General features: G+C 39.7%; 2 protein-coding genes across 2 annotated transcripts; both read left to right on the forward strand.

Annotated features, from left to right (window-relative positions):
• Positions 1–4,510: 4,510 nt before the first annotated feature.
• On the forward strand, positions 4,511–43,424 carry LOC306861448 (NACHT, LRR and PYD domains-containing protein 3-like; the record flags this gene model as incomplete). Its single annotated transcript, XM_079403693.1, has 9 exons — positions 4,511–4,744; positions 6,139–6,420; positions 6,549–6,590; positions 8,015–9,809; positions 9,975–10,148; positions 28,598–28,771; positions 32,942–33,049; positions 34,880–35,130; positions 42,847–43,424. The coding sequence occupies exons 2-9, from the start codon at positions 6,159–6,161 to the stop codon at positions 43,422–43,424; spliced, it is 3,384 nt and encodes a 1,127-aa protein (XP_079259819.1). The 5' UTR covers positions 4,511–4,744; positions 6,139–6,158.
• Positions 43,425–62,864: 19,440 nt separating this feature from the next.
• Positions 62,865–66,985, forward strand: LOC306861623 (uncharacterized protein). Its single transcript, XM_079404003.1, has 3 exons — positions 62,865–63,508; positions 63,849–65,378; positions 65,461–66,985. Exons 1-3 carry the CDS (start codon positions 63,442–63,444, stop codon positions 65,499–65,501), a joined length of 1,638 nt encoding a protein of 545 aa, XP_079260129.1. The 5' UTR covers positions 62,865–63,441; the 3' UTR covers positions 65,502–66,985.
• Positions 66,986–72,089: the final 5,104 nt, after the last annotated feature.

Raw genomic sequence — 72,089 nt, forward strand, 5'->3', positions numbered from 1 at the left:
TTCAGAATTGGAGGTGATGTAAAACAAGCCTTTCTTACTGTGTTTGTAGACTTATGTATTTGAATATGTTTCTGAACTTATGACTTGTACAATAACATAATTTTTTGAAGACAATAAATGTCAGTGAAGACCTGTGGACGATCCAAACTGAAAAACACAATCTTCAGCAGGACGGCTCTAGTTGTGGAGTCTTAATTTTGATGGTATGGATATTATTGATATATGTAATTGGGGTGAATGTGTGTTAATTTACACTTTACACTGACTCTTTGTAGTTTGCAGAGCTCAATCTCCAAGGTAGAAGTATCTGCGTTGCTCAAACAGATACAGAGGTCTCAGCCGCAAGAGTCAAAATTGCAGCTACTCTTCTGGAATACAAAGGTATCCATTAATTATCCGTATTACATGGCTTGGCTGAATTCCAATGTAGAATGCGGTCTGTTATTTCTCGATAACAGACCACTGCGAATTATAACAGACCGTTGCTATGAAAAACAGCGTGTTGCTATGGACGCAGCAGGATTCTAACCGTAGAGACGGAACGGACTATTTTCTTTAGCGGAAGCTATACAATCGTTTTTAAAACAATAAACTCCTTTTTAAATCGATATTTTGTGTCAAATTATTGATTTATTTGGTAGGTAGCCATGTAATAAGTGGGATAATGTATAGCGAGGTGGTTGTTATAGCAAATACAACACATTCAGGCTGATTCAAGATCCCTTCGCTTCGCGTCGGGCTCCCAATCAGCCTGTCGGGGTTGTATTTCGCTATAACAACTGCCTCGCTATACATTATCCCTTGCATGTCTGACTTGTCCTTTGACAAGAGACTATATTCAGGATAAATTGTGCTGAAGTCTTGCAGCAAATTTCTTTAAATTAACATTGCTTGTATTGCACTATTTTTGTTTTTCATTTAAGATGGTGTGGAAGATCTCTGTGTTTCCTGCAACATGTTGCAGTTTGATGCTTAAGAGGATTTCACAGAGATGGTTATAAGACAATAGGTTATATACTGACAAACTGGCAACTTTCACTATCCATCCACTCAGCTTTTTGTCTTTATCTGATGTAAATCAATTCTGATACACCCGACAATTGCAGAGTTGTCTGAGTATTTCTGCAGATGACAGGTCTCTGACTTAAACTGGAAGTCTGAGGTGTACGGAGTGAAAAGGAATGGTGAAAGTACGGTCCCCTGTGGTGCTCCTGTGTTGCTGACCACCTGGTTTGACACACAATCCTTCAGTCTCACAAACTGTGGTATGTTTGTCACCCCTTTATAAATTGTATTTTTATTAAAACAGGGGCTATCAAAACAGCATGCCCTTCACAAACACTGGTATGCTGTTTTGACAAAGTAGGCTAAATTGATATAAAACTCAACTTCCGGTATGCTATTCTGACAAAGTATGCTACATCGACAGAACACCGGTACCAATAATACCTATTTTCCTCCACTGGTCCTGTTTCAAGCGAGAAAGCACAGCAGCGTTATTGGGTTGCCCGGTTGCACTCGATGGCTTATGATGCTTTCATACCCCTTTCCTCACGACAGTACTCCACGCTGGGGGCTATAACAGAGGACTTGGGGCCTCTCCACACGACTGGCGAACACCCGCCACCGAATCCCACGGCTCTTCCTCCCGAGACACCAAAGCAGCATCAACCACCTGCGCCCTGCCAGAGGATCCACGGAGCTTCTCAATAGCCATCACCCGACGATTCATGACTGCTGGAGCCGCCCCCAAGTTCCCGACAAAAGTCGCTTGGATTCCTCAGTCCACTCAACAAAACAATTTCATCATGAGACAGTGTTCTCATTTTAACGACAATAAAGTTCAAAAACTCCATCCTCCACTATCACTTTCCCATCAGCTGTTTTATAGATGAAAATCTCAAATATTGTTCGAGAATACACAGGACCTCTAGCACGTACTACCGCACGGGCCGCCATGTTATCAAATCCAAAATTCAAGAAATGGGGGCAGAAAATATATATACTTACAGAATTTCTTGTAGTTAACCAATATCATGGAAGAGTGCCATTTTTTCTCTCCAAAAATCAGCATGATTACAAAGGAATTTTACAACCGTTCAATGAGCAAGAAGCAATATATATATACAGGGCCTAAAACTAACTTTCTGCCACACCTGCCAATGGCCGGTGACGTGATAAAATTTACCATGAAACTCTTTGCAAAAAGAGGCAGTTATTACTGCTACAATGAATAAACATATTTACAATGTTTTTAATTTGTTCTGCTACTCGTGTCTCTATTAAATGCATTTTCCCTCAATTTGACCTATTATTTATAGCCATTCAACATTGCAGTATAATTGAAAGCCATTATTTTTAACATTTAATAGGCTCTGAAATGTATTACAATTTTTAATTTAAGGGATTTTAAAACAATCTTCACAAATATGCATAAACTATACAGATTAATCTTTATTCAAGCTACAAAAGTTAATCAGCGACTGGAACAGGCCAATGATTTATCTTTTTCGTTTGTTCTTTGATTTATATCAATGACAGATTTCACCAGGTTTCACTTTAAAATCAGCGCTGTCTCTTTAAAACCTGATGCACATGACGCGGATTCAAATATCCGATTTTTTGCTCAACTCTTTACAGTCATTTAAAACTTTATAACTCATTTAAGGCTACGTTTACGAGGTAACTCTCCAAAACCACGTATTTTTGACATAATTGTGTGTGTTTTCGTCCGTTGAAGTGCTACTGGTGCGCTGTCTGAAGCGGCTTGGTGTATGTGTTCAGCCGAACGAGCAACATTTCAAACTTCACTGCACCCGCCAACTGGCGACTGACACTGTTACATTTACTCGCCAACGCAGATTTTTACTCGCATTTGGCGCTTGGCGAGTGTTCATTTTAGGTCCTTATCGCATTTACTTTTTTCCTATTTTAATTTTTGTTTTGAATGGTAAATACTGGTAAAATGTACCAACAATCACATTTAAAATATACTCTTTTTGATATACCATAAAAATAACAGGTAGCCCATCTGAATTATATAACAATTAGGCTATCCATCTCATAGTAGCCTAACAAAATTTCATTATCAGTAGAAGTGAAATCTTATTCTAGCCTTCAAATCAGATTTATTAACAGCAATTACAGAACATAACAGAATCCATTTGAACTTTTAACAACAGTTTAAATTTACTTACACAAACTAGCCTATTTAAAATAAATATTACATGTACACAAAAGTAAGATTTCGTAATATTTTTTAAATAAGTCTCATGCTCACCAAGGCTGCACTTATTTTAACAAAAATACAGCAAAAACAGCAATATTGTGAAATATAACCATTAAAATAAATATTTTCTATTTTAATGTAGGCCTATTTTAAAAAAAGTAATTTAAAATGCATCTGTGATCAAAGCTGAATTTTCAGCATCATTATTCCAGTCTTCAGTGTCACATAATCCTTCAGAAATAAATCTAATATAATTTGCTGCTCAGGAAACATTTTTGATTATTATTGCTGCTTCATATTTGTGTATAAATCATGATGCATTTTCAGAATTAATTTGATATATAGTAATAATGATATGTAATGCTCTTATGGTGCTCTTGATGAGGGTGGTGATGAGGTGCAGGTGCACGTGGTTAGAATTCAGGTGATGCCGATCGTGATAGTTGACTGGGTGGAGAGCCTGGCCGTGCTGTTACAATTATCATTTGGTGTCTGGACTATTGCTGGAACAGATAGTGCCTGTAATGATTGTAATGTGAAATATTATTTGTCAAAACAACTAAACTGGTCAATTTATGAGAGGATGACACTTTCAGTGAATATAAAATATTTTCTTGCACATCCAGAGAGTTTGTGCAGCTCAGATCTGCAGCTCTCTGGCATTATTTATTGATTCACATTATGTCATATATTATACAGCCATTCATCAACTACAACTGCAGAGCAACATGTCCCTTCTTTTTTTAGCCACAAACTCAGTAAGATCTGTAGTAAGGTCTGTAGTGGAGATAAGATGTGTTATTTTTAAACAATTCACTCAATTCCCAGCCCTTAAGTCTGTTTTGCTGTGTTGATGTTCAAAATATTTTTTTTTTATCAAAAAAATAAAAAAAAGCTTCATGATAAAATGTTAGCGCAGTATATTGTTATGACTGTTAGAGCAACACATTTGTGAACATGAGTGATTTATAAAATGTCAAATAATTATTAATCATTTACTAATAATATGATTGTTTCATGATTTACAAAAACATGTTTGGATGATTAAAACACTTGTGGCATGTTAACATATCACTTCTTAATCATCTACAAATGTACATTAATGTTTAAATGATTAGTTAATCATTAACAAAACACTTTTTAATTACTTATACCTAGTCATTATTATAAAGTGTTACCAGAAATGTGATATAAACTGTGTAGTCACGGTCACAACCAAACTGTAAAAAGTGTGACGATGATGTGGTGTTTTTTCTAGACAGATTTGGCAACCTTGCTAACAAAACGAAAGTGAAAGCAGATTGATGTACATGCAGTGTTCACACTTGACCATACGATTATTTTTTAATTTAAAACAAAAAACTGATCATCAAATTGTTTTCATAACTGGCTGATGTGCGAATATACATGTAAATAATTGGAAACCAAGGACACTTTGAGAACTTGTCTAGTAGCTGAACATTTTGATCAAAGCAAGTCTTCAGCTGTGGAGCACAAAGGCACTTCCTTATTAATGTAAGTAAGCATAAAATGCTAACTTCATCGTGAAATACTCAAGGAACATGATTAAATATGGACAAAGAGGGATTACAAGATCGTAACATGTTTCACTTTAATGTTCTGTAATCATGTTTTCAAACTTTTATATAACTGATATAATGATGATTTTAAAGTAGCCTACTGTTGTTACCCCATTGGTTGTTTTACACTGTAAGTAATATGAAATATAAAATGTATTTCAGTCATAATGTTACTCATGCATTGCCTTTCTTAATTAATATAAGGAGAATATATCACCTTTATGTTCTTTGTGTAACTGTGAATCAGAAACATTTCTACGTTTATTTTCCTCTTGCAACTACTCAAAATGAATATGTGCTTCTAGAAACATTTCAACACAAAGTGCATTTCATAAAATAATTACAATAGATACACCCATGATATTGGTTTGGATTATAACATTTTATTATTTAGTATTTAATTTAGTATTTTCTGTTGTTGATGACACTATAAAATTGTTACTTTTCTAAGAGAAATTTAATCTGCATAAAAAGGCATCAAACACAGTTTTATTTTTTTGGTATGTACTTTTGGCTATGACTCCGTGATCAAGCTGACATGTAACATGAAGTGAGGACTACATCTCTTCTATTTAAAGGACGTTAATATAGCAGTGTTATAATTTATGCTGAACTTGACTTTATATAAGCTACAGGTTTGTACCTAACCAGAAGAAACGCAGGTTTATTATTGTACGAGACATAGGCAATAAGTATAAATAACAATTAGATGCCATTTACACTTAGTGAAAATAGCATATTGAGGTAACACTTTACTTAAAGCCTTCATGTATAATGCGTTATAAAGTATTATTAAAGGGTTTAATCAGAAAGCAACAGACTTCTCAAAAAAGTTTCAATGCCATTTTCTATTCATCTTACCTCCATATAATGCTGTTAAAGTAGTGTTTAATAAGCAGTGAGAATTATTCCCTGAAGTGTTACCTCATCAACAAATAAATTTGCTTAAAATTGGAAACCAGTATCAACCCATTTGTTCTTGAAATGGCGTAATCATCCATGAGAAATCATGATTGGTGCATTTCTGTTTTTCAGTGTTGTTTTGGCTCAATTTTTTCACTCAATGGTTTGTCAGATATGCTGTTTGTGGGTCTGTTGATGGCAGACGGTGATTCTCCACATGGTTTACTCTCATCTCGAGTCTGAAAAATCGGTTTAATTAGTTTTCTTAAATTGTTCTGGTTTAAGTTATGAAGAAAACATGCTTAAAACAACTGATTATTCATACGTCTCTATTCACAGCTTCATAATCCAAATAAGATTTGAGCACTTAGGTCCACATGTTAAGAGTTGAAGTACTTCAGATGTTTTCTTTATCTTGACCTGCAGCCGTGGGTTGGTGAAGGACAATGGCGTCTTTTAAAGAGCTGCTCGTGGACTCACTGAAGGAGCTGGTAGAAGCTGAACTGAAGGAGTTTCAGTGGCACTTAGTGAATTTATATCTTGAGCATTTCTCAAGGTCTGAATTGGAAAAGGCGGATAGATTTGACACAGTAGATATGATGGTAAAATGTTTTGGACCAGAAGAAGCTGTGAAGGTCATGGTGGACATTCTGAGAAAGATGAACCAAAATGATCTGGCTGAACATTTGGAGAATGACTGCAAGCAAGGTAATTTCACTGTGACTGTAACATGATTAAATATTTACAAGTGAAACCTCTTTTCCTTTTTGCTCTGCTTATGTGTTTTTGAGATAAATGTTTCCCAGTGAGTAATTCTCGCTTTCTCTCTCTCACAGTTCAGACTGACGGCAATATGAAGACATCTGTCCCTGTTGGAGGTAATTCACAACATATCTGGAGTAAATATAAATCACTGTCTGTAAATGGAAAAAAAAGAGAAACTTTCACAATTTCAGGGCCAGTCACATCAGCAGCAGATTTTATACCGATATATAGAATAGAACAGTGTGTCCCCAGTGATACCCAGTTTACAATGGTCTAAAAGTCTTAATTAAACATCTCATAATGGGATTAAACTGTTTATTAAAGTTAACCAATAGGTGGCACCGTCACCAAATTGATTCAGTATCATCGACACATGATTACAATCACACATGCTAAGGTTCATTTAACCCCCTGGGGTTGAAGCCCGCACTGCTGCGTTCCGTCTCGTATTTTCATTATGACCGCAAAAATAACTTCTATAAAAATAACATTTTTGATTGTACAGGTAAGAATAAGGTATCGTTTGAAACTGCAAAGTGTCTACTTTTATTTGTGTATAGTCATAATAACAAGAAAACAATGTGCTTTTGTAAAATAAAGAAAATAATCAGGGTGCGTTCTCCGCCGTCTCGGCCTCTGTCATCTCTCTTCACAGAGACGTAAATAAAACAAGATGAATCTCCACGAATACTCGCCTCAAAGACATGAGAAATATATGTATAGAAAGATTGAAATGTCTTTTAAATGAAGTAAATCACATCCAAAACAAATATTCTCAGATAAATTAATCCGTATGAAACCAGTTTTCCTGTCTCAAAGTACACTTTGGCCTTAAGATTACTTGCATCTGTTATTGTGTTATTGTGACATAACTTGTACACATTTTACTAGTTAAGACATTTCCCAAACCATAATTCCTGACTACATGTATGAAATCAAGTGAAACATTTTGAAATATGTAATTTCATTACCTAAATATCTCACAACGCCAGGATGTTTGTTTAATGTTTTATAAATCAGCCGCGCCAGTACCACGGCATGTTTCAGAAGCGGCTCTCCGCACCACTTTGCTAAAGTCTATTTTTGATAGAACTGCCATGTATGTACAAGTATACATTCAGTACAGTAGCAAGTGAGTGTCAATTTAGAATAATAAAAAAATAAAAAATCAAAGCTTAATTTGTCATACATATTTTGTGGCCCCTCAACTGATGTGGAAAACCTGATGTAGCCCTCGGGTCAAAAGTTTGCGCACCCCTGTGCTAGGTCATGTGGAAACAATTAATCAGTTTTTAGTAACACTGGCCAGCATGGCCTAAAGATGATCTCAATCAATACAACAAGTGATCTGGAAAGAACATAAACATATTCAGAAATTGTAAAATTGAAACCCAAGTTATGGATGGACTGGTGTTTTCAGCAGTATGAATTTAATCTGTCTGAATCAGTTACTAATAAGGATAATCATGCTGATATGAAAAAATGTGTCAAATCTGTTAATGCTTTTTTTTTGTCTATTATATGTTTTTAATTATAGAGCTGCAAAACGTCTTGAAAACTCACAAAAACAACATGAAGAGAAAGGCTAAATATATTTTTGAGGGCAACAAAGAAAATGATACAGATCTCAAGGCTGTTTACACAGAGCTGTTCATCACAGAGGGAGATATGGAAGATGTCAATCAGGAACATGAGATTCTGAAGATTGATGATGTTTTCAAGAGCAAAAAAACACATGACAAACCAATCAAATGCAATGATATATTAACTGAACTGAGGAAAAACAACGAGGAGAAGATTGTGCTGACCAAGGGAGTCGCTGGCATTGGAAAAACTGTCTCTGTGCACAAGTTCATCCTGGACTGGTCAGAAGGAAACAGCAATCAGGATATAGACTGTGTGTTCCTGCTTCCATTCAGAGAGATCAATGTGATTAAAGACAAAGAGGTCAATCTCTGTGAGTTTCTGCTGAAATTTTATCCTGAATTTAAGGACCTGGCGAAGTTATATAAGCGATGTAAGCTAGCATTTATATTTGATGGACTTGATGAGAGTCGATTGCCATTGAACTTTAAAAGCAAAACATTGAACACTGTTGAAGAAAGAGCATCTGTAGATGTGCTGTTTACAAGTCTGGTCAAAGGGACTCTGCTTCCATCAGCTCTTGTCTGGGTGACATCACGACCAGCAGCAGCCAATCAGATTCCTCCTCGGTGTGTGGGTTTGTTCACAGAGGTGCGAGGATTCACTGACCAACAGAAGGAGGAGTACTTCAGAAAGAGAATCACAGATGAGAGTCTGGCCTCCAGAATCATCTCACACATTAAGATGTCCCGTAGTCTCTATATCATGTGCCACATTCCTGTGTTCTGCTGGATTACAGCCACGGTACTTCAGGATATTCTCATTGAGAACAATGCAGAGAACATCAGCATAACACTCACTGAAATGTACATTCACTTCCTGCGGATACAGATGAACATGAAGAGTCAGAAGTATGATGAAGAAAGAGAATGTTCAGAGCACTTACAATTAAATAGAGAGATGATTTTGAAGTTAGCCAAGCTAGCATTTAAACAGCTGAAGAAGGAAAACATTGTCTTCTATGAGAAAGATCTCAAAGATTGTGGTATTAATGTGTGTCAAGACACTGAGTTCACAGGAATGATCGCTGAGATCTTTAAGAAGGAAGTTGGACTTTATAAGACAAAGGTCTTCTGCTTTGTGCATCTGAGTGTTCAAGAGTTTCTTGCTGCAGTGCATGTGTTTGTCTGTTACCTGAACAAGAACATGAAAGAGCTTCGGTTTTTCATTGAAGATTCACAAACTACAGTCATACAAAAGCTCACATTCTTTTTTAGAAAAGTCACATTTCATGACTTAACAAAGAAAGCCACTGATAAAGCAATGCAGAGTAAGAGAGGACATCTGGACCTGTTCCTACGATTTCTGATGGGCATTTCACTGGAATCCAGTCAAAATCTGCTCAAAGGCCTGATCACACACACCGAAGACACCACAGAGAGCATCAGGTATATAACTGAATACATTAAACGAGTACAAAACAAGAATATCACAGATGAAGCTTCAGTCAACCTATTCTACTGCTTACTTGAGCTCAAAGATCATTCATTATATGAGGAAATCCAGAGTTACCTCAATTCAGATGAACATCCAGGAAGAAGTCTCTCATCTTCAATGTGCACAGTGCTGACCTGCGTCCTGCTGATGTCAGAGAAGGTGCTGGATGAGTTCAACCCAAAGAGGTTTGCGTCGTCATCGTCAAACTACACAAGACTCATTCCAGCTGTAAGATGCTGCAGAAAAGCCCTGTAAGTAATTTCACTGACTGCTGATCAATCAAACGTTTTGTTCTACTTCTCTAAACAATTAAATGTCAGTGAAATATTTCCCCTGATTATGAAGAGCACAATATGTTTTTGCAGAAAAACTGAACATCAGAAAATAATTTGGCTAAAAACATTCTGTTTTGGCAGATTTGACAGCTGTGATTTTGATGAAAGATGCTGTGAAACTGTGTCTTCTGCTCTACAATCATCAAACTCCCATCTGACAGAGCTGGACCTGAGTAACAATGACCTGAAGGATTCAGGAGTGAAGCTGATTTGTGTTGGACTGAAGAGTCCACACTGTCAACTGAACATACTGAGGTTTGACTTTCACTTTCACTGAATCACTATGTTCAAATATGTGGATAAATAGATGTTTCGTAACTATAGCTAGCAGACATTTTTCCTGTCTATATTGTAGTTTGATTGTATCAGTGGTATTTTCTCCAAGAACATAAGGCATGCAATGCCTACTCAAAAAACCTGACAGGAAAATAGTCAGGGTTCCCAACCATCCTGGATAACCTAGAATAATGACTTCTTTCAACAGTTTGTTTAAAAAAACTTTCATGTTCATTTAAAAACATGTTCCCATCCTTATGCATTTAATTATTACAATACTTTTATAAATCCTCAGTTCTGAGAATCATATTATTCTTGGCTCCTGCCTCATTTCAATAGTGTGAGCGACTGTGACCGGATCATTGAGACTTGAATTGAACTGGATCAGTTTGATTCATGAACAATTTGCTGCAGTGTTGAGCACAAATGCACTGAGGAATTATTGGCTTAACCCTCAGGAGTTGACCCTGAGGCTTTTATCAGGCCTTGGAGATGTTGTGACATTTGTATTTACTTAAGTTACTTGTGACATTTTAATGGATAAAGTGGTAACACTTTATAATAAGTATACAGTAATAAAGTATTTACAAATTATTTGCAAACTATAGTTAGTCAATAGTTTATAAACTGTTGTTAATACATTAATAGACTATATACAAACAGTGAGTTCTTTATTCATTGTGACTAATTAACTGGGGTCTGAGGGTGTTTTGGGGCCCTGGATAAATTTTGACATGCCCTGACATTAGTGCTTTTTTCAGTTGCTTATGAACATATAAATGGCTAAAATCGAATAACACTGTAATCAGCACGAACTGGACTACAATAATATGTGAGGAGCATGTATGTACATGACTGAGTTTTTGAGAAAGCAATGTTTATGCGTGGTTAGTGAAAAACTAAAAAAAATTAAATAACTTGAATAAGGCCATAAAACACACATAGAACATTTGTTCACAATACTTTTGAGAACTGGATCTTGTAGTCTACAGCTTTTGCTTCAAAATGATGTGAAAATGATCTTGTATTTTCTAAGTCCCTTTTTGTATAGAAAGCCTGTATGCAAGGAGGCGTGAATGATCATGAATAATAGTGTGATTCACACCTGGGAAGACAAAGGTCTGCATAAGATGGACAAAGATGGTGACAGTATATATACAGTATATAGGCTACATTACAAGTCAAAAGTTTTTAAACAGCAATATTTGTCATTTTTAAAGAAGTCTCTTCAGCTCACCAAACCTGCATTTATTTGATCCAAACTACATCAAAACAGTAATATTTTGAAATATGTTTACTATTTAAAATAACGGTTTTCTATTTAAATATATTATAAAATAAAAAAATTTTTATTTCAAAGCTGAATTTTTAGCATCATTACTCCAGTCTTCAGTGTCACATGATCCTTCAGAAATCACTCTAATATTGTGATTTGCTGCTCAAAAACAATTATTATTATTACTACTATTGTTATTATTGCTATTATTATTGTTGTTGTTGAAAACAGCTGAGTATAATTTTTTCAGGTTTCTTTGATGAATAGTACGTTCAGAAGAACAGCATTATCCTGAAATGGAAATTGTTTTTAACAAATGTCTTTATCTTCACTTTTGATCCATTTAAAGCTAAATAAAAGTATTAATTTCTATAATTTCTTAACCCCTCCCCACTAAAATAAGAAAATAAATAAGAAACTATATTATTGCATTAGCAATATTGCCCATGTGATTTTATATCATAGATGCGCACATGCTTTGTACAGTACAAAAACGACATTGTATACCTGAGAAACTAAATTATTATTGTTAAAGCACATGTTTGGAACAGATATTTGCAGACAGAGTATTTCACAATAATGACTGGTCTAAACATTCTTAGACATTGCTTTTATATCGTCTAAACAATACTTTTATATAGTATTGTTTATAGAACATAAAACCATCCTCAACCCGTACGACATTTAGATGGAATGAAAGGTTGCCTATCATAGTTCAAAATATTGCACTCTATTTCACACATTTTAGTCTGGAATTATAGTTTGGGAAAAGTCCAACTAATAAATACATTGAAGTTTGTGTCACAACAACACATTATCTAATGCAAATAAGAAACATTACTTACTCCGCATTAAAGATCTCCTGCGCTGGCCTACGTCTTCTGAGGTAAAAGCAAGGCCTTTTCTTCTCAGTGTCTTCTTCCAAAACCTAAAAGTATCTGAGATGAACATGTTGCTGCTTTGTTTACGGTGATGTGGGCGTTTTCATGTTGCGCGTCTCACATGGAGATTTGTAATATCAATAGCGCAAACAGCACGTGGGCATGCTCTTAATTAGTGATAATGAGTTTAGAAAAACTGAACTTGTCGTTGGTTTCATATGGATTTGTCACGAATCAGGCCTCTGTGGCTCTTTCCGATCACCACCAGAGGGCACCCTCACCCGAGTATTAGCTCTCCACGTGCGTCTGACATTTGAGCGTTTACCCTGATTGTTCATTCTGTGTATGATCCTGGACTGCCTTGACACTTGTGATTCTCTGCCGCCTGCCCCTTTGTTGTTTGATCTGTTCCTGACCTGTTCCCTGCCTGCTGCCTGCCCTGACCCTAGCCTGGTAACTCTTATGATTCTGGTTCTCTGTGATATTCCTGGCTTCAGACTAAGCCAGGATTAGGCCATAGTTTAATTAGGACATTTAAGTAATTTTTATAAACATGCTTAGAAAAAAAACATTACTGGAGTGTATCTTGAGACAAAACAAAGGCACTGACATATTTTAAGATCAGTCAGTGCAAGTTTATTTCAGTTGAAACAGCTAAGACTTACATTTTAGTCCTGGACTAGGCTTAAGCCTTTTCTGTGAAACCGGGGAAGAGTGTTTTAAGTTTACACACATTTAGATTGAATATGCCACTCTCATGACCAGTCTGACCAGTCAAATGCCAAATGCACAATAATCTAAATAAATTGAAAAATAAAAACTGAAATGAAATGAAAATGAAGTTTTGATTGCGGCATTATATTTACATCTGCTCATGTTGCGTCATATTTCTTTTTATGCGTTTTTACAGTGTTGTTTAGTGTCTACAGAGTTTATCACATGGCAACCATATCTTGTACTTGCCTAAAAAGATGGGTTTATGACGTACATAGTTAAAAGATTACATTTGCATTAGGCTACTTCTAGGCTTACCCTGCAGTCGGTCTATCCTCCTGGAAATGCTTAGTTGTTAATGTAATGATGACTGAACCTGTGTTTTATCATAAAATTATGTCAAAAATAAATAACTGTTGCAATAGTACAAAACAACTAACTTTTTCACAAAACAATGGCAATGTACAGTGAAAGAATTTCAAGATTTACAAGTTATTAATATTACAAATAATTGCAACCATATTTCAAAATATTTTGATATGAAAATTCAAAGATTTTTCTATTAATATATTAGTCTGCATTTGCCTATTTTGACAAATTATATCTTTCTCCCATCCACCGTTATGGTTCCTCTTCAGGAACTCGAGCTGCGTCTGGAGATGCTTTGGGGAACGCCTTCAGCGTGACCGGCTCTGAATACCAATAAAGTCTGTCCAATGGATAGGAGGGACGTCACGGGCGAGGTGACGTAATGACCAGCTGGTATAAAAGCATGTGCGGTGAAACCGGCGTCAGTTTTCTGTCATTCAGCTAGCGCTCTGTGTTTCTGTCAGTCTTATTTACTGTTGTCTGTCTTTAGCTATGTCTAAAAGAGCCAGTTTAAGGCTAGGAATGTGGGAGAAGTGCAATACGAGCTGTGTGTTCCTCCCTGCAAATGTTTTTTGTGTGTGAGGGATACACACAGCTTGTGTGTGTTTGCTTGGGAGCGGGACACGCGGAGGCAGCTCTCGAGCGGGCTGATTGCCCGTACTGCGGGGGCCTTCCTCTGCGTGTGCTTCGCTCCCGAAAGGCCCTCTTCTCCGAGGAGGGCTCTTTCATTGGCGTTACCTGCAGCGCTGGCCCCGCTTCCGCTGAGGCGGAGAGGGGACGGCGCTCGTGGGGTTCGCATCAGGATCTGATGGAGAGATCGGAGACGAGCGAGTCTCTATCTCCATCCTCACCTGTCAGATCCCGTGACCGCTCCTCAAGATCAGAAGCCCGCCTTGCGGATACTTCCCCTTGGACAGCAGTCTCTGCGTTTTTCGTGTCTTCCTCCGAGGAGGGTGATCTGGGAAGTGTCGAGCATGTTGCACCCACTCTGTCACCCCAATATGAGGAGCTCGTGCTGCAGCCAAGTTGAGTAAAAAATAAAAAGGCTTGACTGGCCGGCCCGAGTGTCCGGTCTAACTGCAGGAAGGCAAGTTAGATAGCGTTTTTTTCGGTTTCAGACTTCACCTCCACATCGGAGCCTGCCTTTTTCCCCCGACCTCCACACTGAGGTGTCGAGGTCGTGGGGAAAACCTTTCTCGGCCCGCCTCTTCGTCCTGTCATCTGATTACTACGGTTATGTGATGGGGACGAGTGAGCGCGGTTACAGAGCGATGCCGCGTGTGGAACAGATGCTTGCGAGCTATCTGTTTCCTGACGCGGCGTCATGGGCAGCGGGTCAGGCTGGCTCATGTCTGCACGCCATGGCGATGCTGCGGGCATGCCAGGCTGACCTGCTCTTAGAGTTAGATGAGGGCGAGGGATTTTCTGCGGAGGACATTTTTTGAACTCCGCAGAACCGCTGTTTTGCACCAAGGAGACCGCCCGTGTCATTGGGCGGTCTATGGCAGCCCTGGTGGCGGCGGAGAGGCATCTTTGGTCGACCCTGTCAGATATTAAAGACCGCGACAGGGTCTTCCTTTTGGACGCCCCGCTGTCGCCTTCCGGCCATTTCGGTGACGCTGTTGACAGGGAGACAGGCGGCGGCGTTCCAGCGGTTTTCTGGCGGCACGTGCTGGCTCTTCACATAGGGAGGCGCAGTAAGAGAGTGTTGACGCCTGTGTGCCTCCGCGCAAGCGGGGTGGTAAGAGGGGTGCGCGGTTGAAGACCTCCCAGCCTAAGCAGGATCTGCGGACCGTGCTTCAGGCGAAGAGGTTTTCGGCCAAGAAGCCCTGATGGTGATGGACCGGGGCTTATGAGGGTGGCCCCTGCTGGGGTAGAGCGACGATCACCGCAGCGTACGGTGATCGTCGCCCCCAGCACCCTCAGGAGATCGATCTGCTAACCCTGCCACATATGGTGTTCCAGGGCACAGCGGTCTCCAGTGAGCACTCAGTTTCTTCCGCCCGGGACCGTAGCGGAGCTGGGATGCTGGGATGCTCTCTGATTACACCAGAGGCCAGTCTCGACAGACTGGTTCCCTTAGTAGACTATTTCTCAGCGTGGAAACTACTACCAAATGTGTCTCGATGGGTCCTGCGCACTGTAGAGAGAGGCTACAGAATCCAGTTCAATTCTCGTCCGCCTCAATTCAACGGGGTGAATTCCACGTTAGTGGGCCCCAAGCAGGCTCTGGTAATGGAACAAGAGGTAGATAGTCTCTTAAGGAGGGAAGCCATCGAGGTGTTCCTCCTCACGAAAGAGAGTCCGGGTTCTACAGCCGGTACTTCATAGTTCCAAGGAGGATGGAGGATTGCGTCCCATTTCAGATCTGCATCTTTTGAACCACTCAGTCAACAGACTGAAGTTCAAGATGCTCAGGTAAGTATCTCAGATCAAGTCTGAGGACTGGTTTGTCACGTAGCTCTAAAAGATGCATACTTCCACGTCGCCATCCTTCCCACTCACAGGAAGTTCCTGAGGTTTGCTTTCGGGGGCAAAGCTTACCAATATCGGGTACTTCCCTTCGGCCTAGCACTCTCACCCCGCACTTTTACAAAGTGTGTGGACGCCGCGTTAGCTCCGCTGCGGCTACGGGGCGTCCGATTACTCAATTACATCGACGATTGGTTGATTCTCGCTCAATCAGAGCGGAGGGCGGCTCAACATCAAGATGTTGTTCTCGCCCATATGAAAGTGCTGGGGTTAAGACTGAACGCCAAGAAAAGTGTTCTTTCTCCATTACAGAGAACCACTTATCTTGGTGTGGTGTGGGATTCGACCACGATGCAGGCACGTATGTCCCCTGCTCGGATCGAGTTAATCCTCACGGAGGTCGGGAGAGTGAAAGAAGGCCAGTCACTCACTGTAAAGCAGTTTCAGAGACTGCTGGGTCTGATGGCAGCTGCGTCCAACGTGTTACCTATTGGCCTGCTGTACATGAGACCCCTACAGTGGTGGCTCAAGACCAAGGGGTTCTCCCCCAGGGGAAACCCGCTTCGCATGATCAAGGTCACGCGGCAGTGCCTACGTGCCTTGGACATGTGGAGACAACCTTGGTTCTTGTCCCAGGGCCCGGTGCTGGGAGCTCCGTGTCACCGTGTAACGCTAGCGACGGACGCATGCCTCACCGGTTGGGGAGCAGTCATGAGTGGCCGCCCTGACCACAGTCTGTGGAGAGGTCATCATCTCGCCTGGCACATAAACAGGCTCGAGATGCTGGCCGTGTTTCAAGGCTCTGAAATACTTTCTTCCAGACCTAAGAGGTTGCCAACAAGGAGAGCTCGGCCTCATAGCCCACACAAGGATCTGGTGTTCCAGCCTGTACAGGGGGCGCGACCGCAGACCTCCTTATTGGTCGAGCTGGCATTGCTCACCTCAACTTTGAGGGTCACCTTTGAGCATGCTGCTCCCTCCCGCCTCTCCTGTTGGTCGAGCTGGCATTGTTCCCCTCAACTTAGAGGGTCACCTTGAGCATGCCGCTCCCTTCTGAGCGTCTGAGTTAGCATCTCAATGTGGGAGCAGACACCCTGTCGAGGCAAGGGCTGTTATCCAGGGAATGGATGCTTCACACCGAAGTGGTGAAGCAGATCTGGAGAGTGTTTGGCCAGGCTCAGGTGGACCTCTTCGCTACTCAGACAGCGCAATGTCCCCTCTGGTACTCTCTACGTCATCCAGCTCCGCTCCAGTACGCCACAGCTTGTCGTGCTGCAGACCTTTAGTCCTCCTCCCTTTCGGGAGTCTGACCAGCAAAAGCTAAATCGTATGTGTTCACTGAGCTGCCATGTGGAGAAGGGCGGACCAGTTGCTTGTCTGCTACGGTCCCCCTAAGAGAGGTCTTCCTGCTTCCAAGCAGACCCTCAGTCGGTGGATTGTGGATGCCATTCAGATGGCCTATGAGTCTTCTGACCTCCCCTCGCCGATGGGAGTCAAGGCTCATTCCACGAGGAGTGTGGCGGCCTCCAAGTCCTTTCCCTATCCAGGACATCTGCAATGCTGCGGGATGGTGTACGCCCCTGACCTTTGTCAGGTTTTAAGGGCTGGACATGCGAGCCACTCCAGGCTCTTCCGTTCTCTCTCCCTAGCTGTGCTCCGTATGGATACACACAGGGCAGGGACTCGGAAGTCTGGTGCCGTGGGTATCTCGTCCCCAAAGCGTCTCCTGACGCAGCTCGAGTTCCTGAACAGGAACGTCTTAGGTTACGTATGTAACCTCAGTTCCTCGAAGGAACGAGACGCTGCGTTGCGAGGCCACACTTCCAGCATCCCTGCCAGCGCTTGCTTCATTCTAGAAGTTGACGCCAGTTTCACCGCACGTGCTTTTATACCAGCTGGTCATTACGTCACCTCGCCCGTGACGTCCCTCCCATCCATTGGACAGATTTCATTGGTATTCAGAGCCGGTCACGCTGAAGGCTTTCCACAAAGCGTCTCCTGACGCAGCGTCTCGTTCCTTCGAGGAACTGGGGTAACCTAAGACGTTATCCACTTTGCATGAAAAACAAAACATTTACTGAAATTCTGAATGGATTATGCAAATAGCATACAAATAGCACTTCCTTTATAAGCTGTCCCTCACTTCAGTTTATCGTGATTTCCATTATAATCAATGAAATCAAAACAAATCTAGAGTTTTGAGTGATGAATGGATTGTAACTTGAAGTTAATGGCCAATCAGATATGTTTAATAAATAAACAGATGTGTGTTGCGATTGGCTCAATTGCTCAACGCTACAAAACATGGGTCACACTATTTTAATCAAAATTTAAACAGAGAGAGTGTGTCTGAACCCCAAACGTTATCAGGAAGGTTACTCCAGAGTTTGGGAGCCAAATGCAAAAAAGCTCTACCTCTTTTAGTGGATTTTGCTATCCTAGGAACTACCAAGAGTCCAGAGTTTTGCAACCTTAGGGAGCGTTAGGTACGCAGGAGCTAGATCGTTAAAAGCCTTAAAAGTAAGTAGTAATATTTTGTAACTGATGCAGAACTTAATAGGTAGCCAGTGCAGAGACTGTAAAATTGTGGTAATATGATCATATTTTCTTGACATGGTCAGGATTCTAGAAGCTGGATTTTGAACTACCTGTGGCTTGTTTGTTGAAGATGCAGGACAACCACCTAGCAGTGCATTATAATAGTCCAGTCTAGAGGTCATAAATGCACGAACTAGCTTTTCTGCATCAGAAACAGGTAACGTTTCGTAGCTTGGCAATGTTTCTAAGATAAAACATTTTTGTAACATGAGAAATATGATTTTCAAAAGACAAGTTGCTGTCTAATATAACACCCAAATATTTCACTGTAGAGGAATTATTAGTACATCCATCTAGATGCAAATTGTTATCCAAGAGTTTCTGTGTACTGTTTTTTTGGTCCAATAAGTAATATCCCTGTCTTATCTGAATTTAATTGGATGACCAATAATTTTCTCCTATCTTTTACATTTTTAACACACTCTGTTAGATTATATAATTTTGAAATTTCATCTGGTCTTGTAGAAATATATAGTTGAGCATCATCAGCATAACAATGGAAACTAATCCTGTATTTACTAATAATATTACCAAGGGGCAACATGTATATTGAAAATAGCAGAGGGCCTAGGACAGATCCTTGCTGTCATGAAACACAAGGTGGAAGCAAGGATGCAAGTAAAATATTCACTTTATTTGGGTCAGAAGGACAACACAGTAACAAAGTCTCTCGGGTGGGCTGGTGACACAGGGACTAGATGGACAGCGTGCTGGTGACGAGTGGTGATGGTGAATCCAGTGCAGGTGAACATCCAGACGAGACGAAAACCACGAAGACTCCAGACAGACACGGACCAGGAACAAGGCAGCAGACAGCACACGATGAACAACACTGAGGACATCAACCAAAGATCTGACAAAGAGAGGAGAGTGCGGTGAGGCTTTATAGGTGAGTGGATTGGCAGCAGCTGGTGCGGGGAATGAGATCAGCTGGCGCGCTGATGACTGCAATGAGCGGTGACGCCCACTAACACACACACACACAGAGAACGACAATACACGAGACATGAAGAAACCAGTGAATTCATAAACCGTGACAGTACCCTCCCTCCTAGGAATGCCTCCTGGCGTTCCCAGACTCCCTTACCTGTCGATTGTAATCATCAATAAGGGAGTGATCCAGAATGTCTCTAGCAGGCACCCAACTTCTCTCCTCCGGACCGTAACCTTCCCAGTCCACCAAGTACTGGAATCCGCGTCCCCTCCGCCTTGAGTCCAGAATACGATCAACCGAATAAGCAGGTTTCCCTTCTACGAGTTGCGGCGGTGGGGGAACCGGGGCTGGCGGATTAATGCGGGCATAAAACACGGGTTTGATTTTGGATACATGGAAAACGGGATGAATTCTCCTGTACACTGGAGGAAGATTAAGGCGGACTGCCACCGGACTAATGATCTTGGTGACAGAGAATGGGCCAATGAATTTAGGAGCAAGCTTATTAGGCACGGAGCGGAGAGGAATGTTCTTGGTAGAAAGCCACACTTTGGAACCGACGACGTATACGGGAGGTCTAGACCGATGGCGATCGACCTTGGCCTTGGTGCGTGCTCCCACTTGGAGTAGAGTCTCGCGGGCTCTAGTCCAAGTGCGATGACACCTCTGGACAAAAGCGTGAGCGGAGGGGACCGCGACTTCGGATTCCAGACTAGGAAAAATTGGTGGCTGGTAACCTATACTACATTCAAACGGAGATAGGCCCGTAGATGACACTGGTAATGAATTGTGGGCGTACTCCACCATTGACAATTGTTGGCTCCATGAGGAAGGATTCTTGGAGACCAGACATCGCAACGTTCTCTCCAAATCCTGGTTGGCTCTCTCAGTTTGACCATTGCTCTGGCGATGAAACCCTAAGGACAGACTAACAGTCGCACCCAGTAATTTACAAAACTCTTGCCAAAATTTGGACACAAATTGGGGTCCTCTGTCGGAAACCACGTCCGTCGGGAGGCCATGTAACCGAAAGACGTGGTTAACGACTGTTAACGCTATCTCCTTGGCTGAGGGTAATTTGGGCAAGGGAATAAAGTGGACCGCCTTCGAGAACCGGTCCACCACGGTCAAAACTACCGTGTTACCCTGAGAGGATGGGAGGGCGGTGACAAAATCTAGTGCGATATGGGACCAGGGTCTCAAAGGGATTGGCAGCGGTTGAAGGAGCCCATCTGGGGGTCTATTGGAAGTCTTACCAGTGGCACAAACTGAGCAAGCCAAAACAAAACTGTGAACATCGCGAGCCATGAGTGGCCACCAAAATCGTTGCTTGACTAAAGATGTAGTGAGACTGACTCCTGGATGACAAGCCACATTGGAACAATGCCCCCACTGGATGACGTCGGACCGTAATCCCTCTGGCACAAATAACCGGTTCGGTGGGCAACCGACCGGAGGCGTTACCCCTTGTAAGGCCGTCTTGACCTTCGATTCGACCTCCCATGTGAGTGTGGAGATAATTAGGGTCTCCGGAAAAATGCACTCGGGAGTAGACGGGCGATCGGAACGGTCAAAAATACGTGATAAGGAATCGGGTTTGATGTTCTTGGAACCCGGCCGGTACGAGAGCGTAAAGTCAAAACGTCCTGAAAAAAAGTGCCCACCGAGCCTGCCTGGAGTTCAATCTTTTAGCAGTTCTAATGTATTCCAAATTTTTATGATCGGTCCATACGATAAAAGGTACCCCCGACCCTTCTAACCAGTGACGCCATTCCTCCAATGCTAATTTGACGGCCAACAACTCTCGGCTACCAATGTCATAATTACTTTCGGCAGGGGACAAACGGTGAGACAAAAACGCGCACGGATGCATTCTGTCGTCTGTAGGAGAACGCTGGGATAGCACTGCACCTACCCCCACCCTTGACGCATCGATCTCCACCACGAACTGACGTGATGGATCAGGGGTAACTAAGATGGGGGCTGAAACAAAGCGGCCTTTCAGTTTGGCAAACGCAGCCTCAGCTGCGTTTGCCAAAGTATATCTCAGACGGGGCTCTGACAGGGAGACGTTCTCAGGTGGTACGCGGGGAGTTGGCGGTGTGGGTGGCACAGTGGGCACTCGCAGATGTTGTAATTGCTGGGTGAGCTCGGACACCTGCGTCACAAGAGCTTGAATAGCCCGACCCGATTCCTTCAAGTTCCTCTCCTGGGTGTCCATCCGAGATATACTAGCTCTGATGAAATCCTCCAGAGAAGGAGAGGAACTGCTTGCTGCTTCCATTGCTTGGTCAGATCGTTCTGTCACGAAACACAAGGTGGAAGCAAGTATGCAAGTAAAATATTCACTTTATTTGGGTCAGAAGGACAACACAGTAACAAAGTCTCTCGGGTGGGCTGGTGACGCAGGGACTAGATGGACAGCGTGCTGGTGACGAGTGGTGATGGTGAATCCAGTGCAGGTGAACATCCAGACGAGACGAAAACCACGAAGACTCCAGACAGACACGGACCAGGAACAAGGCAGCAGACGGCACACAATGAACAACACTGAGGACATCAACCAACGTTCTGACAAAGAGAGGAGAGTGCGGTGAGGCTTTATAGGTGAGTGGATTGGCAGCAGCTGGTGCGGGGAATGAGATCAGCTGGCATGAGCGGTGACGCCCACTAACACACACACACACACACACACACAGAGAACGACAATACACGAGACATGAAGAAACCAGTGAATTCATGAACCGTGACACTTGCGGCACTCTAGCATACTTTACTGCTGATAATTGAGATGATTCGCCCTTTAAATAGACAAAGTGATAACTATCGGACAGGTGGGATCTAAACCATATTAAAGCCTGCCCTTGAATACCCAGTGTTGGGGAAAGTTACTTTTAAAAGTAATGCATTACAATATTGCGTTACTCCCTAAAAAAGTAACTAATTACGTTACTTAGCTACTTTAAATGGAAAGTAATGTGTTACGTTACTTTTGCGTTACTTGTTAAATATGAGCAAGGCTTCATTGTTTTTAATACAAGAATAGCAAATGTAAAAGCCCTTTCACACCAAAAAGTGAATAAACCTCAGGCTGAAGGAAAAGTAAATTCACGTCTATAAAGTAGAATGCAGGAGAAGAAGGTTCAACACTCTTCAGCAGTAAAAAAACAATGAAGCACAATTGTTAGTTTATCTAAAGTCATTTTTGCTTATTAGTATGCCTGAACTGGCCCATCAAAGGTCAGCAGCAAAGACATCGGTTAATAAAATGGGATTAGATACATTTGTGTTGTTTAACATATTTAATTATTGCACGTTATTCTGAATTTGCATTTCACTGTTTTAATTCATTTTGATGAATACTAAATCATTTTTTGCAAGTGGGATGAATTAATGTGAATTAACGTAACTTGCGTTACTTGTAATGCGTTACCCCCAACACTGTTGAATACCCGTATAGTTTTGCATTCGATCGGTGAGTGTGTCATGATTTATAGCAGACAAAAAAAATGGGTCGCCAGGATGATTTAAGGAAAACGTATAGCCTAACCAAGTTCAAGACTCTAAATAACATAATACAAGCAACTAAATAACATAAACAACAAAATGAAAGTAACCGACAGCCACCTAAGAATCAAATGTGTGTTTGTGCCCTGTTTTTGCAGCTTTGTACATTGTAGCAAATCAGAGACATATCTGTTGATTTCTATAACACAATGGCCAATCAGAGTTTTCTTGGGTCATAATCCACTCACCGCTCAGAGCGCAAGTGTTCTTGGTCATTCCAGAGTTCTGGAAGCTTGCGACTCAAATCCTCTGATTGTAATGAACAAATGTAAATAAGAGATTAATTGTGCTGTGTTGACAGATTCATTGATTATAGCGGAATTAGAGATCACGATAAACTGAAATAAGTGACAGCTTTTTAAGGAAGCGCACTTTGCGTGCTTTCTTTGCTGTATATAGCCTATTCTCCATTCAGAATTTCAATAAGTTTCGTTTCTCATGCTGCTAAGAGGACCAATGTGGCGTACTTGCAACAAACTTTCTGAAGTGACATCCGCTTATTCTGTCGAAATCTCAATGACATTGTGATAATCATAAATATGCATTGGACAAAATATGACATGTCAGAATAGATGTGCATGAAGGCAAAGCACCCTCACTAATTTCAGAAGCACGGACAGATTTGATTTTGGAACAGAGCATCCTTCTGGAGCTCTGTGGTGGGACTCGAGATCGGTCTGTAGCGCAGTTTCCTTCCTCCTGGGTCGTGTCAATTTAAAAAGAAAAAAATAGGGTGAATGCGCACAGAGTATAGGGTGATTCGTATGCCGCTCGTGCACAATTAAAAGACCTGCGCTTGTCACGTATCCTGTGGGTGTGCCCTGGTTGGCCACCAGATGTCACTGTCTTGTCTGAGCACATGGGTTTGTGTTGTGATTGTTCCATGTGTTCCCCGGTTGATTGTCTAACCCCGCCCTCTTGTTATCTCGTTATTGGTTTAGTGAATTCACCAGTCCCTGCCCTTTGTACACACCGCCCGTCGCTACTACCGATTGGATGGTTTAGTGAGGTCCTCGCGGGCCCTGGCGGAGCGCCGAGAAGACAATCAACCGGGGAACACATGGAACAATCACAACACAAACCCATGTGCTCAGACAAGACAGTGACATCTGGTGGCCAACCAGGGCACACCCACAGGATACGTGACAGCGCTTCAGTCATGTTGTGCTGATAAGCGCTCCCTTCGATTCGTACGTGAGGTTAGTGCTTATAAAAGCGCCGAAGGCGCAATTCAAACAATTAATAAATAGCCTGATTCTAGGTTTCCATTAACCGTGGTATAAATATTGGGGGGGTTGTACTTGCTAAACTACACCCCTGATTGTATGTCATGTTTTATGTCATATTCTTAACGTTTAATTAAGTGTATTATTAATATAATAAATAAAGCAATAAATGATGGCAGATCAAAATGATAGGCTACTTGTAGATTTAAAAATAAAACCACCAATAGGTGGCGGCAAGTCACTGTCTCAATGAGCCAGGCATCACGTCATTCATTCGTTCGTTCGTTCATTCAGTAACGAAGCTGCTGTAGTTATGAATGGGTTATTAATCACTGACGCTCAGAATCATTCAAAGCCACAGATTCGTTCACTAATGAAACACTGCTGTATGTTGCTCGGAGAAGCACACCAGATGATACGGATTTCGTTGGAACTATTTATTAATTCATTGCAAAATAGAACAAACACGACAATATGCTGTTTAACATGTAGGCTACTTTTAAAATATTCACTTAATATCACCTTTTTTGTTGAATTGTTGGAAAAAATAGTCATATTTGCCATCGTTTGGATATTGAGGGAAATGTGCATTCTTGCTCGTATCTTAAACATGAAAACAATAACTCTCACAGAGTGTGTCTGTATCGAAGAGTTTAAATCGATCTCAAGGTATAGACCGTGTCAATATTTGCTCTTCATGCTATTAAGTGAAGATCTACTTTAAAGATACATTGAACAGCAGCACGGTTTGCTAAAGCAGCATATTCAGCAGGCATCCTATCATACGCTCGCTGCTTGTGTTTGACTGCAAAAGATGAGGGAAGCTGATATCATGTATTTGACCGTTTACGACACTCCCCTTTTCCTGTTTTTACATCAGAAGCGGCCACAGATTCACAGACACAGATTTCCACAGATGATATTTTTGTCCTGTTCATTGCTGTTTATCACTATATCAGTCACTGTAATATCAAGAGTGAATCCTGCAGATGTAATTCCTGAAACTCTGCAGTGTTTATGTGGCCGTTAGTCCTCTTAGCAGCATGAAAAACAAGAGTTTATACAAATTCTGAATGGATTATATCCAGCCTAGAAAGCAGACAAAGAGTGCTCCTTTTATAATAACTAAAAAGCTGTAACTCACTTTAGTTCATCACGATCTCACAAACTTCTGTAATAATCAGTGAAGCTCTACACAATCAATCTCTTATTTACATCACGTGTTGATTATAATGAGAGAACTACTGAGTTTAAACATGAGGAAGTTTTATTAGTCCTTTCCTTCTTTTTAGTTCCAGTGTTTTAGCTAAATTGTGGCCATGTTTTATTTATTTATTTTTTAATTTAAACAGCTATTTTTGTGTTAAATGAGAAAGTATCAAATGGACATTACAAATCGTAGCTTTAGAAATATTTGATTTGATTCAACATAAAATGTATTACACATAATCATTGAGGCTTAAACAGTTCATCAGATTGTTAGCTTCACGTTTCAAAGACAAGATTATCTCAAAACGGGAGAAAAGCACTCATAAACCCTCACCAGACGCGCATCCTCTCCTCTCCACAGCGCCGCTGATCGTTCTTCATTATCTATAACTTTTCTGTCCATAACCAAAGATCGCATTTATCCGTGACGCCGATGCATTAGCCTTTCAGGGTGCTATTCTTTCCTTCAAAACAGTCATAAAAACTACAAATCCCAGGCGCAACACCGCTTCAGTGCTGTCCTGGAACCTCTCTCTACCCATCCGCTCACCCGCCCCTCTGCTGACCCACAGGTGTCAAGCTTCACTCCTCTGAATGGACGCTGGGTTAGACAGACATGTAATCTGACCTGCTGTAGCTCACTGAGCAGCACAGAGTTGTAGAAGATAAGAGAAGCTGGCTGGAGCTCTTATGTTTTGGAGCGTGTGTTTGGCAAAAAGTGTGTGTTTTTTGCTCTAGTGTGCGTCTGCTACAAACAATGATTTCTCAACGATGCAAGCACACAGAAACGTGAAAATGGTCTACATCATGATTCTATTGAAGATCCTTTAATCTGTGATCAGGGGCTAAAAAGTGGCCCTGGACTTTCTGGCTCAGAGCAGCCCACCACACCTGGTCCACAACACCATAAACCCACCAGCTCATTATGCACAGAGCAATTTTTAACACCACTTACTAACATAAAAATATAACGTAATACAGAAATATAAATGCTTTCTATATTTTTAATTGAAATCCTTATCCTTATCATCTTTTAGGGACAGTTTAATATCACCAATGTGAACCTACTAAAATATCAGTCCATATAACAATGCTCTGCTTTGGTCTGAAAGACTTGGAATGTAGTGCAGAATGTGGACTGTTTTTATGGTCTTATGTTTGTCCTTTTGGAGGCTCTTGACATCTCCTGTCATTTTATTGAATAGAGCTCCAATTGTGGAAAAGAATATAAAAATTCTTACAATGATGAAAAATACAGTAAATAGTAATATTGTGAAATATATAATGTTACAGTTTAAAATGGCTCTTTTCTATGTGAATACATGGTCAAATGTAATTTATTTCCTGTGATGCAGCGCTGAATTTTCAGCATCATTACTCCAGTCTTCAGGGTCCTTCAGAAATCTTTCTAATATGCTGATTTGCTCCTCAAAAAATATTTCTGAATATAATCAATGTTAAAAAAAGTTGTGCTGCCCAATATTTTTGTGGAAAATGTGATGCATTACTAAGTCTATGGTAAGATTAAAAATATATTAATTAATACTTTTATTCAACAAGGTTGCATTAAATTGATTTAAGTGACAGTAAGAGATTTATACTTATTACAAATTATTTATATTTCAAATAAATGCTGTTTAACTTTGTATTCATCAAATAATCCTGAAAAAGTTTAAATATGACAGTTTCCAAAAAGAAAAAAAAAATTAAAGTAGCCTACTAGTCGTTCAGTAACAGGTGTTCTCAAGCTCTGACAAACAAGGTTTCTTAACCCTCTGGGCCCTGAGGGTGTTTTGGGGGCATGGAGAACTTTCGACATGCCCTGACATTTGTGCTTTTTTCAGTTGCTTATAAAAATATAAATGGCTAAAGTCTAATAACACTGTAAACAGCACAAACTGGGCTACAATGTTATGTTAGCAGCATTTGTGTACATGATTGTGTTTTTGAGAAAACAACGTTTATGCGTGGTTAGTGAAAAACTAAAATTTTGAAGTCACTGAAATAAGACCATAAAACAGATACAGAACATTTGTTTACAAGACTTTTGAGAACCAGATCTTGTAGCCTAGAATATTTACTTCACAATTATGTGAAAATTATTCAGCTTACTCATTCACAGAAAACAATATATTGATTTAAATGTTTAAAGACATGTTTTGTGATAGAAAGCGTATATGCGAGGGAGTGGTAATGGGCTTGAATATGAAGTGATTTTCAGAGACAAAGGGCCCTCCCCTAAAGCTGCTAATGGCCCATCAGTGTGACTGTGACTGAGGCAGGTAACAGAGAGTGTGAGGAGACTGAAAAAATGGGGTTTTTAAATGATTTGTATTTTATTTACAACACAGTATAATCAAAACATACATAATGAAGGTCAAAGACACATTATTGTGCACTGATCTAACCACAGAGATGTGAACAGACTTTGACTCGTTCCTGCAACAGATTCTGAACTTCTGATGTTGCTGCAGCGAGGAAAACAGTTGGAAGAGACTGAAAGTCAGCAGGATTCATCATCTGTGGTGCAGGTGTCTGATTCAATAAAATACAAACCACCAAACAAAGAGAAAACACATTTGTGAGCATGTTTATATCAGGAGCATCTATATATATATATATATATATATATATATATATATATATATTTATATAGGTTTTGTAGTCATAGACTCATTCATGCTTTGTATTATCGTACAAAAAAAGAGATTTTATTTTTGAGAAACTAATTATTGTTTAGCATGCAAATATACTCTTTTTGAACAGAGTAGGCTATTAATCATAAACATGTTCTAAACATACTAGAGTCTAGGCAACAACTCAAAAGTCTCAAATTAACGAGTAACGAAAAGAATAACGGATCACCTATACAATTTAGCAGGTCTTGAACTAAACCAAATAAACTCAATTGAACAACAGAATGAATGCGGTTGATGAAAATGGACAGCCGCCTGCTGGCTGGAACGCAGGACGACTGACAAACAGCCAAGGAAACCCGGCCCCTTTTATGACCAGTAGGTCCAGTGTAATTGGTCGACCAATGAACTGAGTCAGCTAATAGACGAAACCTAAGAATCAAAAATAAGAAAACAACACAACAGGTAGATGATCTGTCTGTGTGTCTGTAGATGATATGACTGTGTGTGTCTGTAGATGATCTGTCTGTCTGTGTGTGTCTGTAGGTTGTCTGGCTGTATGGTGTCAGAGGAAGGCTGTGGTTATTTGTCTTCAGCTCTGAGTTCAAACCCCTCACACCTGAGAGAGCTGGATCTGAGCTACAATCACCCAGGACAATCAGGAGTCCAGCTGCTCAAACACAAACTGCAGGATCCAAACTATAAACTGCAGATACTCAAGTATGTCAAACACTAATACTGACATACTGAACGTGTGTGTGTGTGTGTGTGTGTGTGTGTGAGTGAATGATGCAGATCTACATTAATGTGAGTTTGTGTGTTTATAGTGTAGATCACGGAGGAGAGATCATGATGACAGCAGGACTGCGAAAGTGTAGGAATATAAACACACACACACACACACTCTCACAGACACACACACACACACACACACACACACACACACACACACACACTCACAGACACACACACACACACACACACAGATTGTTGTTTGACTGTATCACTGATCTCATCTCATAGACATTCATTGTTTTTCTATCAGGTTAATAAGGTCTATAAGGTTTTTTAACGAGTTAGCAGTGCTGGTCAGCACCAGGGGGCTCCTTTACTCTCAAAGATGATTTAAGAAGCAAATCACACATAATGTAAACAGAACAGTAATATGTGGATTCAGCTTTAGATTCACGTGGAAATATCTTTCTATAAATAAGGATTTATATTTATTTAATTACTGTTTTGGACTCAGACATCATGTATTGACGGTAATGACGTGTCTTGACACATGACTTTTAATACAGATCCATTTGAAAAAGTCATTTTCATTTTAAAATGCTCTCTGTCCACACTAGAGTTTACAAGTGTTTTCCAAAAGCTTCTCATCCACACTGAAACATCAGAAACACTAAACTCACCTTACTGCACATGTGTGAAACTATAAACTCTCACTGAGATGATACAGACGAACAGTCAAAACTATCCATCCAGAGAAGAAAAATTATGGAAAAAGCAACAAGAACATGAAGAAAATGAGCAAGAAGAATGTGTATTATTTTCTATCATTTTAAATAGTTTTCTTATTTAGTCAATTAATTAATAAAAAAATAACATTAGTCCACTGATGAAATGTAATTTTTAGTTTGTGTCAGTACACATTAATAATCAAAACGTTCATATGTGTTTCTGTGGTGGCTGGTCAATAGAGGGCGCCTCACACACAAAATAATAAGAATAATAATAATTATAAACTATATAAATTGATATCTGAATATCTGAAGCTCGTTTGATGTTGTGGTTCATAGAGACTCTTGTGATCCTCACAGAAACCTCTCCTGACTCGTTCTGCTCAGAAACTGAGAAACTAAATAAATGCAACACCATAAGTGAAGTGTGAAGTGAAGTGAAGTGACATACTGCCAAGTATGGTGACCCATACTATTCGTGCTCTGCATTTAACCCATCCAACCTGCACACACACAGCAGTGAACACACACCCGGAGCAGTGCATAAATAATGATAGCGGCATTAAAATACATTTTCATGTTATTTCACAACATATACTTTTATATGCTGAGTCTGGTAATCCCAGGAGACCCAGACACGTAATTGATTTAAATGCTGACAAATAAACATTAATGTAACTGTTTAGGCTAACATTAGCTAGCGATGCTGTCTCCTAAACGACATTGTAATGGTATTCTTGATAATTGATAACTTACCTTCATATTCATGAACACATTCTTTAAACACTTATATAATATTATAAAGGCTTTATTATTTCTCAACTCTACCGCTGTGCAATAAAATTCACTTTAAAGATTCACTCATGAAGATAATATATATCTATCTCTCTCTCTCTATATATATATAGGGCTGTCGCGATTCGTCCATTTTATTCGACTATTTGATTTAATTTTGCTCGCGTCGACTAACCGTCAAAATACCGGAAGTGGATTCTCGCCATTTCACAGGCGAGAATCTAGAAAACACATTATTAGACTGTTTTCCAAGGCTGCATGATATATTAAACCCATTTAAAAATCATTATTAATCATAATTGTGAATTCAACGCTAGGATTGAATTCAATAATTGTATGCGATGCAGTGCTTTAATTATTTCCATGCGTGCAGGTTAAGTTCGTGCGTCTCACAGCGGCTCCGTTCACAGTAGCTCCACAGAAACTGCTATCATTTACATGTGGAGCGTCTCAAACTCATCTCTGCATGTTGTTGTGAGTTTGGGTTTATTATAACCTTCATCTGGGAGCATAGCATCAGATTTGTGAGGTAAATCATTTATAAATCTACACAAACACAGGAGAATACATCGTGATTTCAGAATAAAAGCTCAAAGCCTCACTCTGAGTTACACGCTTCGATGTCCACATATTCATTTCACGAGTTCACACTTACATATATTTAGCACGAGTTACGTAATGCGTATTTGGCGAGTATGGTAATACGTAATTGGCGTGCTGTCCTGGGGAAGGGCTCTGAGCTCGGGAATGGCCCGAACCCAGAGTATCCCCCCGTGGTATGGTGAGAACTTAGTGATATTGGTGGAGAAGGGGTGGTGGAGGGATGCTGATAGACCGTCAAATGAGTGGAGGTTTGTCAGCTGTATTTATGTCCGTGAGTTGATTGACTTGATTGCGTACCACTTGTGTTTAATTAGGCTAAGTATCTGACGTGCTCCTCCCGAACTTTGTTAATAAAACATCATTTCACGAGTTCACACTTACATATATTTAGCACGAGTTACGTAATGCGTATTTGGCGAGTATGGTAATACGTAATTGGCGTGCTGTCCTGGGGAAGGGCTCTGAGCTCGGGAATGGCCCGAACCCAGAGTATCCCCCAAAACGCAATGGGTGTAGGACAGCCGCCAGACTGAGATCCCCCCCAAAATACGCACTAGAGATCTGGCGGGAGCTAGTTACGAGGAGTGGCCAGTATTGCAGGGCCGGGGGAGCCTATGAGCTCAGAGGGAGCGTATTGGCATGCATGGTTAGGCCCCACCGGTCGCTGGTGTGAACTGCGTGGTTTAGGGCGACCGGTCGGGGAGGGCTCAACCGAAGCTCAACGGTGTGCTCATCACGTTGGGACGGGTGAGCCCTGCCCGCCGATGGAGGAGCAGCTGGTTAAGGCCCTGACCAGGAGGACCCGAGTTGCCTGCAGTGGGATAGTTCACGGAGTCGGCGTACGGGCTCTACTGGCTGTCAGCCCCTGCTAATCAGAGGACAGAGGGCGGTTGTCTGGCCGAGGGGGCCCATGAAGCCTCCGGCTTGAGCTCAATACTCCAACGTCGGACAAGTGGGTCCCATCGGCTTGGCAGATAAAAAGAGTTTGGGACGCCCGGCAAGGACGCTCTCGCGACATCCGACGGGAGATCAAGACTCACGACATCGAATGGATGAGCCTCGCTTGCGGGCGTCAAGCATAGGAGCCCACCGGGAGACCAGCGTCAACGACTGACACGAGATCAAGACTACGATGTCAGACGGATAGCCTCGCCGACGAGTAGGGAGAAGAGAAAACCCGGAACTGGGAGGGCTCTCGCAGCATCCGAAGGGAGATTGAGACTCACAGAGCATCGAACGGGTAAGCCTCGCCAGGCGGGGGGAAAAGGTGTGAGGCTAGAAGAGACAGTTGGACGGTGTTCGGCAGGCGGACGGGACCCTTGAAAGCTAGGCCTCGTCGCCCGTCGGACGGAAAATTAGGTGGGTGGCCAAGACCGACGCCGACGCTCTACGGGAGGCCAATACTCACTGAGTCTAACGGGTCGGTCTTGCCGACCGTAGAATGAAGCGGTAAGTTGTCTGGCTGTGATACTCTCGCCGACGCCCGACGGGAGCACAATACCCACTGTGTCGGACGGGTAAGCATCTCCAGCTGGAACTTGAAAAGGTGAGGTTGTCTGGCCGGGAGGCTCTCGCCGGCGTCCGACGGGAGATCAAGACTCACTGTGTCGAACAGGTAAAGACGGAAAGGTAAAGTTAGGTCGGGACACTTAGCCGACATCAAACTGGTGGGCTTGCTCACCCGTTTGATGGGCCAGCGGCGCTGGCGTAGGAGGAAAAGGTTAGGTTGTCCGGCCGGGAGGCTTTCGCGACATCCGATGGGAGATCAATACTCACGAGTCGGATGGTTAAGCCTCGCCGGTGGTGGACTGAAAGCTAATTTCTTGGCCGACCGGATGTGTGGCTTCGACGAGGGTTTGATTTTGTGGCTTGAGCGGACGGAAAATGAAAGTCTGTCTTGGCTGGGAGGCTCTCGCCGACGCCCGACGGGGGCACAATACTCACGGTGTCGGACGGGTAAGCCTGCTGAGCGTGGGACTTGAAAAGGTAAGGTTGTCTGGCCGGGATAGCTCTCACCGGCGTCCGTCAGGAGATCTGGCTCGCTGAGTCGGACAAGTGAAGACAGAAAGGTAGAGTTTGTGTGGTCGGGAGACCTCGCCGACATCTGTCTGGAGACTGGCACTCGCAGCATGGATGGGTAAGTCTCGCCGGCCGTAGGATGGAAAAGGTAAGCTTGTCTGGCTAGGGGGCTGTCGCCGACGTCTGGCGGGAGCTCAATGCTCGCTGTGTCAGATGGCTAGGCCTTGCTAGGCGTGAGACTAGAAAAGGTAAGGTTGTCTGGCCGGGAGGCTCTCGCCGGCGTCCGTCGGGAGATCAAGACTCGCTGTGACGGACAGGTAAAGACGGAAAAGATCAGGTTGTGTGGTCGGGAGGCTCTTGCCTAGCATCCGACTGGAGATGAAACTCGCAGTCTGGATGGGTAAGTCTCGCCGGCCGTGATATGGAAAAGGAGAGTTGTCTGGCTGGGGAGGCTCTTGCCGGCGTCCAGTGGGAGCATGATACTCACTGTCTCGGACGGGTAAGCGTCGCTAAGCATGAGACTTGAAAAGGTAAGGTTGTCTGGCCGGGAGGCTCTCGCCGGCGTCCGTCGGGAGATCAAGACTCACTGTGACGGACAGGTAAAGACAGAAAGGTAAAGTTGGGTGGCCGGGAGGCACTTGCCGTCATCTGACTGGAGATGGAAGCTCGCAGCCTGGATGGGTAAGACTCTCCGGCCGCAGGGGGGAAAAGGTAAGTTGTCTGGCTGGGAGGCTCTGGCTGGTGTTTGACAAGATGCGAAGATTCACAGTGTCAGAAGGCTGAGCCTCGCCAAGCGTGAGACTTGAAAAGGTAAGTTAAGAAAGGCTGGAAGGCTCGCACCAATTTTATATATATATATATATATATATATATATATTTTTTTTTTTAAACTCTCTCTCTCTCCTCTACGGTTTCGCTATAGAGAACTCTTAGGTCTGAGATAGTGGGGTTGGTGTCCGGATCGAATTTAGAGGAGATGGTGAGCTCTGAGCACCTCAGAAACCCGACAAAGGCTAAAATGGAAACGGCGTCCGATGGGAGATCGATACTCATGCATCGGACAGATAAGCTTTGCTGGTAGTCGGACAGAAAAAGGCAAGGTTAGCTCAGCCGGGAGGCTCTCGTCGGCATCTGACAGGAGATCAATACTCGTTGTGTCAGACGGGTAAGCTTCGCCGAATGGATGGGTATGGCTTGGAAGCTGAGGTGATGTCGACTTTTGCCAGCCAGGTGCTAAGACCCATGATTTATCATGGATTGCATGATCAATGTCCTACTATTGGGAGAGAATTCGTAGAGGGGAATCGAGGTGTTCGTGCCAAAACGCATAGTTATGCGGAGCTGACAAATCGTTTAGGTGTTTTTTTTTTTTTTTTTACCCCAGAATTTCCTATCAGCCACTCCAATGGGCTAATGCTGAGATCATGAACCCTCGTTTAATTTGCGCCGCTTAGGGGAAAACTGAACAGATTATTCCAGTGAACGGCTGAACATAATGGAGAATTAAAAAAAAAAAAAAAATGGCAACTATTGATTTCCATATCTAATAGTTTGTTCAAGTTCAAGTTTATTTGTCTAGCGCTTTTTACGATACAAATCGTTGCAAAGCAGCTCTACAGGAAATTAAGTTTCCACAACATATTTATATATTGCAGAACCTTAATATATTTAACTTATGGCAAAATTGGGTAATTCTGTATGTTGTCTGTATATTGTCATCCTCTGAGGGGTTGGCATTATCTTTTCTCAGGTGTTCAGTCATCTCAGATTATTTAAGGGTTGGATCCAGACTGAAGCTTCTGTAATTCCTAGTTACCACAGGATGTTAATCCCGTGGTAGAAACAGAGAAACAAATAGAGAAATAATTAGCGTAGCTACTGTTCCATCCAAGCAAAAATTATTTGTTCAACCCAAGCTAAGGAATAATGATAATGTACATTTGATCAGATATAACTGCAGTACAAGACTACAAAATGCATCACGTGAATGCTTGGCCAAAGAGATGCGTCCCCGATCCAGATCCAAACAGAGAGAATGCGCCCGAACGCCACCAGGAAGGCTACTCCTGAGCCCGGGAGCCAAACGTGAAAAATCTCCACCTTCCCCAGTGGACTCTGCCATCCTAGGCACCACCAAGTCCAAGAGCCCTGCGACCCTAGGGAGCGGGCTGGACCCCATCGTGGTAGAAGACGAGCTAGGTAAAATAATTTACGACTGATGCTGCCTTTCTGTCGTAAAGAAATGGACAAATGTTAGAGATTAGGTGGACATTTGTATGGATGTTTTAGCCGAACGAGGATAAGATCGCACGGTGGCATATAGGCCATAGGTTCCCAACTCATCCCGGGGACCCCAAGCCACGGCACGCTCCGCATGCCCCCCCCCCCCCCCACTTGACACACCCGATCCAACTCATCAGCTCATTGATAGAGTCTGCAAGACTTGAAATGGGCGCAGCCCGTGAGAGAGACACACAAAGACGCGCAGTGGCCGGGGGCCCTGAGAACCACCGATATAGACAATTGTCTAGCTATTGGAGCCCTCTGTAGGCTTTGGTGTAATGCGTATGTGCATGATATTGTTTAATACATTATATTAAGTTTAACAAAACCATATGTTACTTACTCTTGATACTTTATACAAATGATTATGGCCTATTGTGAAACTGATAGAAGCGTTAATAAGGGAGAGTATGAGAAAAAGATGTGTGGGTCTGTGTTGCTGTGGCTGTAGGCCACAGGAAGGGAGTCTGGAAAAACTTGTGTAGCCTGCGCTGCTAACGGAGGTAGCCTCACGCTAGTGTCTGCCACTGGAGGCTGCTGAAAAGGACAAAAAAGGGTTATTAGTAGCGGGAGGAAAAAGACTGAGATCTGTGGGCTTGTGTAGCAAGCGGAGACAGCCTCGTGCTTGCTTTTGCTGCTGTAGGTCACAGAAAGTGGCTTGAGATCTTAGCTGGACATGCCGGAATGTCCAGTTAGCCTGCGGCGGTGCCAATTTAGCCATTTATTGCACTACCCTAGTAACTTGTTTTTCAAGCAACTAGCAGCAAATGTGGTGATTTCAAAATTAAAGTGGTAAGGTAAATTATATTTATTGGTCCACTGTGATCAATTGTGAAACTTCCTCTTCCACTGTTTGTTTTACCCACAAAACGAAAATGAATCTTATTCATCTTTTCTATCCATTTATTGAAATGCAATGTGTAAATTAATTATGGGTAAAAATGCTGGTGAAAAATAAGGATAGTTTGAGTAATCCCAGTGTGTATCCCAAGCACTTGCGCCATGGTTACATAGTGGCATTAACATTCAATGATGTCGCGACGTCCTTTAACAACTTTCATCAACAAATTACCTGCATTTAGCGAATATACTTGATTATTTGGCAACACTGGTGGTTGCGCCGCTAGCGGAGGTTGCCTCGCGCTAGCACCTGGAAACAGAAGCTAGAGGCCCGGCAGCATGAGACGCTGCGGCCGGCAGAAACGCGGTGAAGGCTGAGCCGAAGCAGGAAGCGAGTGAGGCTTTGCTGCGGTGAGAACTGGGGCGGGGCCCAGGCTCGTTAGAGGCCTACGGCAGAGACCCAACACTTGCGGAGAGCTGGGTCTTTAGCGGGACAATGGTGGTGTCTGCGAGGCGATTTCGGGCTTTCCTCGATCTAGTGGCGGCTGGAGTGGATTTAGGAGTGAGGTTTGCGGGGTGATGGAAGATCGTGTAAATCTGCTTGTTTACCTTCCGCGAGGACGGTGCGTCGGAATTAATCAGTGTTTACCTCAGGCTTGAATACGATCTACATTCCGATCTGAGGAATAAAGCCAGGTTCGGAAGGTAATTGTTTCTCGTATGGACGTCTGTAAAGATTAATTTACATATCACCTCTCAGTGATAAAACTCATGGATTCGACGGCAATTTATTCACTGTGGAGGAGTGATTTCAGTGATCCTGCGAACCCGCTGCTCACGTGGCCAGTCACATGATTGTGTGCTGTAAATAGAAATAATTTATTTTTATTATTATGTAAAATATATTCTTATTATTCCAAGCATATTTTATAATGTATAATCCTATTTATTATTTGATTATTTAATCTCCTGTTTAGAATAGGGATACGTCCTATGGTTGTATATCCGTTTATGATACACATTCTAAAATTGTATTGCATACTTGCCGCTGCCATAATAAAGACCCACTACGAATGTTTACGTGCTTTTCTTCTCTTTCTGCTTTCACTCGCTGTGGTGGAGCAGTTATGAAGTATTATTCTTTTAAATACTTTCCAGCATTTCAGAAAATATTTATGCAAATTACACCGAAGTACAACAGACGTACGGTGTTCGGGAGTGTTCAAAAAGGGGTTAAACGCTGATTTTGAATCGATTTCTTCTCGTAAACTCAGAGATGTGGATTCGGAAGGCAATTAAATTACCACACAACCTTGGTGTTTGTCAAAAACTGTAGATAATTCGGCCGGGGATTTTTACGGAGGTGGTGAGAGAAAAACACAGGCGTCTTGGATTCGGACGGCAATTAAATCACCAACTACCCCCTGTATATGGTGAAAATCACTTACGTCCCACTGAGAAACAATTACCGTCAGAATCGGGCTTAAGACGCCGGTGGAGGAGAGCGTGTAGCTGGTTGAGCAGAGAGCAGCGGCCGTGTCTGGTGGAGAAAGACCGATCCTGGGGCCGGCAGATTGGCCGGAGGATCCGAAAAGATTCCCAGCATAGGTCTCGTGGTTTGGACGGGAGAAGCGGAGTCTGTGATGTAATAGCAAAAGGTGTGGACCGAATGCTGATAGACCGTCAAATGAGTGGAGGTTTGTCAGCTGTATTTATGTCCGTGAGTTGATTGACTTGATTGCGTACCACTTGTGTTTAATTAGGCTAAGTATCTGACGTGCTCCTCCCGAACTTTGTTAATAAAACATCATTTAATTACAGCGGCTGTAGCATTTCTGTCCTAAAGAAATGGACAAATATTAAAGATTAAGTGGACATTTGAATTAAATGGTGCTTGGTCAATATTAAACAAGGACTAGATCCCGCAGTAATGTGTAAAAACAGGCCTTTGTTGTAATGCGTAATCTACATTAGCTCTATTCTTTATAATACATTATGTATTTTAACAGTTTTCTTCAATAAAACCATATGATTTCTTGCTTTTGATTCTTTATTTGAACTAATTATTATTGCATTATTGCTATTATGTAGGTATTTGAAGTCATTTTAAAGGCTATTGTTCACTTAAATCTATTTTTATTACCACAAAATTATTTTTCTATACTTTTAATGGTTAAATTAAATTGTATTAATCTAAAAGCCTGTCTAATTAATTGAGTTTTATAGTTTTATCTTTACCAAATTCTGTTTTCCATTCTTTTCTGGATTCCATTTTAATGGTTCCATTCATTTTTTTATTTTTTTTTTATCTGTTTATTGAACTTTCATAATAATAACAAGATACAGATACAGGAGAATCATGAAAAAATATTTTTCACCCCCACCCTCCCACCCCTTAGAGGAGAAAAAAAAAAACTAAAATAAAATAATCAAACTAAATAAAACAAAAATAAAATAGAAAAAACACAATACATATTGTAATAATAAAGAATGTCCAGCATAATGTCTCGAATATAGCATGTGTTGGAGCATTAAAGTTTAGACATTTCAACCATTTATCAAATGTATGCTTCTACTTCCACTAGCAGAACCTTACAGCTAGAAAGTATATACATATAAATATGTAAGTATCCACACATATAATCACATACTCCTAGCCAGATTCAAGCCATGATCATAAAAACATCTTAATGCTTAGGTTGACACACTCTAGAGGAAGTACCGACATATTCAGAAAAAAAAGTAATGAAGGGATCTCAGAAAATATACCAGTGTTGCCTTTTAATGTACATCTAATTTTTTCCAAATGAATGAAGCTCAAAACATCTCTCATCCAGTCATCGAATGATGGAGGGAATTTTTGTTTCCACAGTAGAAGAATGCGCCGTCTAGCTAATAGTGTTAAAAAGGCAAACGTCTTTGCAGTATTTCCAGGCAAACCATTGACATTTGAAGAAAGGGCAAGGTTCGATCTGTTTCTTTGTCACTAAAGAAAAACTATTAAAGATTGATAGGCAAAAAGAAGTTATGGATGGACATAACCAAAACATATGTATTAAATCTGCAGGGGCCTGATGGCAACGATCACAGAGAGGATCAATACCAGGCTTGATTTTTGCCAACCTCACTTTTGTCCAGTAAATTCGATGAATAAATTTTAATTGGATAAGACTATGACGTGCACAGATAGCAGGGCCATAGCCAGGATTTTTCAAATACCGAGGTCATTTTTTCTAACTCAACCCCCCCCCCCCCACACACACACACACACACACACACACACCGGTGCGGTGGCTTCACTTTTATGACGTCATGAGCTATCCAGTTCTCTATTATAGATCAGTGGATTCTAATGACAAATGAAACTTAGCGCTTGACAGTGCTGAACAGTCTGCCACTGACACACACAGGCTCACCTTCTTTCCCTGCCCTTCTGTTGTTGGCTTTTTAAAACTTAATTTAGTTTGATGCAAGTTCCTCTTCATGTCTGCATTTCGCTCAAGACCACACTACGATCGATGTACTAGCTTACGTGAAAAAACATACGGCTTTCCCGCCTCTCTGAATCTGTAGCCTAGGTAACGTGACGTCAAGTGCCGCTGCCTGCAAAGACAGATAGAGGCGGAGATTTCACCTGAGAGATTAGACGGAGAATGTGAATTTAATTGGGAGAAAATACAGACGACATATATGGATTCGGACACGGACCGGGTTCTGTGTTTGGCATTGATCATCACTGCTGGATTGACTAATTTGAAATTTCGGGAAAAAATACCGAGGACATGACCTCGGTGTCCTCAATGGTAGATACGGCACTGACAGATAGAGGAGGTGTGAACTCGGGACAGAATCTGGTTCCAAGTCTCGTCATCAAATGTGAGGGAGAGATCCGACTCCCATTGTTGTTTAATAAAAGAGAGAGAGGAAGTGGAGATGGAGGAAATCAGCCTGTATAGCGTAGACAACACACCCCTTTTATCTAAGGCTACTTCAAGAATCTGATCAAGGGGAGATTTTGGAGGTAGATTCGGAAAATCAGGGAATGAGTTTTTAACAAAATTTCGGAGCTGTAAATATCTAAAAAATTGTGCACTAGAGAGGGAGAATTTTTGTTTCAACTGAGAAAAGCAGGGAAAAACATTATCAACGTAAATATCATTGACAACTGAAATCCCGGCTCTCTGCCAACTATTAAATGCCTTGTAATTAAGTGAAGGGGGGAATAAAGGGTTGCGATTTATAGGTGAAACCACTGGTAAGCGTTGAAGGCCAAAATGGGTTCGAAATTGGGACCAAATTCGTAACGATTGCCGGACAATGGAATTACCATAAGGACAGCGCGAGATGGTAGTAAGAGGGCCACACAATAGTGCGGCTGGCGAGGCAGGAGAACAGGAACACTCTTCAATACTGACCCAAGATGGGACCCAATCACTGAGCCCAAAATGACTTTGAAACCAGAATAATGTAGAGTGTATATTTGCTGCCCGGTAGTAAAATAAGAAATTAGGGAGGGCAAGCCCACCCTCAAGCTTTGGTTTCTGAAGTATTTCTCTACGAATTCTGGCTGGTCCTTTGTTCCAAATAAAAGATGAGATGTGTTGATTTAGAGTCTTAAAGAAAGATTTGGGTATAAAAATTGGTACACATTGAAATAAATACAGAAATCTAGGTAAAACGTTCATCTTCACTGAATTCACACGTCCAGCTAATGAAAGGGGAAGAGCCGACCAGCGAGTAAAATCTTTCTGGACTCGTTGGAGGAGTGTAGTAAAATGAGCCTTGAATAGATCTAAACACTTACGTGTAATTGTTACTCCTAAGTATTTAAAACTATGAGAAGCGACTTTAAACATCGAAGTACACATTGGTAAATCAGAAATTTTAAAATTTATTGGAAATAACTCGCTTTTATTTATATTCAATTTATAGCCGGAGAAGAGGCTAAAGGAGTTAATAATTCTCAGAGCTTCGGGCAAAGAAACAGCCGGATCAGAGATATATAGCAACACATCATCGGCATATAATGAGATTTTATGAACATCGGTTCCATTCAATTTTAATAATCAAAAGCATCTCCAATTAATTGATTTTATTTTTTTTTATGTCTTTTTTTTTCTCAGAAATATTGCACATTTACATTTTTCTCCTAAATAAATTCTGGTCCTTTAAAAAGTGTTTTTTGATGATAATGTTATTATTATTAGACTAGAACACGTGGATATGTTGTCATTCTTACACTATAATACTGAACTTTGATTTCAGTGATTTGGACTGAGATGGACACTTGCTTCTTACACTCTATGCTGCACTTTACTTTTGCTCTAAAACAAGGATTTCATAGACATTTCATAGAAATAAGTACAATTGTTGATTTTTTTTGTGTGTGAAATTAATTGTTTAGATTAATCGATAAATTTGTCAATAAATTAATTGAAATAAAAATAGTTGTTAGTGGCAGTCCTAATATCTATATATAATCTCTCAGTTGTTGTTGTTGTTGCACTTTATTCATAAATTATGAAAATTAAGTATTTTTAGTTTACCCTGAAAAAAGCTTGGAGAAACATCCTCAAACTTTATCCTGAACTTGACCAAACAATAACCAATCAATAATATTTATTTAAAATATGTTTCAAGTTTTTTTAAATTCTGTCTTCGGTTAACTTTTTCTTTAACTGTGTAGCATTAAATAATTTCAGATGTTTGCTAAAAGAGTTGGATGTGGTTCAGTCCTGCCTAGAAAATGTCCCAGCAGCCGTCACTGATGTATTTTAATGAGTATATTTCTGTTCAGTCCTGAAGCTGTGTGTGACTCCTGTCAGCTTTAACAACAACCACCATCAGTCTAAAGCAGGAGGATTCAATTACACTACAATAGAAAGACATATAGAGACTGGACCTCTGTATATATTTGTGTTAATATTTCCTTTCCAGTGGAGGTCTGCTAAATGTGTGTATATTTATACTCATTTCCAGCTGGGCAGCAGTAATGCTTTGTAAAAAAAAAAATACAAATAAAAGGCAGCAATAGTCGGGATATTGGGTCCTCAGAGCTAAAGACCAGTGGATTCTGAGAATCTTTCTTTAAATACAAATACTGGGTTGAGCCCAATTAGATATGAATATTAAGAGATGCGATCAGATGTTTTATCAAGCTATTATTATTTCTGATATTTAGATACATATGTAAGGCAGAAGGTCATGTGACTGAAAGATACTGAATGGGGTTCAGAGTTTTCTTCTTGAATCTGCATTTTTATATTTTGCTTAAAACAAACATAATCAAGACACTCTCATCATGAGCAGAAAACAAAGATAACTAGTCATTTCAAACTGTTGTCTTTCCTTGCCATCTACAAATCATTTCCCCAATTTTAACAATTATATATTTATTTTTAAAAGCTCTTAAAATGCTGATTGATAATGCTCAATGTAGATGATAAAAATGTCGTGTCACAAACCTGGTTTACTGCTCTGAAACAATCTGTACTGTAGAAAGCGTTCTAGAAATAAAGCTGCCTTGACTTGTGTGCATGATAAACCCACAACCGCTGCTTTACACAACACTAGTCTGCACTGTTTTAGGCCTGACAGGGTTTTGTTTGGGCTCCAGAAGTCTAGGACCAGCACTGCTAGTGAGATCTGAATCACTAGTCGCTCTTCAACAGCTTTCACTATATTAATGAACACATTTGTGAAGAGTGAGGACAGTTTGGACTTTAGCTGTAAACACACACAGACATCTTCACTGTTGTGTTGTTCTTGATGTTTCTCTCTTCTTGTGTTCAGATGCCTGTGATCTCACACTGGATCCAAACACAGCACACACTCGACTCATTCTGTCTGATGAGAACAAGAAGATCACATGTGCGTATAAGCGTCAGCCGTATCCTGATCATCCAGAGAGATTTGATGAGCTTCCTCTGGTTCTGTGTGTTGAGAGTCTGACTGGACGCTGTTACTGGGAGACTGAATGGAGCGGAGATTATGCTGTTATATCAGTGTCATATAAAGGAATCGGCAGGAAAGGATGGAGTGACTGTATGTTTGGATCCAATGACAAATCCTGGAGTCTGTTCTGCTCTAAAAACAGATTCTATGTCCGTCACAATAATAACAGAACTGATATACCTGCTGACCGGTCATCCTCTAAGAGAGTAGGAGTGTATGTGGACGTGTCGACCGGCTCTCTGTCCTTCTACAGCGTCTCTGACACACACACACTCACACACTTACACACATTCAACACTACATTCACTGAACCCCTCTGTGCTGGATTTGGGGTTTATCATGATTCCTCAGTGTCTCTGTGTGATATTAAACAGCCTCCTGTGAGAATCATCAGTGATCCACACGTCAGCCGGTGAGTGAAATATACTGTGTGTCTTAATGACAGATTTTCCAGACTGTGGCTAATAGTTCAGGGCTCTGTTCTTCATACATCACTGAATACGGCCCAGTTAATGTGAGACCAGATCTTCTAATCATGATAATTACGCATATATTTGATTTGTATATTTGCTTGGATTTACTGTTTTTACTAAAAAAGACACACATATTGATACTAGCTAGCTTTGAAAAGATCCCACCCTTCTTTCAGAGCGCCTCCTTCAAATAGGGCTGTGCCGATAATATCATAATTGTTGTTTTAACGATGTGCAATTTGACATTATTGAGTATTTTGCAAAAACCATTCAAAACACCGCTACAGCGAGCATGCTTATATTATGTGAAGTCTAGACGAGTGCGTGTGCTTTCATGGCATGATTCAGTCTATTAAAATACATTTAGAATGATCACAAATTCAAGACATGGGGGCAGAAAATGTATATATTTATACCACTTCATATAGTTAATCAATTTCACACGAAGAGTGTGTTTTTTTTTTTTTTTTTAAATTGCCATGGTTACAAATGTGATATTGATTTCGTTTTGTCTTTTTTTTTTTACAACAGTTCAATAAACAATAAGTTAATTAAGAGACTTTGGTCTCTTTTAGACACCATATTGCCTGTTTTTGCTCTATTTCACCAACAAAAATAATTCCAAACACAGCTACAGCACAGTTTTGTGTCTCTGAGCAACATGACTCGTTCCTGAATGAATCAACTGTTTAAATGATTCGGTTCAGTCGCAATGACTCACTTATTAACAGAGACTTGCTGCAACCTACTGACTCTTTTTTTAATGTTTTAAATCATTTCAAATATCAGTATTCAACGTTTTATGTTTAATATATCAAAGCATTATTTATGCATTTGTAATTGCAGGTTAAATGCATTCATGCCAGCCCAAATGTCTTATTATTCTAATTCACTGGTAAAATGGAAGAATTTGACTCAAAAGATAATGGACACTTTTAGAAAAAATGGCTTTATAAAGGTAAAAATGCCCATAAAATGTAAAAATCAGTTTAAACTTTAGTTTAAAATTTCTATCAGTATGAACACCACACAGAATATGAATAATATCAGAAACTTTAGGAGTCAGCTGTCCACAGCAATCCTTAAGTTACCAGCACAATAACACACCAAAATATCATCTAATCATCGCTATCCATAAAATCCCAGAAAATATCGAGATATTATTTATTGTCAATATCGCACACCCTTACCTCCAGATCACATGACCACACAGACAGAGTCAGAGCCAGTTCTCACTATTAACAAATCATTAACTGCAGCTTTTGCTCCACTAAACTCATAATTTGCTGCTTATTAATATTTAGTGCAGTAGTTGTTGAGTTTAGGCACTGGGTAGGATCAGGGATGTAGAATATGGTCATGCAGAATATGTGCTTTAAAGTGCATATTGCAGGTAAAAAAAAGAATTCAAATGAATATATAACCTTGTATGAAAATATATGAACCGTTAATGCAGGATTTGAAAATGTTTACAAGACGCGAGGGCACAAATTTAGATAAAAAAGTGAGGCTTTCCTTGACAGTTCTCAAAAAACGCTTTTTTCAACATCGCGTCATATTACGTCACATAAGGGAGTCGTGTGCCGCGCTCTGCTTAGAGCGTGCGTGAGTCAGTGTGTTTTCGGTAGTTATTTTTATTTCAATTTATCATTGTCATGGTAAATTATTGTGTTTGTGGAGGTTGCACAAACTCCAGCCTGTCAGGACATCGAGTCCACAGGTTTCCTAACAAGAAATAGGACGGTATCTTCCGGGCCTCGGTGTGTTAGTGCAGCTGAAGAGACGGGACTTCTCTAATGCATCTGCTTCAAACACTGCGGTGTAATTTAGCGATCACTTTACACCGGAGGATTATCATCCAGGCGATATGAGTTTCACATGAGATGCTTCGGTACACAAAGTAGCTTCATCGGGTCCAGGTCATTGCGATCCATTGTTTTCCTGTGGTTTAAATGGACCGCTCTCCATTTTGATGCGTCACTTCCGGTTTTGGCGCGTTTCAGATGCGGAAGTAAAATTCTCTCACAAAAACGACTCCAGAAGCCTTAATGTAATTTAAAGAAAATCTAGTTCCTACAGTATTTTACTATACATCGACTAACTGGAGTCTCTAACCTAATTAAATCTCTAATTCACATCGGAGAAAAGCCTTTCATGTGCCATCACTGTGGAAAGAGTTTAAAAAACAATGCAAACCTGGAGAATCACATAAGAGTTCACACCGGAGAGAAACCTTTCACCTGCCCTCAGTGTGGAAAGAGCTTCACAGTAAAGAGGAACCTAAAGATTCATGAGAATTCACACAGGAGAGAGTCACATATCTAAGCAAACCGAAACATTATTTGCAAACTCATTCTGTTAAAAAATTGCAGTTTTCCTCAGTGACGAGTTTTTTTAAAAAAAGGAGCGATTTCTTGGATTACCCCCTTCTCATTTCTTTAGAAAGGTACAGGAATGGTATTACATTAAAAGCAATATCCCAATTTTGAAACTTAACAACTCCTATCCAACAATTTGAAGATGTCCTGGGAGAAAAACCTCAGTCTAGATATTTCAGAAGACACTCAGACCGAGACCCTTCAAGGCCGTGTTCCATCAGCTCTAACTTTCAGCTCAATAGGGCACAAGCACCAATGGTGCGAGGAACATCTTGGAATTGCTGTTTATTCTTCTTCTTCTTCAAAGTGAATCACATTTTTGAGAGCCAAAACACGCTCTGAAACTTTGCGAACTGACGGAAATTTACATCTATTATGTGTTTCAGGATCGAGAGAGGTAAAATGGCTCGATAGCGCCACCTATAAAATTTCAACAAAGCACCCCCCCACAACATTACCTAATTGCAACCAAAATACAACGTTGTGAAAAGTTGTAAAAACGTTTTGTGTTTGCTGGGTAATGCGTTAACTTGCCTAGCCCTAGTATTCTTCTATCGTGTTAAATGTGGACACATTTGGACTAATGAAGTCCTAATGATAAAAGCCATAATGGAGTTGTTTTGTGTATTCCTGTCTTCACAAATAAACAGAGCACCTATGACTGATCAAGTATGTGTGTTTTTTTTTTTTATGTGAAAAGGATAAATTTTTATTTTTTTTTGCAAATCTTTGGCATATAAGAATATCGCTGATGAAGTCTTTAAAGGGGTCATATAATGCGATTTCTTGTTTTCCTTTTCTTTAGTGTGTTATGTAGCTGTTTGTTCATGTATAAGATCTGCAGAGTAACAAAGCTCAAAATCTCCCGCAAAGGGATTTATTCTATCTAAAAGAGAAGGCTGATCCAGACCGGGTTAAAACGCCCCCACATGTCCACGTCATGATGTGGAAATATTTGCATAATGCCGCCGAAATGTTCACGCAAAGAAAGAAGGCATGGTTTCAGTAACCGCAGTAGTGTTGATGCAGCTGTGTCAGGGAGACGCTGTGTGCTTCTATGCAAAAGCACTTTATTTGGCCTTCCGAAAGTAGATACAATTAGGAATCATTGGTTAAGATTTGTAACAGAACAGAACAGCACAACCCAAATGTTCAAATTTGTGCAACGCATTTTATGGACGACAGTTTCGTGAACCTAGGAGAGTACAAGGCTGGCTGCACAAAGACTATGACTAAAAAAAAGGGTCAATTCTGACTTTGCTATGAAAATCTGACGCTTCTGAATCAGCGACTGTAAGTATGTTTTGTTATTAGTTCAAGTATTTGCTACTGACTGTTCAAATGCGGAGTTTTGCACGTCGTGTGTGTGTGTGTATGAGAGAAGAACAAGGTCACATCACAGCAGAGTGTACAGCCCGTCAGGAATCGTCTTAAGCGTGGCTTGTTTGCAAATACATACGAGCATCATCACTGTGTCTGTAATGTGACTCTGTTTCCCTCTCGGGCTTGAACTGATGGTAAAACTAACTTGAAAGCTGAAGCTCGCGATTATGGTAAGAGGCGTTATATTTCCAACGCGTGCTTGTGGTGTTCGGCCAATCACAATGCACTGTCAGCTGGCCAATCAGAGCAGACTGCACTTGTTGGAAGGAGGGGCTTTGTAGAAAACGACAGCGAGGCGGGGCATAGAGGAACTACAATAACATTAAAGCATGTCAGCATATTCTGTTACACCAAATACACAAAATAATGATCTTTAAAATAGCATCATATGGCCCCTTTAAGTCTTTATGTAAAAACCTAACATCTGCTTCTAAGTTTTCTTTCAGGGTAAGGCTGGCCTGCACTCACACTTGCACTAAACTTTCCAGGCCGGAGCACGCTTACACCATGTGCAAGATAATGGAGAACCCCACTTGCGCTAATATTCTGCCTAATAAATTTGTAATTTATGCCATTCCTTGATTTTCACTTATAAGTATCAGAGAATTATTATGGAGGCAGCTGAAGTTAATGAAAGAATTTGCAGCTTTAAATCGCAGACTACAATTCCAGTTCATCAATAAGGTGAGAACCAAACCCACAATTGTTCATCGGCGCCACAATAATGGAGGTGATTTCCATCTTTCTTTTCATGGTCGGAATGTTTTGAGTCCAATGAAGATGAAGGCAGAATAAGATTATTAAAGTAAACTCATTTATTAAACAAAAGTAAATTCAGGAAATCCAATAGAAAACAGCCTCAACAATACAGCATGGAGAACACAACACTAGCTCTCAACAGAAACGACAGACGGTCTGGAACTAAACATGACCCATTAATGAGACTAATTAAAGAATAGCCACAGTGACTAATGGAACAAAGGAAAGACAAAACTAAAAGTCCATTAAAACAAAAGCATACACAGGCAGCATGTCACAATTACATTTATAAGAATACAATATCTCTTAATCTTCAGCAGAGAAAAGAATCAAGTTGATGCTCTCCATGTTCCGTGTGACTTTCAGGTGTCTGCGCTCCAGAGTTAATCACATACTCTGGATCACACTGAGATGACAGAACATTGAAATATTTATAGTCCTATTGACTGTTGTGAGCTCTCTGAATCTGATTTAAACCAGGTTGGATTTGCCTGGTTTTGTCATCTCTAAACCCATTCTGAATTTGTTCATCTAGCCCCCTATTTTATCTAAATAAAGTTTTGACAAAAAAGGTGTATTTAGCAGGAGCATTCAAGAAATGAATGAACAAATCTAAAAATAAAAAACCATATAGACTAATTCCTAAAGCAACTGTATTAACGTTTTTCAGTCAAGAATAGAGAGTGATTTTTCTCTTTGCGTTTTGTTGTTTTATTAACGTTAAAGGAATAGTTCCCCAGAAATAAAAATTCTGTCATCTGTCTGTCAATTCTGTCCTAATCATTTACTCAAAAGTTGTTTGAGTGAGTTTCTTTCTTCTGCTGAACATAAATGCTATTTTGAAGAAACAGTTGCTGGTCCCCATTGACTTCCATAGGATTTTTTCCTACTATCAAAGTCAATGTGGACCAGCAACTGTTTCCCTCTGTAAAACCTTTCACTGCTTTCTGCCATATTTTCAAACAAAACGAAACCTACGCTGCATGCTGCGACTGTGTGAGATTGTTACTACCTTTGCTTAATATCGGACAGCATTTAGTGAGTTTTTATAATCCTGATAAACAAATGTGACCCTGGACCACAAAGCAGTCTTAAGTCGCTGGGGTATATTTGTAGCAATAGCCAAAAATACATTGTATGGGTCAAAATTATCCATTTTTTTTATGCCAAAAATCATTAGGATATTAAGTAAAGATCATGTTCCATGAAGATATTTAGTAAATTTCCTACAGTAAATATATCAAAACTTCATTTTTGATTAGTAATATGCATTGCTAAGAACTTCAATTGAACAACTTTAAAGGAGATTTTCTCAATATTTAGATTTTTTTGCATCCTCAGATTCCAGATTTTCAAATAGTTGTATCTCAGACAAATATTGTCATATCCTAACAACCCATACACCAATGGAAAGATTATTTATTAAATCTATTTATAAATCTCAATTTAGAAAAATTGACACTTAAGACTGGTTTTGTGGTCCAGGGTCACAAATGGTTTTAATGATAATACAGAATATTAAACGGTAGCACTAACTGTTGGGAATTTCATCTTGTGGTCAAACTATAGTGAGCTTGGCGACCCCTTGTAAATCTTTAGCGACCCCCAGGTTGGGAACCACTGCTTTACAGCACAGAGTGAGTGGAGCAAAGCAAGCATATTCAGTTTATTCTGATGGAAGCCAAGCTTCACTGAAACAAAAAAACATAAAAAAAAAACCTGTCCTGGAGGACCCCATGCACTGCACATTTTGTATGTGTCCCTTATCCTTATCTGACACTCAATTCAGGTCTTGCAATCACTACTAATTTTATGTCATTTAAAACTCCTTCCACACAAAGGGTCTCACAAGCACATGCCTCTGCAGATGCATCTCTAAATGTGATGGGAGAATAAATTTTACACATGAAACCTCATATGACTGTTAAAGTTTCCTTTAAATCCGAAACTCTTTCCACAATGATGGCAGGTGAATGGCTTCTCTCCAGAGTGAACTCTCATGTGAGCCTGAAGGTTTCCTTTAATGGTGAAGCTCTTTCCACACTGTTCGCAGGTGAAAGGCTTCTCTCCGGTGTGAACTCTAATGTGATTCTTAAGGTATGCTTGCTTGGTGAAACTCTTTCCACAGTGATGGCACATGTTGGGCTTCTCTCCAGTGTGAGTCGTTACATGATTCTTAAGATGATTTCTGTCTGTAAAACTCCTTCCACACTGATGACATATAAAACAGGTTTCCCTCGAGTGAAAATTCATGTGGCAATTAAGTGATTCTTTACATCTGAAACTCTTTCCACACTGATCGCATACAAAGGGCTTCTCTCCATTGTGAACTCTCATGTGAATCTTAAGATTTCCTTTTAATGAGAAACTCTTCCCACACAGCTTGCAGTTGTAAGGTCTCTCTCCAGTGTGAATTCTCATGTGGGTATTAAGGGCTCCTTTACGACTGAAACTCTTTTCACACTGATCACATGTGAACGGCTTCTCTCCAGTGTGAACTTTCAAGTGAGTGTTGAGATTTACTTTTTGTGAGAAGCTCTTTCCACACTGTTTGCAGGTGAAAGGCCTCTCTTCTGTGTGAACTCTCATGTGAGTCTTAAGGTATTTATTGAATTGGAAAGTATTTCCACACTGGTGACACATGAAAGGTTTCTCTACAGAGTGACTTATTACATGCACTTTAAGGCATTTCATGTCTGAGAAACTATTTCCACACTGATCACATGCAAACATCTGCCCTCCAGCGTGAACACTGTTGTGGATTTCAAGGTTTTGTTTTTGTGTTCCATTAGAACTGTTAGGTTTGGTCTCCTGAGCTCTTTTTCGTGAGGAAATCTTCTCAGTCTGTCTAGGCTTTTCCCCAGTCATGAAATCATGGTGCATCTCATATTGATTTTTCTCTTCAACTTCATTTAGTTCTTGACTCTCCTTTTTCAGCACCATCAGGTCTAAGGGGAAAAAGAGACAAATACAAATTAATCCCAGTGTCACAATTTCACCTATTTTCTTATGAATAATGGTGAACAGATTTGGCTGTGTCAGTGTATAAGTATTGGGCAGAGGGGAGAAAGGGGCTTCATTGGTTCTGACAAAATAAGCTGCTGCTGCAATGGAGAAAATAAAGTTGGAGAAAGGTAGCAGGAGGGAATAAAGTTTGAATTACAATAAAGTAAATGGATTAAAACAATGAATTACGCAGTGAATGAGTTTGGTCTATTGAATAAATACACCAAGGCCCTGTCTACACCTGGAATTAAGAAGCATTTCAGTCGACTGAATGACAAGTAGACAAGAGATAGGGCTGCCCTCGACTAAGGATTTTTCTGGTCAACTAGTAGTCGTTCATTTTAAGCATTAGCCGACTAATCACGTTTATTGATAAACCATTTAAATCATTATGATGAGCCTTTAATTGCCTACATAGCCTAATAAGCGCTCAAGCACACATGCATAAAGCCACACCGGCAGAAGCTAATGATTATGAATGTGTCAGTGAAAAACAGTACAGAGACTGCATTAACATTTTAATAATTTGATAAACTAGTGCTTTCTTTGTTTTCGTCTTAAGAGATGAAATCGGCCACACTGACTCATCATCTCCGCAGTAGTGGATGCGCCTGTATGCATGTTTCACGGATTACATAATCGGATCTTTTTTTTCGATTTGAATGGGTTCATTTGAAAGTAGACATTTCACTCTCTAAAGATATATTTTTAATGTGTGAGGCAAAGATACATGGAGTTCCGCGCTCAAGTTCACAGACCGAGATGGCAGAAAGCGATTCGTGTTTGCTTTCATTATTTTACAAAAGCACGTTTTGTTGTTATTGTAAGTGCACACAAATAAATGTAGAGTCTTCACAGATTTTAAATATGTATTACTCTTATTTGTATGACCAAAAATTAGTGAGTATTTAAGAGCAAGAGAGCACTGGTGCCTCCATCTGTCCTGCAGTGAGCGTTACTGTTCAGCTTCCACACTCCGCACAGACACTTGAACAGCGCACATTTCTCTAGGTTAACATTAGATTGAGTGGCCATGTACAATTGCTAATACTTACATATTTCAGATGATAAGCGAGCGTTTTTGATGTCCTACCGGATGTACTATATTACCATAGACTAGCCGTTCATGATCTGTTCGTCAAGGACTGCATGACATCGACTGTGGATTTTGTTCTTTGCGACTAATAAAATTTTGGTCGACTAACGGTTAGTTGACTATTAGGGGGCAGCCCTAATGAGAGAGACATTTCCATCTTCCATTCATCATTTACATTATGAAAAATATCAATGTAAAACAGTAAGATTTGCACGTTTCTTTATTAAAATAGGCCTACTCCGGGTTTTTCCTGGCTCAAAATGAGGCGGAGGTGGTACCATCCTGATCATGTGCACACAATGTACCCACCCTTCAACTGTCTGAAACAAACACTTTTTACACCCAATGTATTTTAGGTGTTACAATAATTCTATGATTGAAAAAAAAAGACAATTATGAAGTTGCATTTTACAAAAAAAACAAACTTGTTAGGACGTTGTTTAAATTTGAATAAAATGAAAACTAAAAGACTTTCAAATCATATGAGCCAATATTTTATTCACAATAGAACAAATATTTAAAGATAAAAGTATTTAAAGGGAGAAATTTACAAATATTTAAAGGGAGAAATTTTACACTTATCCACTAAATGAGCTAATTTCAAATTTGATGCCCGCTACAGGTTTAAAAAAAGTTGGCACGGTGGCAACAAAGGGCTGAAAAAGCAATACATTTTGAAAAGATTCAGCAGGGAGAACACCTAGCAACTATTTAAGTTAATTGACATCAGGTCTGTAACATAAAAGGGATGTTGTAGGGAGGCAGTCTCTCAGAAGTAAAGATGGGCAGAGGCTCTCCAATCTGAGAAAGAGTGCATAAAAGGATTGTGGAATACTTTGCAATTTGACGTTGAAGAACGTTGTTTTTAAAGACTTTGCAAATCTCATCATCTACAGTGCATAACATCAAAAGATTCAGAGAAACTGTAGAAATCTCTGTGCGTAAGGGACAAGGCCGAAGACCTTTGTTGGATGCCTGTGGTCTTCTGGCCCTCAGACGACACTGCATCACTCATCTGCATGATTCTGTTATTGACATTACTAAATGGGCCCAGGAATACTTCCAGAAACCACTGTCTGTAAACAATCCGCTGTGCTATCTGCAGATGCCAACTAAAGCTTTATCATGCAACAGGAAAGCCATATGTGAACATGATCCAGAAGCGCCGTCGTGTCCATTTAAAATGGACTGTTTTCAAAGTGGAAAAGTGTTCTATGGTCAGCCGAGTCAAAATTTGACATTCTTGTAGAAAATCACGGATGCCGTGTCCTCCGGGCTAAAGACACCTTCCAGCGTGTCATCAGGGTTCAGTTCAAAAGCCAGCATTTCAGATGGTATGGGGGTGCATAAGTGCATACGGTCTGGGCAGCTTGCATGTTTTGGAAGGCACTATGGATGCTGAAAGGTATATAAAGGTTTTAGAGCAACATATGCTCCCTTCCAGACGACGTGTATTTCAGGGAAGGCCTTGTGTATTTCAGCAGGACAATGCAAAACCACATACTGCAGCAATTACAACAGCATGGCTTCATAGTAGAAGAATCCGGCTGCTGAATAGGCCTGCCTGCAGTCCAGATCTTTCACCTATAGAGAACATTTGGCGCAAATGGGTCAAAGACGACCACAAACTCTTCAGCAGCTGGAAACCTATATCAGGCAAGAATGGGACCAAATTCCAACACCAAAACTCCAGAAACTCAACCTCTATGCCCAGACGTCTTCAAATTGTTTTGAAAAGAAGAGATGTTACACCATGGTAAACATACCCCCGTCCCAACTATTTTGAGATCTGAAGCAGGCATCAAATTTGAAGAGAGTTCATTTTGTGCATAAAATTGTAAATTGCTGTGTGTCACATGACAAGCATGACCCCGCCCCCACGTGCCCCCTCAAAAATCATGAGAGCATGACACCCCTGATTGCGACAACAGTAAAACAGATTTTACTGTTAAAAAACACCGATTTTTGAGCATTATTGGAATTGAGGATGTTAGAATAAACTCAAAACACACGTGATCGCTGTCATGTGGTGAATCTGGCCATTCGTGAAATCGTTGTCACATGGTGTTGGCGTCGCCTCAAGTCAGACAAAATTTCTAACAGGCCACTTAAATTAAACCATTTATAATACAACAGTCATATGAGTTTCTTCAACAATATCACTCATTTCTGTAGAGCTGGACACAGGGTTCCCACTCTAAGCCAAATGTCAAATTCCCTGACTTTTCCCTGACTAAAAAGCTGAATTTCCATGACCTATAATGAACGGAAAAACAGTCTGATGTTGTGGAGCAATTTTTTTTTGCTTTTTACTGTTAAATGCTCTTTGATATTTTTTATACTTTTTATTTTTAAACTCAGTCTTTGACGAGGTCATTTTGTAGCCAAAGCTCCTAAAAATAAAAATTTTCTGGCATATTTGCCTTAGTTAACCGGTACAGCCTGGTGACTGCATTTGACTTAGTGATTGCCAGTTGACGAGCGGGAAGGGAATAAGATGGCGCTGAATAATAGCCCAGGGCTCAACGCTAAGGAATTTTTCAGTGGTTAAAATTATTACTTGCCCTGTTAATATTTTCACTAGCCTTGCAACAAAAAAATAAAAAAACAATAAAAAATAAAATAGTTGCTTTTATCAATTTTGATTTTTATATTCTAATAAATAAACTTGACACCAATATTTTAGATACCGATAAAATTTTACAATTCTCGATTTCAATGTTAATACCACAGCAAAAAAAAAAAAAAAAACACTAGCCTAACTAATATAAAGTTCAAACATCATTAAAGATAAGTGACAGCCAGTAAATAAGAACAAATTGCAAGTAATAGCAAAATTAAATATATAGCACAAAGATAGAAATGAAATTTTGCTCAAGTTTTTATGTTTGTAGGTGTTCGGGTACAGAAATTGTATAATTACTTATAAAATAACATTTGCATATTCTTATCTCTGCGTTGCACCTTGATATTTCATTGCCATTTGAAATTAGTTGCAAGGTAACCACTGCATTTTAATCATGAATCAATCCAAAACAAAAAACACGTGCAATGCTTGATTGAGATGCAATTTCTCTTATGGAACAGTGATACAGCGTTTCCTTGGTTGCCGCTGTAAACACTGCGCGTGTTAACACTCATTTAAATGCATTATACAGAGGCAAGATGAAAAGAAAACGCCATGTAAACTTTTCTGAAAACAACCATCTAAAATTCAATATTTAGGATTCCTATATTTCATGCATTATGAATCTTGTTCTGCCTGTTATGGTAGTTCCCCCTCTTAGCGTCCGTCCTCAGCAACTCTGGCCTCTGTTAATGGCTGTTTACAGACTAACAAGAATAACGTAATATTTCCACACAAATGGCATTTGGTAAAATGATGCAGTGCAGTTTGTGTGTACGCCGGGCAGAAAATGCTCTAGAAATGCATGTGCTCCATTGTAAAAATTAAATATAGAAGAATCATTGTTAAAGCTACAAAGTTACTTGCCAAGACAGATTTTTTTTTGTATTTTTTTTATGTATTTGCCCCATTCAGGCGCAAGAAAGACGCTGAGAGAAACTCAATTCAGGGCTCGCGCGTGCCAGACGCTGCTGTTTACACTGAACACAGCGCACGAGTACTGAATGGAGTTGACGAACAAAAATCCCTGATATTCCATGATTTGGACAAAAAAATCAATACAAATTTATAATACTTTCAATGTCTGGAATAGACCTTTTAAAATTCCATGATATTCCAGAATTTGCATGACCCTTGGGAACCCTGTGGACATTTTAATAAGGATCAAATGAGTGAGTTCAGCTTTGAGAATGAAACCAACCTGTTTGTTCCTCAGTATCTTCATGTTTGACTCTGAATAGTTCTTCAATCTTCACATCTTTACTCTCCTCTTTAATAAACACCATCTCTGTTTGTTCCTCAGTATCTTCTTGTTTAACTCTGAATGTTTCTTCAATCTTCATGTCTTCGCTCTCCTCTTTAATAAACGCCATCTTTACAATAGTGTGTCACATGGATCTCAGCTGCTTCAGGTGTGTTTGGACACTTTGTCCTGTTTAAGATGAGAATAATTAACAAAGACAATTAAATCCAAACTAAATCTCTGGGTGCGTCTCAATCAGATCCCCAGTTCAGTAGTCAGCGCAATAGTAAAGCGGAGAACACACTATGCAACTGTCAGGCTGATTATGAATGGAGTTAGATATTGGCAGCTGATCGTTCCCAGTCGGACCGGGTCTGTTCCAGGGCTCAGTTGCTGTTTGCAGTCGGCAGAAAAATTGCATAGTGTGTGGTGTCTAAAGATTATGATCTTAGAATTCAAGGACCAGTCGTTGCCAGTAATTTTCACAAAGATTTTTTTAAACAGGTTTAATATTTGCGACTGACACCAGCGATTGTATGCGGCTTTGCAGTGGAGATGCGTTCACTGTCAAACATCATTCAGCATTCATTTTCTAATTTTGCAATATTTTTTCTTGATTACAAGAAAAACCTTGATTGTTTTTGTTGTAATTTATTTCTTGTCTTTCTTTTAATTATAAGTTAACATTGCAAATTAAATGTTTTTTTCTTTCTTTCTGCAGTCGAAGTATAGGCTTAATAATGTCAGTGATTTCTCTCACTTAAAGATTACCAGTAATTCTTTTTTTTTCGATCTGCAGTCTAATATGTTTTTTTCTTAATTCAACTTAATTACAAACTGGCTAGACCAGGGCTGTCCAAACTCGGTCCTGGAGAGTTTAGCTCCAGCTTGCATCAACACACCTGCATGGAAGCTTCTAGTATGCCTAGTACGAGCTTGATCAGCTGCTTCAGGTGTTTTTAACTAGGGTTAGAACTAAACTTTTTTTTTTTACAGCTATTGTCTTTATCTTATGTGTATTTGATTTCATCAGACGACGGTGCGATTATCAGTATTTTTGTGCAGATTAACATCTTGGAAGGGAGCTGGTTATGTAGTCTACTCTTAATGGGTCGCGTTTCAATCACTATTTCATATTCACTCCATTGTCTGACAACAGAAACAGTAAAATATACCAATGAAAGAGTTTTATTGAGAATTTAGCTTCATCAGAATACAGCATGTGGGCAGAGAGAGGGAAACAAATGTAATAATAAATAATATATGTACATATTGCATGTTCAGAAGAAGACCCTGTTGTGGAAGAATGTAAACAGGTTTGTGTAAGTACTCAGTGCAAAGAAATTACTAGTAATTACTCAGTGCAAAGAAAGAGAAGTAATGGGTCACGGTTGAGGTAGGCGGAAGTTTACAAATGTGCTGAAGGAGGACCATATACACATATTCAAATGTCTTTGTGTCAGTTTATGGTTTAAAATGCCCATTTCGTGTGCGTATCCTGGGTGTTTTAATATTAAAAAGCCTACTGACTCGGTACTTCCGCCTACCTCAACCGTGACCTTTTCCACGTCATTGCGTATTACGTGACGTCACGAACGCGCATCACAGAACAGAGCAAGGCGAGCATTTGTGCTTATAAAACTTAAACTTTTTTATTTATTTTTGAAACGACCAATCATTTCGCTAGATAAGACCCTTATTCATCGTCTGGTATCGTTTAAAGCTGCACTGAAACTGTCATTTGGACCTTGAACCGTTTGGGTCCCAATGAAGTCCATTATATGGAGAAATGTTTTCATCAAAAACCTTAATTTCTTTTCGACTGAAGAAAGAAAGACATGGACATCTTGGATGACATGGGGGTGAGTAAATTATCAGCAAAAGTTTTTTTAAAAGTGAACTAATCCTTTAAGTGTGTCGTGTAATGACTCAGTCATTAGGTTTGTGCTCCTCTCTGACTGTCAAACACTAGAGTCTGCTCCAGTCGATGGAAACAGTCTTTAAGTGCGTTGAGGTCAGTCGCTAGTCGTGTAGTGTGTCTCCAGCTTAAGAGAGTCAGTCAGAGCGATAGATAATGGCCTTAAATCACCTGATAAGACAAACACAACCAAAACTAGCTCTCAGAACACAAATGATTCAGTTTCATAGTACGCTTTTATCAGTGTTTTATGATAACCGTGACTCAATATAACATTGCGACTAAAGTCGCTAAAAAAGATTTTACTCTTTAAAAAAAAACATTTGGAATTGAATATGTTCGAATAAAACCCAAACACACACGATCATTGTAGGGTTGTAACGATATACCACAGTTTGAATGTGCACCGTTATCATATCGTAAACATTTGCATATCTAAGGTTTAAAACAAAAAGTGAAAAAAAGAACTCACCCGCGCTTAAGCAACTTATTTCCGCTCGGCTGCTTCACTCTGCATTCACTTGGCTGTTAATCTCCATCTCCACTGAAAAAATACAAAGTTAGACTCTGCTGTATGGGAATAAATGTTTTGGGTTTTAAACGAACACAGGCTTGAACTTGAGGGCGGATCCAATTAGCAAAATATGTGGATGCAAAGTGGCTGCAAAAGCAGGCGATACATCTTATATATTTGCGGACGCCATCCCTCCGTGCAGATAAAGCTGTGTCGCATGTAGAAAAGATTATAAATTAAGGCCGTATGATTTCTGTGATGCAGAGGGAATCCCAGTGCAGTCGTGAACATGTTTATACAGTATAATGAGGATACCACGTGAAACAAGCAGTCTGATGGATGGATAATAGATATGTGTCTGTGAAGAGACGGCTATATGAATAATCTGCTACACACTGAAGTACACATGACACTAATGGTGCTTTCAGCATCTACATGAACATCAGCAGAACTTAAACATTTCCTAGTTTTAATGGAGAAAACCATTGTCAAATCCACTGAAACTCAAAGGTCCGCTACAGCAAAATAAAAGTTTGATTTAACTTGAAATTATGACATGTATTAGCATTATATACATTGTTATAATCATTTATTTAAACATTATTTTTAAGGAATATCAGAACTTTGCCAAAAATAAAACATTAATTAAAATGTTAAAGTGTGATATAGATGCACATAAGGTGTATAGTTTAATTTTTTTATTGTTTTTTCAAATTAAATGTATTTTTTCATTAGAGAGACTTCAATATTTTCATTAAAATGGTTTCAACTTTGTTGCAATGAAGGATTTATTCACTCTTTTAAGAGTCATTGTTACTGATAAGACTTATTGTTTAATATATATCGTGAAACCGTGAAAATCTCATACCGTAACAACCCTAGATCGTTGTCATGTGGTAGTCAGCACACTACTGAGGGAGTAAATAATGCCCTTAAATCACCCGATAAGATAAAAACAACCAAAACTAGCTCTCAGAACACAAATTGAGTTTTGTATAAAGATGTATATCTGGTATTTACTGATTTAATTAGATTCTACTTTCATGAAAACATTTGCAGTTGTTTAGAAAAAGTTTGTTTTTCAGGTTGCATTGACACTGTTTGGAGCAGCAGGTCCTGACCAGTGACTGGACTCATGTTTAGGCAGAGAATATCCTTCATTAATGTCTGATAGATAGATAGATAGATAGATAAAGCACCAAAGTGTTACATTTGGTCATATTTAATGCAATAGTTATATACACAATTCTCTAAACGAGTTGTATTGATTAAACACTTTAATGGTTGAAAGCACTCACTTTTCTTCAGCAGAATCACAGACGGAGCGCGGCGCAGCCTTATGACGTCACATCGACAGAACAAAATAAAAGTCTTTTTTGTGCCAAAACCACCGGATTTACATCAGAAAACAAATATAAATAATAAAGTACATGATGAACTGAAGGGAGCTTTATATCTAGTCTTATATCTAAATGTAAGCAACTGTAAAGTCATGATAAATTAGAGCGTTTGTTAAACTTCTGTATCTTGATTCAAATTACAGGATTGGAAATATTTCAAAATCATAAAGAAGATCAAAATTAAATTGTTGGTGCAGAGAGATTATCTATTCACTTTAATAACTGAAACTGAATATGAATGACAATGTAAGCAGACCAGTATCGATGGTGTTATTATTTCTTTATTTCAGACCATTTGGTCCATATCACAATAAAAAAATACACAAAGAAGAAAATTACATACCAACATACATACACATACAACAATTCCAGTGCTTCCAGAACAAGGAAGAATACCTCGTATCACCTAATGTGGGATCATTTAAGGCTATTATAATTGTATTTCCTGAATCACTTAATCGACACATGAAACTATACATAATTCCTTAAAACAGCATGCAAAGTAGGACCATCCCTAGATACAAACAACTGGCTTGCACTCAGCCATCTTGGGAACTTAAGCAGGATTCTTAATGCATCATTAAATGCCCCCCGAAGCTTTTTCATTTTAGCTTTACCATAAGTGTGACGTATAAAATTAAGTAAAGCACGCTCTAAAAAGTGCTATTTTGACATCAACAGTGCACACGTAAAATTTCCGAGCCAACATATTAATCTGGCCGTATAACTTACAGCACATCATGATCATTTAAATCATCTCTAATAATGTGACCTAGATATTTTATTTTAATTACCACATTTAATACTTGGTCACCTAAATAAAAGGAGGGAAACTTTTGTTTACAATCCTCTTTAGTTTTAACAATCATAACCACACTCTTTTTCGTATTAAATACAATATCACTATAATATGAACATACATGTAGCAGCTGTTGTAGCCCAGAACTATAAGGGGACAGAATAACTAAATCATCAGCAGACATCAAATGATTAATAAGACTATCTATTACACATCCAGTTTTACATTCATTTAACTCAACAGAGAGATCATCCATATACAAATTAAAAAGAAGAGGTGATAATATTCCACCTTGCTGAACCCCATTCGTCACATAAAAGTGTGCCGACACATTCCTACCCATCGGACTTGTACAGGTTGATGTATATACAGTACTGTAAAATCCTAATCAAATATGGGGGAACCCCTCTTGTAACTTCATAAACAGCTTAGTGTGATTAATTCCATCAAATGCCTTGGAAGCATCTTAAAAGCACATAAGTACTGTATAATTGTGTCTATTATACACACTAACCACTTCCTTTAGTGGATAGATGCATCCCTTCCTATATGCATAGATCAGTAGCATGCTTCCTCTTAAAGGAACACTCCAGTTTTTTGGGAAATGGGCTCATTTTACAACTCCCCAAGAGTTAAAAGTTGAGTTTTACTATTTTGGAATCCATTCAGCCGATCTCATTCAGCACTTTTAGCTTAGCTTAGCATAGATCATTGACTCTGATTAGACTATTAGCATTTGGTCATCAAAAATGACCAAAGAGTTTCGATGATTTTCCTATTTAAACATTGACTCTTCTGTAGTTGCATCATGTACTAAGACCGACGGAAAATGAAAAGTTGTGATTTTCTAGGCCGATATGGCTAGGAACTATATTCCTGCGTAAAAATCAAGGAACTTTGTTGCCGTACCATGGGATATTACACAGCACCTGAAAGTAGTCCCCAGCTCAGCAGCCTATGATATAGCTGGGGACTACTTACTTTCAGGCACTGCGTACAAATATACATGTACATACATTTTCCTTAATAAAAGAACTTAAAAAAGCAAGCCTATTGATGTACTCATCTTCATTTTGACAGCATTCATAAGGAATATACACATTCAGAATTACAAATGCATTCTTATTATGTTCTACTTTGATTGCTATACACCAATCCACCTCTATTCCCAAACTTAAATCTGTTGTAGATTCTCCCACACCTTAAATATCATAATTTACTGAATTAAGATCTTGTTTTGATAAGAAAGTTTCTTGTATGCATACAATATCTGCATTCTGCAAGAGCTTATCAATGACAATGCGTTGCGCTTTATCACCAACGCTACATCCCAAGCGCAACCCACGTGAACTGTATGATACTACTCTAAGGTTCATAAGTCATATTCAGAAATTCATTTAAGCAGACGCATGTGCCTCCGCTGCACACACCTCTTATTCCATCAGATGTTTCTATAGTCACTGGGGCTATGTTTATACTGGGTTTGTCCGCCGGCGTACAAACACCCCATCTGGCCAAAGCTGTGGATCACACATATTGATGGCGTATACAAATGAAAAACATTCTGATTTTATATTGTAATTGTACAGTTACAACAGTAACAATGCAGCAGATATTCTTAACCTGTATCACTAATTCACATACTTTGTCAATAAGATAAAAATGGGTTTTGTTCAAAGTAGCTATATTATCCACATAGATCTTTGATATGAATGAATATTTTTTGGTACATCATGAAATATCGCCAGCTGAATAGTAACTACTACTCTGAGTAGTTTTTGAGACTTTGTACTTTTACTTAAGTGCTGTTTTGGCACCAGTATTTTTACTTCAGCAATGTAACATTGCAGTGTACTCTTTCCACCTCTGTCAAATTCTGAGACAAATATTATACATTCACCATTTTATGGTCTTTTTTTTGGCAACGACACCTGAATATAATTCTTATATGCATACTGCTGTTTTTTAGTTTGTGGCTCAAGGTTTAATTTTATCAACAGACCTTGTTTATCTAAAATAATTGTTTTTGATCAAGCTTTTTCAAAAAATCCATCAAACAAAAAAATGGCTTGATTGATAGATGTGGGTGAAATGCTTTCATTGCTAGTTATTTTCAGCACATGATTAAACAAAATGGATTTAAATATGTGTTTCACCAAGAATTCAACTCTGGATGCTGGCTATATGTTTTATTATTTGCATGTGAATTTCAATGCACTTTTGTCATTTTAGTATAAACGGGGCTTTTATTTTGAAGTGGGGATATGATGTCATGTGTCTGCGCCGTGTCTTTTGTGTTTTTGGGCTAAAGAAGCATTCAGAGCGTTGAAGTCAAAGCAAACTGTTCGGGTAATTTCATCTTCTTTTTTTTTTATTTTTAGGAACTGTAAGAAATGCTTTATTATTGAATGTAAAATTGTAATGCATTATCTAACAGCAGTGCACGAGTAAAGCGCATTATTCCCACTTGAGTAACAATAGGTGCGTCTCATTTTGCTCACATTATCTTGAAAGAGTTTGTCAGAGAATTCAGTCACTTAAGTAACTTAATGACCAGAGAAGCAGGGCTTTGGAATACCTCAGGTAAGGGGCATCTTAACTTTGATATCTTATTTTAATGTTAACCACCTCTAAAGAACTATGCATTTAAAACAATTGCAAGAGAATATATGGAATATATATGAAATGTTTAGATTGTGTTCTCTCTGTCACTCTTATTGACTCCCTTAACAATGCGCTGACTACTGAACTAGAAAGCTGATTACATTCAGAGATTACACATTAGTTTGTGTTTTACTTTCAACTAATTGTTGTCATTCTAGACATACCACTATAAAGATGACATGTATTAAAGAAGAGAGTGAAGACATGAAGAATGAAGAAACATTGAGGGTCAAACATGAAGGTACTGAGGAACAAACAAAGATGGTGTTTTAATATTGTTCTGTGGGCTGCCATAGGCTTGATCGGAAGACGACGACGACCAATGATTACATTAGGTGCCTATGCACCTTTGGTTCCTGGCCCCTAATTAATTAGATCTGGGTCAAACTGTTTTTTTTTTTAAATGGAGGATTTCAATGCCAGTTTGATCGTTTTTGAGACATCCTAAATAAGTGAAGAGTTAGCATTACTGGGAAAGTTGTATGTTAGGTTTGACACTTTACATGTTTGAATGTTTTAATGTCAGTTGTTTTTGTGTTATTAAACTGGGGTTAACATTTATTTGTTTTTTTTAACCTTAGACCTGATGGCATTGAAAGAGGAGAGCGAAGTACTGAATGAAATGAAAGAGAATATGAGAGTTCACTCTGGAGAGAAGCTTTACACATGTGATCAGTGTGGAAAGAGTTTTGATCAACATGAAAACCTTGAAGTGCATATGAGAACTCATAGAAAGAAACTCTACACATGCCCTCAGTGCGGAAAGAGGTTTACTCATAAAGGACGCTTGGAATACCACATCAGAATTCACACTGGAGAGAAGCCTTTCACCTGCAAACAATGTGGAAGAAGTTTCAACCAAAAAGGAAGCCTTAACAGGCACATGATAGTTCACACTGGAGAAAAGCCTTACACCTGCCAACAGTGTGGAATAAGTTTTACTCAAAAAGGAAGCCTTGACAAGCACATGAGAGTTCACACTGGAGAAAAGCCTTACACCTGCCAACAGTGTGGAATAAGTTTTACTCGAAAACAAAGCTTTAACAGACACATGAGAATTCACAATAGAGAGCAGCTTTACACATGTGATCGGTGTGGAAAGTGTTTTGATCAACATGAAAACCTTGAAGTGCACATGAGAACTCGTAGAGGGAAACCCTTCACATGCTCCGAGTGTGGAAAGAGTTTCTGTCAAAAACGACCCTTTGAACACCACATGAGAATTCACACTGGAGAGCAACCCTACACATGCCCTCAGTGCGGAAAGAGGTTTAATCATCAACGATGCTTGGAAGACCACAAAAGAATTCACACTGGAGAGAAGCCTTACACCTGCCAACAATGTGGAAGAAGTTTCAACCAAAAAGGAAACCTTGACAGGCACATGAGAGTTCACACTGGAGAAAAGCCTTTCACCTGCCAACAGTGTGGAATAAGTTTTACTCAAAAACAAAGCTTTAACAGACACATGAGAATTCACAATGGAGAGAAACCCTACACATGCCCTCAGTGCGGAAAGAGGTTTACTCATAAAGGACGCTTGGAAGCACACATCAGAATTCACACTGGAGAGAAGCCTTTCACCTGCCAACAATGTGGAAGAAGTTTCAACCAAAAAGGAAACCTTGACAGGCACATGATAGTTCACACTGGAGAAAAGCCTTACACCTGCCAACAGTGTGGAATAAGTTTTACTCAAAAAGGAAGCCTTGACAAGCACATGAGAGTTCACACTGGAGAAAAGCCTTACACCTGCCAACAGTGTGGAATACGTTTTACTCAAAAACAAAGCTTTAACAGACACATGAGAATTCACAATGGAGAGAAACCCTACACATGCCCTCAGTGCGGAAAGAGGTTTACTCATAAAGGACGCTTGGAAGCACACATCAGAATTCACACTGGAGAGAAGCCTTTCACCTGCCAACAGTGTGGAAGAAGTTTCAACCGGAAAGAAACCCTTAACTCCCACATAACAGTTCACACTGGAGAGGGTCTTTTCACCTGCCAACAGTGTGGAATAAGTTTTACTCAAAAAGAAAGCTTTAACAGACACCACATCAGAATTCACAATGGAGAGAAGCCTTTCACTTGCCAACAGTGTGGAAAAAGTTTCAACCAGAAAGAACACCTTAACTCCCACATAACAGTTCACACTGGAGAAAAGCCTTTCACCTGCCAACAATGTGGAAGAAGTTTCAACCACAAAGGAAGCCTGTGCAAATTACGAATAAAAAAGGAATGCAATCATTTACAAATCTCATAAACTTATATTTTATTCACAATAGAATATAGATAACATATCAAATGTTGAAAGTGAGACATTTTGAAATGTCATGCCAAATATTGGCTCATTTTGGATTACATGAGAGCTACACATTCCAAAAAAGTTGGGACAGGTAGCAATAAGAGGCCGCAAAAGTTAAATGTACATATAAGGAACAGCTGAAGGACCAATTTGCAACTTATTAGGTCAATTGGCAACATGATTGGGTATAAAAAGAGCCTCTCAGAGTGGCAGTGTCTCTCAGAAGTCAAGATGGCAAGAGGATCACCAATTCCTCCAATGCTGCGGCAAAAAATAGTGGAGCAATATCAGAAAGGAGTTTCTCAGAGAAAAATTGCAAAGAGTTTGAAGTTATCATCATCATCTACAGTACATAATATCATCCAAAGATTCAGAGAATCTGGAACAATCTCTGTGCGTAAGGGTCAAGGCCGGAAAACCATACTGGATGCCCGTGATCTTCGGACCCTTAGACGGCACTGCATCACATACAGGAATGCTACTGTAATGGAAATCACAACATGGGCTCAGGAATACTTCCAGAAAACATTGTCGGTGAACACAATCCACCGTGCCATTCGCCGTTGCCGGCTAAAACTCTATAGGTCAAAAAAGAAGCCATATCTAAACATGATCCAGAAGCGCAGGTGTTTTCTCTGGGCCAAGGCTTATTTAAAATGGACTGTGGCAAAGTGGAAAACTGTTCTGTGGTCAGACGAATCAAAATTTGAAGTTCTTTTTGGAAAATTGGGACGCCATGTCATCCGGACTAAAGAGGACAAGGACAACCCAAGTTGTTATCAGCGCTCAGTTCAGAAGCCTGCATCTCTGATGGTATGGGGTTGCATGAGTGCGTGTGGCATGGACAGCTTACACATCTGGAAAGGCACCATCAATGCTGAAAGGTATATCCAAGTTCTAGAACAACATATGCTCCCATCCAGACGTTGTCTCTTTCAGGGAAGACCTTGCATTTTCCAACATGACTATGCCAGACCACATACTGCATCAATTACAACATCATGGCTGCGTAGAAGGAGGATCCGGGTTCTGAAATGGCCAGCCTGCAGTCCAGATCTTTCACCCATAGAAAACATTTGGCGCATCATAAAGAGGAAGATGCGACAAAGAAGACCTAAGACAGTTGAGCAACTAGAAGCCTGTATTAGACAAGAATGGGACAACATTCCTATTCCTAAACTTGAGCAACTTGTCTCCTCGGTCCCCAGACGTTTGCAGACTGTTATAAAAAGAAGAGGGGATGCCACACAGTGGTAAACATGGCCTTGTCCCAACTTTTTTGAGATGTGTTGATGCCATGAAATTTAAAATAAACTTATTTTTCCCTTAAAATTATACATTTTCTCAGTTTAAACATTTGATATGTCATCTATGTTTTATTCTGAATAAAATATAGAAATTTGAATCTTCCACATTACATTTACATTTAGTCATTTGGCAGACACTTTTATCCAAAGCGACTTACAATTGGGGAATACAAAAAGCGATTAATCTTGAAGAGGCACATCATTGCATTCTGTTTTTATTCACAATTTGTACAGTGTCCCAACTTTTTTGGAATCGGGTTTGTAGTTCAAAATAGCTGAGCAGTGGATTTGGCTGTGGTTTACACCTGGGTTTAAAATGTGTTTTGATTGATCGGATCACAAATAGACTGTTCTTGTATCGCTGTTTCTTTTGACCACTTCTGTCCCCATTTTATCAAGGGGAGGGTAAATACTTGGGATCTTTCACATCTTGTGATCAAATAAAATATGTTTGTATGTATGCTCAATTTTTACATATCAATGTAAGTAAGTCTAGGGAAACTACCAAAGAGGGAAAAAATATAAAGAAGAATACTTAGTAAGCAGTGCTGGTGAAAGTGAAAAGGAATCAATAGATTGAAAAGGGAAGGAATCAAAAATTATATTGTGATTTAAAGAGGGGTATGGTGTAAAAAGTGTAATTGCATTAACAAATCAGTTGAAACAAGCAGGTCAAATGTGCAAAAGTACTTCAAGATGGAGCATTAATGGTAATATGTAATAGTCCCTCCAGGATTTCAAATTTGTTTTGTGATTTTGCAATCAAAATGATGATTTTGTGGTGGTAATTTCCATAAATTTGTGACAAATTTGCGGTTTTTTTTTTTCTTTTAAATGATATCACATTTACCAAATTAACTCAAGTGAAGTCACCTTTATTTATATAGTGCTTTTAACAATACAGATTGTGTCAAAGCAGCTTTGCAGTATCAAATAGGAAAATAGTGTGTTCTGTAATGCAGAAGGACAATAGTAAACACTCAATTTTCAGTTAAAGGCATTTCATTATTGAATTCAGTGATGTCATCATCCAGCTCAGTTCAGTTCTAATAGTATTTGTGCAATCAAGTCGACGATATCACTGGAAATTAAGTGTCCCCAATAGGGCTGCACGATTAACCGCGTGCGATTTTGAACCAGCTGGAGTTTATTAAACGTGCAGATTATGTATCATGTTAGATGCACATATTCACAAATAACAAACAAATAAAAAACTCGTTTATTTTGGTCTCTTAGTCAATTCTGAATTTTTTTTAAAACAACCTTCGGACCCTTTTTCCACCAGACCTATGTGAACATTAACAACAAGAGTATTGTAGCTGTACATACTGCATGTAAATCCAATTCATACATTTGGTATTTTGGTCGCTTAAATTCTGAAACATTTTTACTTTTAAAATAACCTTAGGGAAAATTTTCCACCTGACCTATGTAAACATTAAAAGCAGGTGTTGTAATGTACTGTACACACTGTGATGTCAAACATGTTGCATTGTGTAGGATACAATTAACAGATGTAATTCACTTAATCAAATCATTTTAGGCGCAATCTTTTCTATTTCTCCACTATCATGGAGGGGCATTTATCATTTTCCAAAAAATTGGTTGATATTGTAAATTTTTCGAGATTTTTCCCCATGACCTGTCATTGAGAGTTCAACCTCTCTGGGCCACTACAATACATGTACTCTTTATATTAAGAGAGAGAGAAAGATCATATACATGTGTAGGCAAATACAAGGATGATATAATAAAAAGAGATGGTCTTACAGTTTACAATTACATATTAGTATGTAAGCAATAATTCTATGCTGCATTCAAATAGGTAATAATATATTGCTGTGGAGAGTAATAAGTGGGGTCCCATTAAGTGTGAACATGGGAATATAATGGGAGGAAATGTAATGAAGTCCAAACACTTACAGATAACTAGAGTGTTTTGTCACTTGAGCTCTTTCTTCCTGTCAGTTTGTCTTAAGCCCAAGCCATGCCACCTCTGTTGCTGTAGGTACATTTGATTTCATAATGGAATCTTAAATGGTAAGCAACATTGGGTAATTTTTCTCTGCTCCTGCAATTTATATCAGGACTGCCATGATGTATTCATATTTCAAGAACTTTTGTGGCCTTATACAGAGAATAAACTGGTTTATAAGTGAAGCTGGTAATGTTGTTTCTGAATCTACTGATCAGTGTCATCGGAAAAGTCCATTACCATCACAACCGTGAAACTATAAAGGCTAAATATAGAGGTAAACTAGTTATAGATTTGCGCTCTTATTTATGAAAGTTTGGGATTTTAATCACATATTTTGTGTAGATGATTGGTTTTGTAAATGTTTTGCTGGACATTTGTCAATGGACGAAAAAAAAAAACACCCCCCTCCAAAAAACTTTGCATATGATTTCCAATTAATTATTGGAAGTGGGCTGATTAAGGGCCTGATTAGCTGATGTATTACAATTGATTCAGGTTCAGTGGGGTAGCATGTGATTAGTTGAGTAATTGTGCATGGGTAATGATGGCTCTTAAATATTTAAATACAGTGTGTTGAATGCTTACTAAGACTTGCATATTTGTGCATAATGTTTTGACCCTGGATGCTTACAGAAGGTTAATCTTTCATTTATGCTCCAGAAACATCATGAGCATTCATAATTTTGTAGGTTCATGCTGAACTGGTGTTGATACTATTGTGAAATTTAGTAGTAAAATATAGAAATGTTATTATCTTACTGTAGTAAAATATAATCTTACTAAGATTACTAAAAAGAGAATGTGAAATCATGAAAGTAATCAATACATTGGATAATGTGTTAAATTAGTCTAAAACTTAATGTCTGTATATAGACTGAGTTTACATGGGCAGAGATGGAAAGTTCCAGAACAAAAAAGCCAGGTGAGGACACAAGAACATTGAAATCGCCTCCAGCCAATGGGAGGCCAGATATTTTAAAAAGGGCCGTTTCAGCAATATTCCACCATCAGATAGCAGACTGAGAAGGCCGCAAAATAATGGTGGAGGGGCAAAAAAGATATGGCCAATAAAAAATAGAAAGCGTCAACCTTGAAACATTGTTAGAGGGTATAAAATGTGGCATCTGAACAAACAAAGACCTGTGAGATGGTGAATGTGGCGGCTGTCTTACTCTGTGTAATAAAGTCTTCCTTTGACACCTGAAACTCTGCTGTTTTGAGCCTCTCTGACTGCACTGACTGAGATCCAGACAAGCAACAACCTCTCTGGGCCACTACAATACATGTACTCTTTATATTAATAAGTCAATTTATATTGTCACTGTTTTTAAGTTACAGAAAATTGTTTTAAATAATACAGTATTTGAGAATTATTTGATGCATTGTTGTCTGTGGAAAGCAGTAAATCAGTTGTAATGATAAAAGTTTAGATTAGCACAACCAAATTATATATATATATATGTGTGTGTGTGTGTGTGTGTGTGAGAGAGAGAAAGATCATATACATGTGTAGGCAAATACAAGGATGATATAATATAACACATTGTTGGACGGAGGACCGTCAGACTGGGGAGAAGAAGGCTCCAGACAGAGATCGAACAACTAAAGAACTTGTTGGAGAGGGAAAACAGAAAAACGAAAAGAATAAGAAGAGGTACCAGCACTTGGTAGGAGGGAAAAAGATCACCTTGTGCAACTGTGCAGTATTCACTACTGCGCCATCAAACAGTTAAAGGTGGGGTAAACGATTTCTGGAAGCCAATGTTGATATTTGAAATCACCAAAACAAACGCACGCCTACCCCAAAAGGGTCTCGCCCCTATTTTGATAGATCCGCCCCACATATACATAGCCTACGCAAACCCAGGCAACGATTTCATTGATGAACCATCACAACCTGAGGTCATCATGAAAGAAAACGTTGGGCAGTGGTGCATTGTTAACTACGATGGTGAACCCTACCCAGGAATCATCCTGGAGGTCGAAGAAGATGTAAGAGTGAAAAGCATGCATAAGAAAGGGACAAACAAGTTCTACTGGCCGAGTCCACGAGAAGACATTAGCTGGCACAGGGATGATAAAATTATATGTCTGATGAAAGAGACAATGCTTTTCAGACTTTTCTGGGCTTTGACAGTGTCATTTACTTGGAAGCCAATGGGACAGTCACAAGCCTCCAAAATATCATCCAAAATATCTTCAATTGTGTTCCGAGGACGAACGAAGCTTTTACGGGTTTGGAACAACATGAGGGTAAGTGATTAATGACAAAATTTTCATTTTGGGGTGGAGTATCCCTTTAACTCCTTATTTATTATTCAATATATTGTAATTTATTTACACAATATATTATTCTTTATCATTTCTAATATACTGTACGGTTCCGAGACCTGGACTCTTCAATCGCAAGATGCCAAAAAGCTAGTCATTTCATAAGTCAAATCGTTCATGTTCGTTGGTCCGACCTCATAACAAATGCGGCCATCAACCTACGCACTGGTCTGCCAACAATCACAGACATAATTGCTTGTCGGCGCACGTCTTTGTTCGGACATGTGGCCTGGCTTGCAAGTCATACTCCTGCCTATAGTGCCTTAGGGGTCCAACAGATTGGGGCTGGCTCCATCTCCTCCCTCCTCAGTGAATAGAACCTTGCCATCGGCCGCGGCCATTCACTCCGCATCGTGGCTACTGCAGCTCAGGCAACTGGATGGATGGATATCCCTTTAACTCCTTATGTATTATTCAATATATTGTAATGTATTTTGTTACATCCCATAATATTGTGGGAGGTGTTTCTTGTTCTATCTGCCTGATTGTCACCACTTTCAGATCCTGTGATTGGACGTCAGCCCAATCGATCTTCCCTGTCAACGTGATGACAACAACCATCTCTGAACCAATCAGGCATCCTCGTCTCCTATAAGGACTCGGAAGTGACGCAAGACGGGAGAGCGCGTTTTTCCTTTCTTGATTGCTCTTGCTTGTTTGTCACGCTGTCCAACATTTTTCGAGTTTTGTTGTAATTATGATTTGTGGCTTACTTTGAGTTATTTCTGATCGCTCTCTACTCTCTACACATTGTACAAGGTTAGTATGTCACGTGGCCTACACAATGCAACATGTAGAGTATTGTTTATATAAAAACACTAGGGTAGGAGCGGGAGCTACTGTTTGTATTCATGTTTTGTTAGTGAAAGTAGTTAGTTGGCATTTATGCTGAAGATTT

The sequence above is a fragment of the Barbus barbus genome, assembly GCF_936440315.1.
Source record: "Barbus barbus genome assembly, chromosome: 42".
In the NCBI taxonomy this organism is placed as follows: domain Eukaryota; kingdom Metazoa; phylum Chordata; class Actinopteri; order Cypriniformes; family Cyprinidae; genus Barbus; species Barbus barbus.

Bases quoted from the DNA above. Each gene is read 5' to 3' on its own strand.
- LOC306861623 (XM_079404003.1), top strand. From the start codon at position 63,442: ATGACATGTATTAAAGAAGAGAGTGAAGACATGAAGAATGAAGAAACA. The intron at 63,509-63,848 runs GTACTGAGGAAC...TTTTAACCTTAG, and splicing joins ATTGAGGGTCAAACATGAAG to ACCTGATGGCATTGAAAGAG. The intron at 65,379-65,460 runs GTTTCAACCAGA...ACAATGTGGAAG, and splicing joins TTGCCAACAGTGTGGAAAAA to AAGTTTCAACCACAAAGGAA.